We start from the raw sequence: 60,948 nt of genomic DNA on the forward strand, positions 1-60,948 counted from the left end.
TTGATGTAAAGAAAGCAACATAGGTAATTGAAATACCTACACAGGATTATTTATCAACATAGTACTTGAAATATTGTATCAGTGGTTCTCAACTAAGGTGATTTTTTGCCCTTTTGCCAGGGGCATTTGGCGATGTCTGGGAACATTTTTGGTTGCCACAACTGGGAAGCTGCTAGATGTCCTACAATTCCAGGACAGCCTCCTACACCAAAGAATTATCCAGCCCAAAATGTCATGTGTGAGGTTGAGGACCCCTGTAGTGTAAAATTGAAACATCTTACACTTGAAGAGAAAGAGAGTTACGAAAGACTCAAAATCAAAATAATTGACTAACATAAACATAGTAGAGAAGGATATTATTACTATAAGAAAAGGATAATTGTGGGAAGACATTCAGAAGTCTTTCTGAAACCTTGTAAATATTACTAAAAGTAATTAAAGTATGTGGGCCGAGTGACTGGATGCAGAATGTCCTGCTTGAGCAGTGGAGGAGCTAAGGGTGCTGGGCGTGGAGACTATGGGGGCATAGGCTGCCATGAAAACAGAATATTGACCCTCTCTGGGGGCGCAGCCCCTTTCTCACTTGCACACCTCATATCACCCTGTTTGGCCCTGGAGGATGGCTGGTTAGCCAGAGACGGGTAAGATTCCTCAGGGGAGGAACAACCTAAGACAGGCACAGTGGCAGAGGGGCCAACAGGGGTGGGGCACAGACCCCTAATCCTTCTGAGAGAGGTCTCCTGCCCCCAGGGCTGCTTTGCTCTCCACGCCCAGCTCAAATCTGCACCCTGCTCAGATCCACACCTGCTCAAATCGAACCCAGGAGGCAAACAAAGATCATTGCCCCAGTCACGTGAGGCCTTTGTGTGTTTATTTCAAAGATAGCCTTGTTTATGGGACTAAACTGGAAGCGTTAGACCCTTAGGCTATGCCAAGAACTCAATAAAAGCAATGTGGGATCAATCAGCAAGGCTCTTGATCCTAGAGGTCTTGAGTCCCCCGGTCCCATCTTTCTCTTAAATCTGTGTCTGTGTTTTCTTTAAGCGTGCGGCACCCGTCACTCACCTCGAGTCGCCGAGCTGGTCTCGGCAGATAATTACATGTTTCTTAGTGGGGAAAATATTATAGAACAACATATTCTATGTATCTCCACAAAACATATAAAAGTTATAGTAGAGAGATATTGACAATGGCTCTTTGCTAAAAGCTTTTCAGGTGATTTCCAAGTTTCTGCATAGATCGTGACTCTCTTGAATATTTTTTAATAGTTACCTAAAATTTTTCCTTTCCAGAGTAGCCTTCTGGTGCCTGAGATTTATTTAGCACATAAGTGTTACCTACTTTGCATGAAATTTTGGTTCCTGGTGAAATGGAAATTTTCTTTATGCTAGTATGTATCATTGGCATCTTAGTTTGTGGTAACACTAGAAGTGAGTTTTCTTTGAAAAGAGAATAGAGAAAATCTAAGGACTTTGTTAAAGATGCTAAAATAAAATGTTCCTTTAACCAGGAAAAAAATGGAACCATTCAAATAAATAAACAAATCATAGAAATAGTAATCAAAGCTATATAATTTAAAGAAATGAGACACTGTCCCATTTATTATCCACAGTGGATGAGGTTAGGGTTTAATAAATATTGCTAGATGATTGGAAAACATGATATTTTCTGATATACTGAGTGACTTTTCCACAGGTAAATGGTTAATGTTCCTAAGGTGATGTGAAGCATTGCTCTGTATTACATGCAGCATGAGGCTGTCCCTGGAAATGTGTGCATATTAGCAATGTTTGGGGAAGATCTATTAGTCAGGAAGCTTTTAGCTATTAAAAAATCTTGTCTCAAACTGGTGAAAACTATAAGGAAATTAATTAGCTCATTTAGCTAGGCATCTACAGGAGAGAGGCTTTCAGTCCCTGATTACGGACTCAGGTTATTTAAATCCCTATTCTGTTGACCTTAGGGTCTTCTTCCCTAGAGCCTTTCTCTATGGGGATATGAGATAATAGCCAATGGCAATGGAGTTTACTTTCTTACTCATGTCCTGCTGCAGACAGAGAACTCTTATTTAAAGCAAGGATAATAACTCCATTTGAGCTGATTGAAATCATTCAGGACCTTATTCAGCACATGGATCCGGAAACTGCTGCCAACAGAGTATCATGATTTGACATCTGTATATCTTCTTTGGTGGGGTGTATGTTAAAATCTTTGGCACCGTTTTTTTTTTTTTTCCTTAAATTTATTTTATTTATTTGTTTATTTTTTTGGCTGTGTTTGGTCTTCGTTGCTGCACACAGGCTTTCTTCATTGTGGTGCGTGGGCTTCTCATTGCGGTAGCACGGGCTTCTCATTGCGTGGTGGCCTCTCGTTGCAGAGCATGGGCTCTAGGTGCGTGGGCTTCAGTAGTTGCAGCACATGGGCTCAATAGTTGTGGCTCACGGGCTCTACAGCACAGGCTCAATAGTTGTGGCACATGGGCTTAGTTGCTCCGCAGCATGTGGTATCATCCTGGGGCAGGGATCGAACCCATGTCACCTGCATTGGCAGGCAGATTCTTACCCACTGCGCCACCTAGGAAGTCATTTGGCACCATTTTAAATCTCAGTTTCCTATCAACTTTTTGTTGACTATTAAGAGTTCCTTTTATGTTTTTGATAACAGTCATTATTCAGATATGAATTTTACAAATATTTTCTCCCAGTGTGTAGCTTGTCTTTTCATTCTCTTAACTGTCTTTTGCAAAATAGAAATTTTGTATTTTAATCAAGTCTAGCTTATCAATTAATTATTTCATGGATTTTGCCTTTGGTGTTTTACCTAAAAAGTCATTGCCATTCCCAAGATCATCTGGGTTTTCTTCTATGTTATCATCTAAGAGTTTTTTAGTTTTGCTTGTTACCTTTAGGTCTATGATCCATATTGAGAGAAGGTTTGTAAAAGGTGTAAGGTATGTGTCTAAATTCATTTTTTTGCATGTGGACATCCACTGTTCCAGAACTGCTTGTTGAAAAGACTATCTATGCTCCATTGTATTGCTTTTCCTCTTTTGCTGAAGATCAATTAACCATATGTATGTGTGTCTATTTGTGGGCTCTCTATTCTTTTCCATTTGTCTGTTTGTCTATTTGTTTGCCAACACCACACTGCCTTGGTTACTATAGCTTTACTTACTATAGTAAGTCATGACATCAAGCAGTATTGGTTCCCTGACTTTGTTCTTCTCCTTCAATATTGTGTTGGCTATTCTGAGTCTTTTGCTTATTCATATAAGCTTTACAATCAGTTTGTCAACATCAATAAAATAATATGCTGAAAGAATATACAATGGAAAAAAAGCCTCTTTAATAAGTGGTGCTGGGAAAATTGGACAGCTACATGTCAAAGAATGAAATTAGAACACTTCCTAACAACATACACAAAAATAAACTCCAAATGGATTAAAGAGCTAAATGTAAGGCCAGACACTGTAAAACTCCTAGAGGAAAATATAGGTAGAACACTCTATAACATAAATCAAAGCAGGATCCTTTTTGACCCTCCTCATAGAATAATGGAAATAAAATCAAGTAAACAAATGGGACCTAATGAATCTTAAAAGCTTTTGCATAATGAAAGAAACCATAAACAAGACAAGAAGACAACCCTGAGAATGGCAGAAAACATTTGCCAGTGAAGCAATGGACAAAGGATTAATCTCCAAAATATACAAGCAGCTCATGCAGCTTAATACCAAAAAAGTAAATAACCCAATCCACAAATGCGCAGAAGACCTAAATAGACATTTCTCTAAAGAAGACATGCAGATGGCCAACAAACACATGAAAAGATGCTCAACATCAGTAATTATTAGAGAAATGCAAGTCAAAGCCACAGTGAGGTATCACCTCACATCAGTCAGAATGACCATCATCAAAAAAACTAAAAACAATAAATGCTGGAGAGGATGTGGAGAAAAGGGAACCCTCCTGCACTGTTGGTGAGAATGTAAGTTGGTACAGCCACTATGGAAAACAGCTTGGAGGTTCCTTAAAAAAACTAAAAATGGAACTACCATACAATGCAGAAATCCCACTACTGGGCATATACCAGAAGCAAACCATAATCCAAAAAGAAATATGTACCATAATGTTCATTGCAGCACTGTTTACAATAGCCAGGACATGGAAACAACCTAAATGCCCATCAACAGATGAATGGATAAAGAAGATGTGGCACATATATACAATGGAATATTACTCAGCCATGAAAAAGAATGTAATTGAGTAATTTTAATGAGGTGGATACACCTAGAGTCGGTCATACAGAGCAAAATAAGTCAGAAAGAGAAAAACAAATACCATATGCTAACTCATATATATGGAATCTAAAAGGAAAAAATAAAGTACAGATGAACCCAGTGACAGGGCAAGAATATCCTTCTATTTGTTGATATGATGTATCACATTGATTGATTTGCATATATTGAAATGTTGAAGAATCCTTGCATCCCAGGGATAAACCCCACTTGATTATGGTGTATGATTTTTTTAATGTGCTGTTGGAGTCTGTTAGCTAGTATTTTGTTGAGGATTTTTGCATCTATATTCATCAGTGATATTGGTCTGTAATTTTCCTTTTTTTGTGACATCTTTGCCTGGTTTTGGTATCAGGGTGATGGTAGCCTCGTAGAATGAGTTTGGGAGTATTCTGCCTTCTGCAATATTTTGGAAGAGTTTGAGAAGGATAGGTGTTAGCTCTTCTCTAAATGTTTGATAGAATTCGCCCGTGAACCCATCTGGTCTTGGGCTTTTGTGTGTTGGGAGATTTTTAATCACTGCCTCAATTTCCGTACTTGTGATTGGTCTGTTCATGATTTCTCTTTCTTCCTGGTTCAGTCTTGGAAGATTGTATTTTTCTAAGAATGTATCCATTTCTTCCAGGTTATCCAATTGATTGGCATATAGTTGCTTGTAGTAGTCTCCCATGATGTTTTGTATTTCTGAGGTGTCCGTTGTTACTTCTCCTTTTTCATTTCTTATTCTGTTGATTTGCATCCTCTCCCTTTTTTTCTTGATGAGTCTGGCTAATGGTTTATCAATTTTGTTAATCTTCTCAAAGAACCAGCTTTTCGTTTTATTTATTTTTGCTATGGTTTCCTTCCTTTCTTTTTCATTTATTTCTGCTCTGATCTTTATGATTTCTTTCCTTCTGCTCCCTTTGGGGTTTCTTTGTTCTTCTTTCTCTAGTTGTTTGAGGGGTAAGGTTAGGTTGTTTATTCGATAATTTTCTTGTTTCTTAAGGTAAGACTGTATTGCTATAAACTTCCCTCTTAGAACTGCTTTTGCTGCATCCCATAGGTTTTGGGTTGTTGTGTTTTCATTGTCGTTTGTTTCTAGATATTTTTTGATTTTGTCTTTGATTTCTTTAGTGATTTCTTGGTTGTTTAAGAGTGAATTGTTTAGCCTCCATGTGTTTGTATTTTTTGCAGTTTTTTTCCTGTAATTGATATCTGGTCTCATGCCATTGTGGTCTGAGAAGATGCTTGATATGATTTCAATTTTCTTGAATTTGCTGAGGTTTGATTTGTGACCCAAGATGTGATCTATCCTGGAAAATGTTCTGTGTGCACTTGAGAAGAAAGTGTAGTCTGTCGTTTTTGGATGGAATCTCCTATAAATATCTATTAAGTCGAGTTGGTCTAATGTGTCATTTAAAGCTTGTGTGTCTTTATTTATTTTCTGTGTGGATGATCTGTCCATTGATGTAAGTGGGGTGTTCAAGTCTCCCACTATAATTGTGTTCCTGTCGATGTCCCCTTTTATAGCTGTTAGTATTTGCCTTATGTATTGAGGTGCTCCTATATTGGGGGCATAGATATTTACCATTGTGATATGTTCTTCTTGGATGGATCCCTTGATCATTATGTAGTGCCCTTCCTTGTCTCTTTTAATAGTCTTTACTTTCAAGTCTAATTTGTCTGATATGAGTATTGCTACTCCAGCTTTCTTTTGACTTCCATGTGCATGGAATATCTTTTTCCATCCCTTCACTTTCAGTCTATATGTATCCCTTGGTCTGAAGTGAGTTTCTTGTAGGCAGCATATAGAAGGGTCTTGTTTTTGTATCCATTCAGCCAGTCTGTGTCTTTTGGTTGGAGCATTTAATCCATTTACATTTAAAATGATTATTGACATGTGTGTTCCAATTACCATTTTCTTAATTGTTTTGAGTTTGTATTTGTAGGTGTTTTCCTTTTCTTGTGTTTCCTACTTAGAGAAGTTCCTTTAGCACTTGTTGTAAGGCTGGTTTGGTGGTGCTGAATTCTCTTAACTTTTGCTTGTCTGGAAAGCTTTTGATTTCTCCCTCAAATTTGAATGAGATTCTTGCTGGGTAGAGTATTCTTGGCTGTAGGTTTCTCTCTTTCAGGACTTTCAGTATATCCTGCCATTCCCTTCTGGCCTGCAGAGTTTCTGAAGAAAGGTCAGCTGTTATCCTTATGGATTTTCCCTTATATGTTGTTTGTTGCTCTTCTCTTGCTGCTTTTAATATTTTTTCTTTGTGTTGAATTGTCGTTAGTTTGATTAATATGTGTCTTGGTGTATTTCTCCTTGTGTTTATTCTGTATGGGACTCTGTGTGCTTCTTGGACTTGGTGAATTATTTCCTTTCCCATGTTGGGGAAGTTTTCCACTATAACTTCTTCAAATATTTTCCCAGACCCTTTCTTGTTTTCTTCTTCTTCTGGGATGCCTATAATTCGAATGTTGGTACGCTTAATGTTATCACTGAGGTCTCTGAGACTGTCTTCTATTCTTTTTATTCTTTTTTCTTTTTCCTGCTCTGTGGCATTTATTTACCCCATTCTATCTTCCAACTCACTTATTCGTTCTTCTGCCTCAGTCATTCTGCTGGTTATAGCATCTAGAGTATTTTTAATTTCAGTTATTGTGTTATCCATTGCTGTTTGTTTTTCTGAGTTCTTATGAACTGTTTCTTGTACTTTCTCTATTTTGTTATCGAGATTTTGTATCATTTTTACTATCATTACTCTAAATTCTTTTTCAGGCATTTTTCCTATTTCCTCCTCATTTATTTGGTCTTGTGGGTTTTTTTCCTGCTTCTTTGCCTGCATGGTGTTTCTTTGTTTCCTCATGGTTGTCCAAATTTTTGGGGTTGCTTGTCCTGGCGATAGAGGTGTTTATAGAAGACTGTCCAAGCCTCAGAATAATGTCCAAGTATTGGATTAAACAAATATTAAGTCTAGGAAACACATACATGTATAAGACACATGATTACTGAATCCATTAGGACATAAGGCTCTAGAAAGACCTGGCAGAACCCCAGTGTGCTATCAGATATTCAAAGAGAAACCCAACAGAAATTGACAACTGAAACAGAACAAATCAGAGACAAAAGCAAAAGCAAACAAACAAACAAATAACACCTTACACATACATACACTAATCCAGGGAGATTTTGTAAGCTAGGATCAAATATAGAAAAGAGCCAGAGTACCACCAGAGAGAATGGAAATTCTCAGAATGTAATTAGACAACTGTACTAAGAACTAAGATAAAGACAAAAACCTAATATTAAATACCAAGGCGGTGCGTCATCTGGAGACTAGAGCAAGGAGTCTGAGCAGATCATTAGTGTTGCTTATAAGTATGTTAAGATAAAATAAACTTAAAATGGCTGGAAGAAAGGGGAACAGAAGAGCATAGTGTGGTTGGAAATATGCAAATAAAAAGAAAGGAATAGAAATGTATAAAAGCTAAGGATGAAAGGAAAGTATGAGAGATATATTGTCCGTACTACCAAAAACTTAGCTAGATATAGAAGTATATAAAAAGGCAAAAAAAAAAAAAGAATAAAAAATATCATTAAAAAATTATGTTATAAAACTTGTAGATCCCTTAGGGCTAAGATCGTATTTAATAAAGAAAAAAAAAAGAGAGAAAAAGAAGAAGAATAAAAAAATCCAGAAGTGATCCCAGAATGGAGCAGTTCAATAGGAATTGTTACTAATATTTCTGTTTCCTTAGAGTCTCAGCTGTAAGTGTCCTTCTACTCGCCTTGGGTTTTTTTGCATTATTCTGTGACCAGCAGAGGTTCCTTTATTTTTTGTCTGTAAACGTCACTGTGTGGGGAGGGAGAGGGTACAATAGTGGCTCCTTCTCCTGGGAGTGAGTGAGCAGTGGCGCACTGTTGTTTCAGTCGGGCTTGGAGGTGCCTGTTGCAGAGGGACACAGGTGGCTCAGGCGTAAACAGAAAGTCTTAGAGTTGGGCCTCTCTCGGGTTTTGTTGTTGTTGTTGTTGTTGTTTTTCTCGGCAGCCTCCCTGCTGCCAGTGTTCCAAGGGGTTTTAATCTAGCCCCGCCCGAGTTCCTGAGGGTGCTTGTTATCCCTGAGCGCCTTAGGTGGCCCACAGGGCGTCTCTCTACTGCCTGTTGCAGAGGCGCCGAAAGAGAGAGAGAGGCTCTGCGCATGGCTCCTCTCCGCCCTGCCAGTGAGCCTGCAGCCTCCAGCCGCCATCATGGCCGGGCAGCTCTCAGGGGCAGGCACTCCTCTCCGCAGACCTCTTCCCTCCTGTCCTCTCGGTCCGTCACCTTACTGGCAACAATGTTTCTCACCCTGAACCGGCTCTCCGGTTCCCACGCTCCTGCTCCTGGACCCTCTGTTCAGCTGTGGATCGACGTCCCTGTCCGGGAACGCTGAGGTGCAATGCGGACCCTCCGTGTGTTTCTCACTCCCTCCCGTCTGCCACAGCTCCGCTGCTTCACCCTCTTTGAGCCTTCGCTGCTTCACCCTCTTTGAGCCTTTGTAGATGCCTCCCTACTGGTCATGTCGGGCTCCTTGCGGTCCTTTCCGGTGTCCGAGGCCGTCTGCTGGTGTTCAGCTGGTTCTCTGTGGGAATTATTGTGTCCTTCGGTGTATTCCCAATGCATCTGTGGAGAGGGATGCATTCCACGTCCCTCTACTTCGCCGCCATCTTTTTCCTCCAATTATTCTTTAAATAACATAAATATCTGTATTAGTTTTCCAGGACTACTATAGAAAACTATCACAAACTTCGTGGCTTCAGAAAACAGAAATTTACTCTCCACAGTTCTGGTGTCTAGAAGTCTCAAACAAAGTGGTCAGTAGGAATCCACTCTCTCTGAAGCCTCTGTAGAAGAATCCTTTCTTGCCTCTTGCAGCTTCTGGGGTAGCCAGGCATTTCTTAAATGGTAGCAATAGTAACTCCAACCTCTGCCTCCAGCCTCACGTGGGCTTCTTCTTTCTGTATGTCCAATCTTCCTCTCCCTTCTCTGATAAGGACACCAATCATTGTATTTAGGTTCTACTCCACTTACATTTGCAAGGACCCCTTTCCTAAATAAGGACACATTCACAGTTACCACGTGTTAGCAGTCAAATATAACTTTCGGGGGGAGTGGGTAGGGAACACAACTTGACTTACTGCATTATCCTAATAAGGGTTGGAGCTTTACATGGAAGGAGCAAATGAGGCCAGTATTTTCCTCCTTGAAGTTTACTACCTTGTTCCAATAAATCTAATGTACTCGAGGTCTGAGGATGTTGTCAGCTTGGAAGGTCAGTGAGACCAGGATAGGACATAAAAGAAAGAAAAAGGCCCTGGAGGGACAAGAGCATCTTCCTGTTCTTTCTCTTACATGTTCTGGACATAAGATCCTAGTCAGATTGGAATTCTGTGGCCCAGGAGTGAGGAGGTGTGGTGCTCAGGCCTAGTATGGTCTTTCTCTAAATAGAAAAGCCAAGAGGGCCTGAGCTACTAATAAAGAATTTATAAATGCTGAGTCTGGTGTTTATATCTATTAAGTATCCTGAATTAAAGCTGCAGACAGTTAGGAACTCAAGATCCTGGTCATATTTAATCTCAGAAATCAGAATTTACAAGAAAACTTATAAATTTTGTGTGGTAATTTATTACTTTAAATTCTAACATTAATCAATGTAAAATTTCCTGCTTGAGGAGGAAGAAAGCACTAAACAGTGTCAGAAAAATCTTATGCTTATTTGCATGTTAGCAAATATGAATTCACCTTCAGTCAAACTCATAAATGAGGAATTCAGCCTGTGACAATGGCAAAAAGATTCAATTAATTATTGAGCTCATACTTACATGAAGATTGCTGTCTGAAGGGTTTCATATTTGGAAGTGCTTTTTAGGAAACTACCCATTTTCTCTCACCATGGATTTTTTTTTCTAGACTGAGACAGACTCCAAAATACAACCCTGAAGAAGAGCATTCTCAACTGTTGTATCATTTTCAAAATGTCATTTGGAAGACCATCTATCGGCAGTGATGGAAGGAACTGGGATTTACTTCTGCATACATGTCAAGTGTAAGCAAAAAAGTTTTTATAATCATTGAAATTTTAAAATTCATAGCAGGAATTTGGGGGAATGGATTCATCATACTAGTACTGTGTGCTGACTTGGTCAAAAGCAAGAATATCTCCTTGTTTGACTTCATCTTCTCATGCTTGGCCATCTCCAGGATTGGCATGATATTTTTACTTCTCCAAGATAACGTTAGAATAGTGTTCTATCCAGGAATATTTGAAAGTCACCACACAATAGAAGTAATTTTGATTTCTTCTGGAATCTGAGCAACTCCTTAAGTCCCTACTGTGCTGCCTGCCTCAGCATCTTCTACTTCCTCAGGCTATCTAATTTTTCCCACCCCATCTTTCTCTGGCTGAAGTGGAGAAGAGATAGAGCTGATTTCAGCATTATGTTGGGATTCTGTGTCTCTTTGTTTTTTAATCCTCTAGAAATCAAATTTGATATTTTGGGGGTCAGTGACCATTTAGAAATGGAAAGAAATTTGACTTGGAAAAAATATATGCCTAAAACCCAGTACTGTAGCAGTCAAATTCTCCTCCACCTGGGATCTCTCATCCCCTTGGCTGTGTCACTCATTTCATTGTTCCCATTAATCTTTTCTTTAAGAAGACAGAGCAGGCAGATGACATGTCATGCCAAAGGATCCAGAGACCTCAACACCGAGGTTCTTGTGAGAGCCAGAAGTACTTTGACTTCTTTCATCATTCTCTTAGTTGTGAGCTATTTAGCTACTCTCATGTTAACTTGGTCCTATTTCTGACTAGAAAATTAAATGACTTTTATTGACACTGAGACTATAGCATCTCTCTATGCTTCAATTCACCCTTTTATTCTGATTCTGGGGAATCAACAACTGAGACAAACTTCTGTGAATCTGCTAAGGCAAATTGAATCCTGCATCAAGAAAATGTAATGCTTCACAGCATGGAGGACCTGAAGGTGAACCATTTATGATCTGTGGAAGAAACAACTCATTGAGGGTCTCCCTGGTCCTACTGTTGCTTTCCTATTGTGTCCCAAAAATTTTTTTAAAAATCTCCATAGACCAGACTACTGACATAAGAGAAAATGTTTCCTTGGATTCCATGAACTATCCTAGGCAATTTGACATAGTTATTGAATTTAATGCTCACAAAGTTTTACAAAATATTTATTATTTGACTATTTTCTATGATGAAAATACTGAGGCTCATCATATGTAATTGACTGCATTGTAAGGTGTAAGCATTAGGATTCAAACACAAATCTTCTGGCTTGAAAATAGGATAGTGTGTGAAAAAGAATGAATAAAATCCCTTTTATTAGCTCTTGATTCTGTTAGTATTTAATAACAGCACCAAAATTAGTTTTAGATTAAATAGTCTGCTATACCATTTTATGAGACTTCTTATTAATTGTGTTTTTTAATTAAGAAGAAAAATGTGTAAATATTAAATTTTAAGTAAATCTACTTAATCAGTGGGAGCTGTTTTGCTTTATTAAAAACAAAATTCTAAGAAATAAAAGAAGTATATGATTTTTAAATGTATCAGAAACAAAAAAGATATGTTTTCTTGACCTTTTACTTTAATAAAAATAGCAAAGTTTTTGAAAGTGACAATGGGGAATTGGTGCCATGAGTGAATCAGTCTGAAACAAAATCTGCTATTAGGAAAGAAAAAATATGAGAGAACTAAAAAAAAAATCAGAAAATACTAAAAATATGTTTTGCTATACATTAAGAGAAAACTGTTAGCTTCTGGAGTGTTTAAACCCTAAACCGGTGGATTGAAACCCTGGTAACATCTGTGGCTGTACACTGACCTTTGCCCTGCCTCAGCAAGTGATGCCTTTATGTTTTGACCCATGTAGACCTACACTTTGTCCCCCCACAACTCCTTATACATGGGAGCCATAAACATAATCACTGCCAGGAAAATCCTCTGCCATAATCCTCCTATGAGATATTTTGGAAAATCAAATTGTCTTCAGGAATATAAGAACTCATCTTCAGAAATAAGCAAAAGCCTGAATTCATACTGAAAATTACAGTGGAAAGACATGCAAGTGTCTGCTGGCAATTCCATTGCATCCTGGGACCCCTCACCTTGGAAGGATGATGTCTGGAGGTGGAGGGAGCTTCCCACCAGCCTTTTCTATAGCTACAAATTAAGGAATCCTACATCATTGGTGGGGCTTTTGTGTTTTTGGCGTTCAGGTGGTGTCAGTGAATGGCAAACCAGCAGAGATGGTTTTGAAGAAATAGTTATCGAGGTAGCCAAAAGTGAGGGCTCCATGGTGAACACTACAGAAGCTCTCTTGATGGGATGAGGTGCTATCCCAAGGCAGCGTTATTCTAAATTAATGCTGTATGTTGATGTGGAAGAAATTGATCCCATAGGAGCAAAACACCCCAAAACTATTTCTGAATTTGGAGAAGAACTGGGTTACATTTACTCTGACTCCTGTCATGTATATCTGAGAAGTTCCTGAAAAAAAAAAGAGATAACATTGACAAAAAGTTCCTGTTTTGGAATTGCCAAGAGACCCAACTCTGCCCTACTCTCTGGATGGCTGGGTCAGCAAGTTAGTTACAGTCAGTATAGCTTGATAACACCAGGTTAATCTAACTTCATGTCAAAATAAAAAATAAGATAATCCAAGAATCCACTGAACAAAAAGTTGCAGACCTGATTTGAAGGCTTACTGTTTACAAATGAGTAAGCAAAGTAGAAGAAAATCCCCCCAAAGCTAAAAACAACAAAACAATATATAGTATGTGAAAGCATTCTCTAGCACACAGATGAATGAGAAACAGTTTTAAAAAATAGCAGCCGTAGGAAACAAAGGTTGATGTTGTATAATATTTACTAAATATTCTCCATAAAATTCAAGAAAACAATTCTATGAAAGAAGAGAGAAAATATAAGAAGATATAACAAAAAATATACAAAAAGGAAAATTGCAAAGGAAAACCCCCCAAAAAACCAAAGCAGCTGAATGAAATAGGAGAGCTCATGAAACTAAACATATCACAACAGGAGTTTTGAAACAATATATTATGATATATATTTGTTAATATTATAGATCATGGTTCATAAAATAAAGTCATCTAGGACCTTAACCTGAGATTAATAAAGGAGAATTTTTAGACATGGGGTTGCAATTAAACATGATAGAATTTGTCTAGATACTTTAAAATCCAAAGGTATTAAAAATATTGATCAGTCACCAGCTTATAATCAAACCTAACCCTTACCCTTCACCCTCTAAAAAAAATTAGAAATGTTAAGAATACATTCTCTGCCAGTACCATTATAGAAATCAATCGAATAAGACATACATATGTGCCTTTGTGTATATTTTTAATATAAGAACATTTAATACTTTGATAAATACTTGATTAAAATCTTTATTTACTGATTTTATAAACTGAATGAATACTATCATCTTTTCTTGCATTCTTCTTAAAATGCTACCAGGACAATGTTTGGAAATATACTGAATCTCTAAATACTTGAGAATATATTTACATTTTTATAATTTTTTGTTTTCCAATTCAGAAACATTGTTTCTGTACTTTTATTCCAAATTTTCATTCATCTGCTAGTTAAATTTTTTTAATTTAAATAGACTACATCTAGACTGATTATTGATCTGCATGTATTTTTATGATTTATACTCTTCTTTGTATACTTAGAAAGAAATTAATGTTGTATTATGTCTTTATATAAACTTGTAGGGATTTTACTAGTATATTTTTCTCATTTATCTAATGTAATTACATGTTGCTCAGGAACATAAAGAATATGGTCTGGATCTGGATCTTTCAAAAATTTTCAGAACTTTTTTTGTAATCTAGTGCATGTTCAATTTTTGTTTCCATTCCACTTGTGCCAGAACTATTGTCTCATTTTTGAAAGCAGGAATATATGCTGTTTTGTAGGGGGATAAATTTGCTTAAAGTATGCCTAGTTTTTTTATCTATTACCAACATTTTTAGGTCGTGGTTTTTTACCTATTCCAAACATGCTTTCATGTAAAGAAAGCAACATAGGTATTTGGAAAAAAAAGACAACGCTACACACAATTGTTCATCAATGTAGTAGTTGAAATAGTATATCAGTGGTTCTCAACTGAGGTGATTTTTGCCCCCTCTGTAGGGACATCTGACAATGTCTTGTTGTCACAACTGGGGAGGCGATGCCAGCATCTTGTGGGTAGAGACCAAGGATGCTGCTAGGTGTCCTACAATTCCAGGACAGCCTCCTACACTAAAGAACTATCCAGCCCAAAATGTCAATATGTGAGGTTGAGAAATCCTGTAGTGTACAGTTGGAAACATCTTAAACTTCAAGAGAAGGAGAATTACTAAGGAATCAAAATCAGAATAATTGACTCTCAGACAATCATGACAGAGAAGACTATTACTAATATGAGAGAATGATAACTGTTTGTTCCTTAGTGGGAAAATATTACAGAACTACTTATGAATTTCTCACAAAATGTGTAAATTAAAAGTTATCAAGCCAAATAATGACAATGGCTCTTTTTAAAAGGCTTTCTAGGTGATTTCCAAGTTTTTGTACAGATCATGACTCTCTTGAGTATTTTTTAATAGTTACTTAAAATTTCTCCCCTCCAAAGTAGTTTTCTGGTGCCTGAGATTGATTTACCTCAAAAGTATTGTCTACTTTGCATGAAATTTTGGTTCCTGGTGATATGGAAATTCTCTTTATGCTAGTATGTGTCATTTGCATCTTAGTTTGTGGTAACACTGGAAGTGAGTTTTCTTTGAAAAGAGAATAGAGAAAATCTAAGGGCTTTGTTAAAGGTGCTAAAATAAAATTCTCCTTTAACCAGGAACAAATGTTACTATTTAAATAAATAAACATAAATTATGGAAATAGTTATTAAAGCCACACAACTTAAAGAAATGAGATATTTTCTTACTTATTTTCTATATTGGATGAGGTTAGGGCTTAATAAATATTGCCAGATGATAGGAAAAGTTAATATGTTCTCATTTACATAAACCTTACATGCTGAGTGAGGTTTCCACCGATAAAAAGATTTACTCATTAATTGTCAATGTTCCTAAGGTGATGTGAAGCATTGTGGTATAGTACATGCAGCATGAGGCTGTCCCTGGAAATGTGTGCATATTAGCAATATTTTGGGAGGATATTCTCTTCAGGAAGCTTTTGACTGTTAAAAAATCTTGTCTCAAACTAGCATAAACTATAAGAAAATTAATTATTTCACATTCCTAGGCATCCAAAAGAGAGAGGCTTCCAGTCCATGACCAAGCACTTAGGTTATTTACCTCTCTAGTCTATTGATCTTAGGGTCTTCATCGTAGAGCTTCTCTCTTTGGGATTATAAGATCTGGTCTATTATCTTATTTATGCCCTGCTGGAGGCAGAGAACTCTTGTTTAAACTGAGAATAATAACTCCTTCATTTCAGTTTATTGAAATCATTCAGGACCTTATTCGGCACTCGGATCAGCGACCCGCTGCCAGCAGAGTATCATAATTTGACACCTGTGTCTCTTCTTTGGTGGGGTGTATGTTAAAATCTTTGGCTCAGTTTTTAACTCAGTTTTTTATTTGCTTTTTGTTGAGTAATAGCAGTTATTTTTTAAAAAATATTATTGGAATATAGTTTATTTACAATGTTGTGTTAGTTTCAGGTGTACAGCAAAGTGAATCGGTTATACACACACACATATATATATTCATTCTGTTTTAGATTCTTTTCCCATATAGGCCATTACAGAGTACTAAGTAGAGTTCCCTGTGCTATACGGTAGGTCTTTATTAATTATCTGTTTTATGCATAGTGGTGTGTATATGTCAATCCCAATCTTCCAATTTATCCCACCGCAACCCTTGCCCCTGGTAACCATAAATTTGTTTTCTACATCTGTAACTCTGGAGTTCTTTTTATATTCTGGATGACAGTAGGTTGTCAGATATGTCTTTTGCCAATATTTTCTCCCAGTCTGTGGCTTGTCTTTTCATTCTCTTGACTGTGCCTTTTGCAAGCAGAAATTTTGTATTTTAATGAAGTCCAGTTTATCAAGTAATTATTTCATGGATTTTGCCATTCCTAAGGTTATCTGGGTTTTCTTCTATGCTATCTACTAGGAGTTTTATAGTTTTGTTTGTTACATTTTGGTCTATGATCTGTTTTGAATTAATGTTTGTGAATGGTATATGGTGTGTGTCTAAATAAATTTTTTTGCATGTGGATGTCCAGTTGTTCCTGCACTACTTGTTGAAAAGACTGTCTGTGCTCCATTGCGTTGCTTTTGCTCTTTTGTTGAAGGTTGATTAATTATATTTATGTGGGTCTATTCATGGACTCTCTATTCTGTTCCATTTGTCTGCTTGCCTATTGTTTTGCAAATACCACACTGTCTTGATTACTATAGCTTTATAGTAAGTCTTGACATCAAGTACTGTTAATTCTCCAACTTTTTCTCCTTCAATATTGTGTTGGCTATTCCGAGTCTTCTGCCTCTTCATATAAACTTTAGAATCGGTTTGTCAGTATCATCAAAATAATATGCTGAAGTTTTGATTGGTATTGCACTGAATCTATAGATCAATGTGGAAAGAACTGACATTTTGACAATATTGAGTCTCCCTACCCGTAAACATGGACTATTGTTACATTTATTTAGTTCTTTTTTTTCATTTATCAGAGTTTTGTGGTTTTCCTCATTTTGTTATATTTATACCTTATTTTGCACTTATTTTGTTATATTTTTACCTAGGTATTTCATTTTTTGGATGCTAAAGTAAATGGTATCGTGTTTTTAATTTCAAATTCCATGTGTTCATTGCTGGCATATAACAAAGCAATTGACTTTTGTATCTTAACTTTGTATATTGCTACCTTACCATAATTGCTTATTAGTTTCAGGAGTTTTTTGGTCACTTCTTTTGGATTTTCTACACAGAAGATCATATCAACTGCAAACAAAGATAGGTTCATTTCTTCCATCCCAACCCGCATACCTTTTATTTATCTTTCTTGTTTTATTGCACTAGCTAGAATTTCCAATATAATGCTGAAAGGGAGTGGTGAGAGAGAATATTTTTGCCTTGTACCTGATATTGGTAGCAAAGTTTTGCATATTTCACCATTAAGTACAGTGCTAGCTCTAGGTTTGTTGTAGATAGTCTTTAGAAAGTTGAAGATATTTTCCTCCATTCCGAGTTTACTGAGATTTTTTATCATGAGTGAGTGTTGGGTTTTGTCAAATGCTTTTTCTGCATCTATTGATGTATTGTGTGATTTTTTTGTTTGTTTGTTGATACGATGGGTTACATTAAATGATTTTCAAATGTTGAAACAGCTTTGTATACTCAGGCTAAATCCCATTTGTTTGTGATATATAATTTTTTTGTATACTTTGTTGGATTTAATTTACTAATATTATGTTGAGAATTTTCACATGTATAGTCATGAGAGATAGTGGTCTGTGGTTTTCTCTTCTAGTAATATCTTTGTCTGGTTTTGGTATTATGGTAATGCCGACCTTACAATGAGTTAGAAAGTATTCCCTCTGCTTCTATCCTTTGAAAGAGACAGAAGGGAATTAGTGTAATTTTCCTTAAATGTTTGTTGCAGTTTACCAGTGAATCCCCTGGGCCTGGTACATTCTGTTTTGGAAAGTTATTGGTTAGTCCTTCATTGTAATACTAGATTTAGGCCTATTCACATTACTTATTTCCTCTTGTGTGAGTTTTGGCAATTTGTGTTTTTCAAAGAATTGGTACATTTCATCTAATTTATCAAATTTGGGGATATAGAATTGCTCGTAATATTCCTTTAAGTGTCCATGGGTTCAGTTATGATACCCCCTGTTTCACTTCTGACCTCTCTTTTTTCTTAGTTAGCCTGACGAAAGGCTAATCATTATATTGATCTTTTCAAAGAAGTAGCTTGTATTTACAGTACAGTGGCTAAATTCATCCATCTCTTCTATACATTATTTCTGCTTTATATATCTAAACTGTCATTATAAACACAATAAAAATGATGATGTTAATGTTGACACTGAAAAAGACGAAGTCTATTTTTCTTTCTATTGTGTTTTGTTTTCTGTAGGAATACGTTTGGCACTCCTACTGCACAATTCAGGGAAACAAATGCAAAATAGTCTTAGGAGGACAAGTAGAATCCGTAAAACAGAAACTTTCATTTGCATGTTAACAAATTGTAAGAAGGCATTCAGTTTGGACACACATTCTGTAGACCACCTAAATTTTATAGACATAACTGGAGGGGTCTCCATGCAGCTATTTTGGATTCCATGAAAAGGCATTAATTGCGGGCACTTTTATGTTTTTATGAAACAAAAGAGAAGAAAATCTATCTTCCATCAAGCAGCAATATATGTCTCATTCTGCAGCAGGTAATTTAAAACCGATGGAAGAGAAGCAATATTAGCAGATATGCGAAGTATAGTAGAAGACCTCCTCATTCTTGTAGCAGTTACTGAGGCAATATTGGGGCTTTTAGGGAATGGATTCATTGGACTTGTAAACTGCACTGACTGTGTGAAAAACAAGAAATTCTCTACTATCAGCTTTATTCTCACTGGCTTAGCTACTTCCAGGCTTTGTCTGATATGAATCATAATTACAGATGGATTTGTAAAGCTATTCTCTCCAGATATGCATTTCTCTGGTAACTTAATTGGCTACATTAGTTACTCATGGATAATTGTGAATCAATCAAGTATCTGGTTTGCCACCAGCCTCAGCATCTTCTGTTTCCTGAAGATAGCCAATTTTTCCCACCACATTTTTCTCTGGTTGAAGGGTAGAATCAATAGGGTTCTTCTCGTTCTGATGGGATTCTTTTTTATTTCATGGTTACTTACTTTTTCTCAAGCTGCGAAGTTTCTTAGTGGTAATAGAATGAAGAATAGAAGCAGCATCTGGTCAGTGGACACGCATAAAGGTGAATACATTACAAACCAGATTTTGCTCCATCTGGGAGTCATTCTCCTCTTTATACTATGCCTGGTTACATGTTTCTTATTGATCATTTCCCTTTGGAGGCACAACAGGAGAATGAGATCGAATGCCACAGGATTCAGAGATGCCAGCTGAGAAGCACATATCAAAGCAATGAAAGTCTTGGTATCTTTTATCATCCGCTTTATCTTGTATTTTATAGGCGTTGCCATAGAAGTATCATGTTCTACTGTGCCAGAAAACAAACTGCTGTTTACTTTTGGTATGACAACCACAGTCCTCTATCTCTGGGCTCACTCATTTATCTTAATTCTAGGAAACAGCAAGCTAAAGCAAGCCTCTTTGAGAGTCCTGAAACAATTAAAGTGCTGAGAATAACAGAAACTTCTCAGAACTCTATGACAGGCTTGGGGAGAAATGCATGTTTCAAGGAAACAATCTAGTGAAGAAACCCCTGAAGATCTGTTTCACTTGCACTACTTTCTTGCATTGGTCTTAAGTGTGTTCTTGAACATCACCAAAATCTTTCATAATGATTTTGACCACATCTCAATAGATTTCACTCTTCCATGAGATTTTAATCCCACTGAGTGTATCGCTCAGCTTCCCTCTCTTGCAGTTGCTTCTTCCCACATCCCCCAACCCCTGAGGAAAAACTGCTTGGAGACCATTCACTATCAAGATGTTGATAGGGGGAGCAAGTCACTAAAACAAGATTTCTCCTTGTGTTTTACGTGAATTCCCTGAAGCACTGACAGCCCTTCACTGCAAAACCCAAAGAAAAAAAACTAAGACAAAGAAAGTTATGATCAATCTTGACACAGAACATGGGAGTGAGAGACAGTGACAGAGGTGCTTCTTTTGAGTGTGCTTTTTTTTTTTTTTTTTGGAGTGTGCATTTTTAATTCTTTAAAAGATTGCTTTTGTTTTTACTATTTGAATCCTAATTCCTTTTTTAATGGTGTGTGTTTGATGTAGTAGCAGTATTTGTAGCATGGAGGAAAGGGGTATGAGCACTGGTGAAATGAGTCTTTATATTTTTCAAATCCAGGGATTTGAGATGCAGCTAGTCTTGAACTTCTTTAAATTAAAATTTCAGTGTGTAGTTTTTTAGGCTCTATGGGTAGTACAACATGATCCCAAATATACATGTGTGCAAGTCTATTATAAAAAATTCTCTGAACAAATCTCCTCCACATCCTCCCTTCAATTCAGTGTCATGTTTGAAACATTAGTACCCCTAATTTTAATCTTTTACTGAGCATATATTATTTTCATCTTTGCCCTTTAACAAATTGCCTTTCAGGTGTCCTGGCTTATTGACAGGATCCAATCTCACTTCCAGCCTTAGAAAGGCCAGATCTAGGTATCTAATCCTACATGCACATGAACCTTTAAAATTTAAGCTCTAGTTTAAAGGAGATTGTAAATGCCCCCCAAAGCTCTATTTTCAGCACTTTTTTTTCTCTCAAAATTTGCACTTTCCCACTATTTTTGGCATCTGAGGATTTTTCTTTTCCTGACAGGTGGATCATGCACTTAAAATAACTCTGAAGACTTGTTTTTCCATATTTTTATGTATTCTGCACTGATGGGATTTCTTCAGATATCTGGTTTGCCATATTCTCTTTTTTGCCCCAGTTTTATTGAGATATAATTAACATATGCATTTGCCATATTCTTAAAAACAAAGGTTGGTTGTTCTTTCCTAGTTTTATTTCAATTTTTCTTTTTTTGTAAATGAATTCAAAGCTATTTATTTTCTACCTATTGATTAAAACACATTCCACAGCATTGACAAATTGTTCTTATATTGTCATTCAGCTCAAAGAGTCTTGAAATATTCTTTGTAGTTTCTTCTTAACTCAAGAGTTATATAACAGAATAATTTTTAGCTACATTAGATTTGTAAAGGTAATTTTTTGTATTGATATTTTATTTTATTGAGATTGAGTAGGCAACATATGTATATGATAGTTAGCCTAGTGTAAGATTTATTTGGCCTAATACACAATCTATTTTTTGTGAATGGTCCATGTTTTCTTAAAAGAAGTTTGGTGGTGCAAAAGTCAAATTTATATACATTAGATGAACCATGTTAATAATATTGCATCTCTATATCCATGTTTATTATGAATCAATTTGAAATAGATTATAAGTGTACATTCACAACTATTATTTCATTTGTAGTTGCATTTAACTTGAAACAATATTGACAGTTATATTTGTTTCCATGGTCATTAATTTATTATCATTACTAATATTAAAAGCCTCCATCACTCATTCAGGTTTTTGCTTTAAATTTTATTTTGTCCATGTTAATTTTTTTTCAGTATATCAGGATTCGGCTATAATTGGAGTGAAGAAAAGCGATGAGAATGTTCAGTTATTATTAGTGCTTATCATTCACATTCATTCATTTATTCATTCCTTCACTTACCAAACATTGTTGCATACATAGAATATAAGATCCAGTGTCTGGCACTAAAGACATGAAGACAAAAATGACAGACCACTGCCCACAAGGAACTCACAATCACAGTTGCAAACAAAGTGTTATTGAGTGTTATAAATACATGGACAACAGCCAGGAGAGGATCCTTTTGAGGCAATAGTTATGGAGCAGGGCCTTGGTGAAGTAGTAGTGGAAAAAAGGTAGGGATGAGTAATTTAATCCTCATATCACTGTACTGCAGATATTATCTACAATTTACAGATGGAAACAACCCACCTAAAGTAACTAAGTAGGAATTCTGATATTTCCTCTGTTGAAAGAAAATAAAAGGATTTAATCTGTAACCAAGAGCCCTAGGTCTGAAAATATCTCCTTTTAAATTTTCCTTCCTCCCTTATATCTCTCACACACTATAGCAGTTTGGAGCCTCTCCCACTCTAGACAACTGACTCCCAACTTCTCTCCTACAGCTGTTTCCTGTCTCCTCATCCACAACCGCTTGTGATTACAGTTGGCTCTCAGTATCCACAGATTCAGCATTTGCAAATTCAACCAACCATGGTTCAAATATTTTTTAATATATTTTTAAATTTTTTGTTGCAGTATAGTTGCTTTATAATGTTGTGTTAGTTTTTGCTGTACAGCAAATTGAATCCACTACACACACACACATACACACACACACACACACACACACACACACATATATATATATATATATACATACTATCTTTAGATTTCCTTCCCATTTAGGTCACCACAGACCACTGAGTAGAGTTCCCTGTGCTAAACAATAGAGTCTCATTAGTTGTTTTATACATAGTAGGTGTATTTATGTCAATCCCAATCTCCCAATTGGTTACCCCCCCTTTTCCCAGCTTGGTAACCATAAGTTTGTTTTCTACATCTGTGTCTCATTTTTGCTTTGCCAATAAATTCATCTGTACCACTTTTCTAGATTCCACATATAAGCAATATTATACGATATTGGTTTTTCTCTTTCTGACTTACTTCACTCTATATGACAATCTCTAGGTTCATCCATGTCTCTGCAAATGGTGCTATTTCATTCCTTTTTATGGCTCAGTAATAATCCATTATATGTACGTACCACATCTTCTTTATCCATTCCTCTGTCAATTGACAGAGGTTGATTCCATGCCCTGGCTATTGTAAATAGTGCTGCGATGAACATCAGGGAACATGTATCCTTTCAAATTATGGTTTTTTCTCAATATAAGCCTAGGAGTGGGATTGCTTAGTCATATAGGTAGCTCTATTTTTAGCTTTTTAAGGAATCTCCATACTGTTCTCCATAGCAGCTGTACCAGTGTCATTCCCACCAACAGTGTAGGAGGATTCCTTTTTCTTCACACCCTGTCCAGCATTCATTGTTTGTAGATTTTTTTGATGATGGCCATTCTGACCGGTGTGAGGTATGATACCTCATTGTAGTTTTGATTTGCATTTCTCTAATAATTAGTGATGTTGAACATCTTTTCATGTGCTTTTTGGCCATCTGTATATCTTCTTTAGGGAAATGTCAGGTTAGGTCTTCTGCCCATTTTTTGATCAGGTTCCTTGTTTTTTTGATATTGAGCTGCATGAGCTGTTTTTGTATTTTGGAGATTAATCCTTTGTGCATTGATTCATTTGCAAATATTTTCTCCCATTCTGAGGGCTGTCTTTTCATCTTGTTTATGGTTTCCTTTGCTGTGCAAAAGCTTTTAAGTTTCATTAGGTCCCATTTGTTTATTTTTGTTTTTATTTTCATTACTCTAGGAGGCAGATCAGAAAAGATCTTACTGTGATTTATGTCAGAGTATTCTGCCTATATTTTCCTCTAAGAGTTTTATAGTGTCTGGTCTTTATTTAGGTCTTTATTTCATTTTGAGTTTGTTTTTGTGTATGGTGTTAGGAAGTGTTCTAATTTCATTCTTTTACATGTAGCTGTTCAGTTTTCCCACTTGTTGAAAAGACTGTCTTTTCTTCATTGCATAATCTTGCCTCCTTTGTCATAGATTATGTGACCATAGGTGCATGGGTTTAATCTCTGGGCTTTCTATCCTGTTCCATTGATCTATATTTCTGTTTTTGTGCCAGTACCATGCTGTCTTGATTATTGTAGCTTTGTAGTATAGTCTGAAGTCAGAGAGCCTGATTCCTCCACCTCTGTTTTACTTTCTCAAGATTGCTTTGACTATTTGGGGTCTTTTGTGTTTCCATTCAAGTTGTAAAGTTTTTTGTTCTAATTCTGTGAAAAATTCCATTGGTGATTTGATAGGGATTGCATGGAATGTGTAGATTGCTTTGGGTAGTATAGTCATTTTCACAATATTTATTCTTCCAGTCCTACAACATATCTCTTCATCTGTTTGTGTCATCTTTGATTTCTTTCATCAGTAATTTATAGTTTTCTGCATACAGGTGTTTTGCTTCCTTAGGTAGGTTTATTCCAAGGTATTTTATTCTTTGTGTTGCAATGGTAAATGAAATTGTTTCCTTAATTTCTCTTTATGATCTTTTGTTGTTAGTGTATAGGAATGCAAGAGTTTTCTGTGTATTAATTTTGTATCCTGCAACTTTACCAAATTCATTGATTAGCTCTAGTATTTAGTTTTATGCTAGCATCTTTAGAATTTTCTCTGTAAAGTATCATGTCATCTGCAAACATTGATGGTTTTACTTCTTCTTTTCCATTTTGGATTCCTTTTATTTCTTTTTCTTCTCTGATTGCTGAGGCTAGGACTTCCAAAATGATGTTGAATAATAGTGGCAAGAATGAACATCCTTGTCTTGTTCCTGATCTTAGAGGAAATGCTTTCAGTTTTCACCATAGAGAATAATATTTGCTGTGGGTTTGTCATATATGGCCTTTATCATGTTCAGGTAGATTCACTCTATGCCCACTTTCTGGAGAGTTTTTATTATAAATGGGTATTGAATTTTCTCAACAGCATTTTTTGCATCTATTGAGATGATCATATGGTTTTTATCTTCAATTTGTTAATATGGTGTATCATATTGATTGATTTGTGTATACTGAAGAATCCTTGCATTCCTGGGATAAATCCCCCTTGATCATGGTGTATGATCCTTTTAATGTGTTGTTGGATTCTGTTGGCTAGTATTTTGTTGAAGATTTTTGCATGTATGTTCATCAGTGATATTAACCTGTAATTTTCTTTTTTGTGTGATATCTTTGTCTGGTTTTGGTATCAGAGTGATGATGACCTCGTAGAATGTTCCTTCCTCTGCAATTTTTTGGAAAAGTTAGAGAAGGATAGGTGTTAGCTCTTCTCTAAATGTTTGATAGACTTCACCTGTGAAGCCATTTGGTCCTGGACTTTTGTTTGTTGGGAGATTTTTAATCACAGTTTCAATTTCATTACTTGTGATTAGTCTGTTCATATTTTCTACTTCTTCCTGGTTCAGTCTTGGAAGGTTGTGCTTTTCTAATAATTTGTCCATTTCTTCCAGGTTGTCCATTTTATTGACATATAGTCACCTGTAGTAGTGTCTTATGATCCTTTATATTTCTGTGGTGTCAGTGTAACTTCTTTTTTTACTTCTAATTTTATTGATTTGAGTCCTTTCCCCTTTTTTCTTGATATGTCTGGCTAAATGTTTCTCAATTTTGTTTAGCTTCTCGAAGAACCAGCTTTTAGTTTCATAGATCTTTGCTGTTGTTTTCTTTGTTTCTATTTTATTTATTTCTGCTCGGATCTTTATGATTTCTTTCCTTCTACTAACTTTGGGTTTTGTTTGTTCTTGTTTCTCTAGTTGCTGTAGGTGTAAGCTAGGTTATTTATCTGAGATTTTTCTTGTTTCTTGAGGAGAGGTCTTTGCTTTAAATTCTATTTTGTCCATGTTAAAAATTGCTAACGCTGTAACTTTGCTTCATATTTGATTATCATATGTTTTCCATCAGTTTATTTTCAAAATGTCTACATTTTTCTTTTATTGTGTCCTATAGAAAACAAATCTCTATTTGATAACTTTAATACTAGAATCGGAAAATTATGATCATTGAGTAAACATTTTTACACTTATTGTAATCACAATCATATTAATTTTCTATCTTCTCATTTCTCTTTTTCTATTTCTCATGCTTTCTTCCTTTCTTATTTTCTATTGATACCAAATTTTCATATACTGTTTTTAAAATATTGTCATCTTTATCCCAAATAAAAGAATAAGTTTAGCTTGCTTAGCTAGTTCTAGTCTTTCCCATGCTGCATGTTTTTATGGTGTGCAGTTTTGTTTTATTTATTTAAAATGTCTTTTTATTTTGGTAAAATATATATGACACAAAATGTTCTACTTTAACCATTTTGTGTGTAATTCCATGGTATTAATTACATATATAATATTGTACAACCATCACCACTATCTATTTCCAAAACTTCTATCACCCCAAACAAAAAAAATTTGTACCTCCAAGCTGTAACCCTCTATCCTCCATTTCCCCATATTGCTGGAACCTCTAATTCACTTTCTGGCTTTATTAATTGGCTTATTCTAGATACCTCATACAAGTTAAATCATACAAAATTTGTTTTTTTCATGTCTGGCTTATCTCAGCATAATGTTTTCAGGCTTTAATCATGTTGTAGCATGTGTCAGAACTTCATTCCTTTTTATGGTTGGGTAATATTCCATAGTATATGTATACACTACATTTTGATTATACATTTGTCTGTTAATGAACACGAGTTGTTTCTACCTTTGGCTATTGTAAGTATGTTGAAACAAACACTAGTGTACAACTATCTCTGTCCCTGTTTTCAGTATACGGCTGAGAGTGGAATTACTGGGTCAAATGGTAATTCCTATATTAGGCTCTTTTTTTTTTTTTTGAAGTACAGTTGATTTACAATGTTGTGTTAATTTGTGCCATACAGCAAAGTGACTCATATACATATATATATACATTCTTTTTATATAAATTTATTTATTTGATTTTTGGCTGCATTGGGTCTTCGTTGCTGTGTGCAGGCTTTCTCTAATTGCAGCAAGTGGGGGCTACTCTTCATTGCAGTGCATGAGCTTCTCATTGTGGTGGCTTCTCTGGTGGGGCACAGGCTCTAGGCACATGGGCTTCAATAGTTGTGGCATGCAGCCTCAGTAGTTGTGGCTTGCAGGCTCAATAGTTGTGGCTTACAGGCTCTAGAGCACAGGCTCAGTTGTGGTGGTGCACGGGCTTAGTTACTCTGCGGCACGTGGGATCTTCCAGGCCCAGGGCTGAAACCCAAGTCCCCTGCATTGGCAGGCAGATTCTTAACCACTGCATTCTTTTTTATATTCTTTTCCATTATGGTTTATCCCAGGACATTGACTATGGTTCCTTGTGCTATACAGTAGGATCTTGTTCTCCATCCATTCCATATATAATGGTTTGCATCTACTAAACAAAAACTCCCAGTCCTGGACTTCCTAGGTGGCACAAGTGGTTAAGAATCTGCCTGCCAATGCAGGGGACATGGGTTCGATTCCAGCTCCAGGAAGATCCCACATGCCGTGGAACAATTAAGCCTGTGTGCCACAACTATTGAGACTGCACTTTAGAGCCCATGAGCCACAACTATTGAGCCCATGTGCTGCAACTACTGAAGCCCATGCACCTAGAGCCTGTGCTCCACAACAAGAGAAGCCACAGCAGTGAGGAGCCCGTGCACCACAATGAAGAGTAGCCCCCACTCCCTGCAACTAAAGAAAGCCCGTGCACAGCAAAAATAAAAAAGACCCAACACAGCCCATAAAATAAATAAATAAATAAACTTATAAAAAAAAAAAAGAATCTGCCTGCCAATGCAGGGGACACAGGTTTGATCCCTGCCCCAAGAAGATACCACATGCTGTGGAGCAACTAAGCCCATGGACCACAACTATTGAGTCTGAGCTCTAGAGCCCATGAGCCACAACTATTTAGCTCATGTGCTACAACTACGGAAGCCCATGTGCCTAAAGCCCATGCTCCACAACAAGAGAGGCCACCACAATGAGGAACCCACGGACTACAATGAAGAGTAGCCCGTGCTCGCTGCAACTAGAGAAAGCCCATGTGCAGCACCGAAGACCCAACATAGCCAATAAAATAAATAAATAAATAAATAAACAAAACTCCCAGTCCATCCCTCCCCCTCCTTGCTCCCCTTTAGCAACCTATTTAGCTTTTAGTGGCTGTAGCATTTTACATTCCTACTGGGAATGTACAAGGGTTCAAATTTCTCCACATCCTCTGCAATATTTTATTTTCTGGGTTTCTCATTATAAGCATTCTAATGGGTGTGAAGTGATATTCTCATTTTATTTGCATTTCTCTGATGACTAATGGATGTTGCATATCTTTTCATGTGCATCTTGACCATTTCTAAATCTTTGGAGAAATGTGTATTCAAGTCCTTTGCCCATTTTCTAATTGAGCTGTTTGTCTTTTTGTTGTTGAGTTGTAGGTGTTCTTTATGTACTCAGATTATTAAACCATTCTCAGATGTTTGATCTGCAAATATTTTCTTCCATTCTGTAAATTATCTTTTTACTTTCTCATAATGTCCTTTATGCACAAAAGTTTTTATTTTTGATGAAGTCCAATTTATCTATTTTTTCTTTTGTTGCTTGTGCTTTTTGTGTCATATCTAAAAATCCATCTACGCTCAGGGATAACAAGCACCCTCAGGTGCTCAGGCGGGGCTAGATTAAAACCCCTTGCAACACCAGCAGCAGGGAGGCTGCCAAGAGAAAAACAACAACAACAACAACAGCAACAATAAAAAAAAACCCCAGAGAGGCCCAACTCTAAGACTTTCTGTTTACGCCTGAGCCACCTGTGTCCCTCTGCAACAGGCACCTCCAAGCCCGACTGAAACAACAGTGCGCCACTGCTCACTCACTCCCAGGAGAAGGAGCCACTATTGTACCCTCTCCCTCCCCACACACTGACGCTTACAGATGAACAATAAAGGAACCTCTGCTGGTCACAGAATAATGCAAAAAAACCCAAGGCAAGGAGAAGGACACTTACAGCTGAGACGCTAAGGAAACAGAAATAGTAGTATCAATACCTATTGAACTGGTCCATTCTGGGATCAGTTCTGGATTTTTTTTTTCTTTTCTTTTTCTCTCTCTCTCTCTTTTTTTTTCTTTATTAAATATGATCTTAGCCCTAAGAGATCTACAAGTTTTATAACATAATTTTTTAATGATATTTTTTATTCTTTTTTTTTTTTTTGCCTTTTTATATACTTCTATATCTAGCTAAGTTTTTGGTAGTACGGACAATATATCTCTCATACTTTCCTTTCATCCTTATCTTTTATACATTTCTATTCCTTTCTTTTTATTTGCATATTTCCAACCACATTACGCTCTTCGGTTCCCCTTTCTTCCAGCCATTTTAAGTTTATTTTATCTTAACATACTTATAAGCAAAACTATCGGTCTGCTCAGACTCCTTGCTCTAGTCTCCAGATGACGCACTGCCTTGGTATTTAATATTAGGCTTTTGTCTTTATCTTAGTTCTTAGTACAGTTGTCTAATTACATTCTGAGAATCTCCATTCTCTCTGGTGGTACTCTGGCTCTTTTCTATATTTGATCCTAGCTTACAAAATCTCCCTGGATTAATGTTTGTATGTGTAGGGTGTTATTTGTTTGTTTGTTTGCTTTTGCTTTTGTCTCTGATTTGTTCTGTTTCAGTTGTCAATTTCTGTTGGGTTTCTCTTTGAATATCTGATAGCACACTGGGGTTCTGCCAGGTCTTTCTAGAGCCTTATGTCCTAATGGATTCAGTAATCATGTGTCTTATACATGTATGTGTTTCCTAGACTTAATATTTGTTTAATCCAATACTTGGACATTAGTCTGAGGCTTGGACAGTCTTCTATAAACACCTCTATCGCCAGGACAAGCAACCCCAAAAGTTTGCACAACCATGAGGAAACAAAGAAAAACCATGCTGGCAAAGGAGCAGGAAAAAAACCCACAAGACCAAATAAATGAGGAGGAAATAGGAAAAATGCCTGGAAAAGAATTTAGAGTAATGATAGTAAAAATGATACAAAATCTCGATAACAAAATAGAGAAAGTACAAGAAACAGTTCATAAGAACTCAGAAAAACAAACAGCAATGGATAACAAAATAACTGAAATTAAAAATACTCTAGATGCTATAACCAGCAGAATGACTGAGGCAGAAGAACGAATAAGTGAGTTGGAAGATAGAATGGGGGAAATAACTGCCACAGAGCAGGAAAAAGAAAAAAGAATAAAAAGAATAGAAGACAGTCTCAGAGACCTCAGTGATAACATTAAGCATACCAACATTCGAATTATAGGCACCCCAGAAGAAGAAGAAAACAAGAAAGGGTCTGGGAAAATATTTGAAGAAGTTATAGTGGAAAACTTCCCCAACATGGGAAAGGAAATAATTCACCAAGTCCAAGAAGCACACAGAGTCCCATACAGAATAAACCCAAGGAGAAATACACCAAGGCACATATTAATCAAACTAACGACAATTAAACACAAAGGAAAAATTTGAAAAGCAGCAAGAGAAAAGCAACAAACAACATATAAGGGAAGACCCATAAGGATAACAGCTGACCTTTCTACAGAAACTCTGCAGGCCAGAAGGGAATGGCAGGATATACTGAAAGTCCTGAAAGAGAGAAACCTACAGCCAAGAATACTCTACCCAGCAAGAATCTCATTCAGATTTGAGGGAGAAATCAAAAGCTTTCCAGACAAGCAAAAGTTAAGAGAATTCAGCACCACCAAACCAGCCTTACAACAAGTGCTAAAGGAACTTCTCTAAGTAGGAAACACAAGAAAAGGAAAACACCTACAAATACAAACCCAAAACAATTAAGAAAATGGTAATTGGAACACACATGTCAATAATCACTTTAAATGTAAATGGATTAAATGCTCCAACCAAAAGACACAGACTGGCTGAATGGATACAAAAACAAGACCCTTCTATATGCTGCCTACAAGAAACCCACTTCAGACCAAGGGATACATATAGACTGAAAGTGAAGGGATGGAAAAAGATATTCCATGCAAATGGAAGTCAAAAGAAAGCTGGAGTAGCAATACTCATATCAGACAAATTAGACTTGAAAGTAAAGACTATTAAAAGAGACAAGGAAGGACACTACATAATGATCAAGGGATCCATTCAAGAAGAACATCTCACAATGGTAAATATCTATGCCCCCAACATAGGAGCACCTCAATACATAAGGCAAATGCTAAGAGCTATAAAAGGGGACATCGACAGGAACACAATAATAGTGGGAGACTTGAACACCCCACTTACATCAATGGACAGATCATCCAAACAGAAAATAAAGACACACAAGCTTTAAATGACGCATTAGACCATCTCGACTTAATAGATATTTATAGGACATTCCATCCAAAAACGACAGACTACACTTTCTTCTCAAGTGCACACGGAACATTTTCCAGGATAGATCACATCTTGGGTCACAAATCAAACCTCGGCAAATTCAAGAAAATTGAAATCATATCAAGCATCTTCTCAGACCACAATGGCATGAGACTAGATATCAATTACCGGAAAAAAACTGCAAAAAATACAAACACATGGAGGCTAAACAATTCACTCTTAAACAACCAAGAAATCACTACAGAAATCAAAGAGGAAATCAAAAAATATCTAGAAACAAACGACAATGAAAACACAACAACCCAAAACCTATGGGACGCAGCAAAAGCAGTTCTAAGAGGGAAGTTTATAGCAATACAGTCCTACTTTAAGAAACAAGAAAATGATCGAATAAACAACCTAACCTTACCCCTCAAACAACTAGAGAAAGAAGAACAAAAAAACCCCAAAGTGAGCAGAAGGAAAGAAATCATAAAGATCAGAGCAGAAATAAATGAAAAAGAAAGCAAGGAAACCATAGCAAAAATAAATAAAACGAAAAGCTGGTTCTTTGAGAAGATTAACAAAATTGATAAACCATTAGCCAGACTCATCAAGAAAAAAAGGGAGAAGATGCAAATCAACAGAATTAGAAATGAAAAAGGAGAAGTAACAACAGACACCTCAGAAATACAAAACATCATGAGAGACTACTACAAGCAACTATATGCCAATCAATTGGATAACCTGGAAGAAATGGATACATTCTTAGAAAAATACAATCTTCCAAGACTGAACCAGGAAGAAAGAGAAACCATGAACAGACCAATCACAAGTACGGAAATTGAGGCAGTGATTAAAAATCTCCCAACACACAAAAGCCCAGGACCAGATGGGTTCACGGGCGAATTCTATCAAACATTTTGAGAGAAGCTAACACCTATCCTTCTCAATCTCTTCCAAAATATTGCAGAAGGCGGAACACTCCCAAACTCATTCTACGAGGCTACCATCACCCTGATACCCAAACCAGGCAAAGATGTCACAAAAAAAGAAAACTACAGACCAATATCACTGATGAATATAGATGCAAAAATCCTCAACAAAATAATAGCTAACAGACTGCAACAGCACATTAAAAAAATCATACACCATGATCAAGTGGGGTTTATCCCTGGGATGCAAGGATTCTTCAATATACGCAAATCAATCAACATGATACATCATATCAACAAATTGAAGGATAAAAACCACATGATCATCTCAATAGATGCAGAAAAAGCTTTTGACAAAGTTCAACATCCATTTATGATAAAAGCTCTCCAGAAAATGGGCATAGAAGGAAATCAACTCAACATAATAAAAGCCATATATGAAAAACCAAAAGCCAACATCGTTCTCAATGGGGAAAAACTGGAAGAATTCCCTCTAAGAACAGGAACAAGACAAGGGTGTCCACTCTCACCACTATTATTCAACATAGTTTTGGAAGTGTTAGCCACAGTAATCAGAGAAGAAAAAGAAATCAAAGGAATCCAAATTGGAAAAGAAGAAGTAAAATTGTCACTCTTTGCAGATGACATGATATTATATATAGAAAACCCTAAAGACTCTACCAGAAAACTGCTAGCACTCATTGATGAGTTTAGTAAAGTAGCAGGATACAAAATGAATGCACAGAAATCTCTTGCATTCCTATACACTAACAATGGAAGAGCAGAAAGAGAAATTAAGGAAACTCTCCCATTCACCATTGCAACCAAAAGAATAAAATACCTAGGAATAAACCTGCCTAAGGAGGCAAAAGATCTGTATGCAGAAAACTTTAAGACATTGATGAAAGAAATCAAAGACGACACAAACAGATGGAGGGACATCCCATGTTCCTGGACTGGAATAATCAACATTGTGAAAATGACTGTACTACCCAAAGCAATTTACAGATTCAATGCAATCCCGATCAAATTACCAATGGCATTTTTCACAGAACTAGAGCAAGAAATCTTACGATTTGTATGGAAGCGCAAAAGACCCCGAATAGCCAAAGCAATCTTGAGAAGGAAAAATGGAGTAGGTGGAATCAGGCTTCCTGACTTCAAACTATACTACAAGGCCATAGTGATCAAGACAGCATGGTACTGGCACAAAAATAGAAAGGAAGACCAATGGAATAGAATAGAGAACTCAGAAGTAAGCCCAAACACGTATGGGCACCTTATCTTTGACAAAGGAGGCATGAATATACAATGGAAAAAAGACAGCCTCTTCAATAAGTGGTGCTGGGAAAATTGGACAGCAACATGTCAAAGAATGAAATTAGAACACTTCCTAACACCATACACAAAAATAAATTCCAAATGGATTAAAGACCTACATGTAAGGCCAGACACTATAAAACTCCTAGAGGAACACATAGGCAGAACACTCTATGACATCCATCAAAGCAAGATCCTTTTTGACCCACCTCCTAGAATCATGGAAATAAAATCAAGAATAAACAAATGGGACCTCATGAAACTTAAAAGCTTTTGCATAGCAAAAGAAACCATAAACAAGACTAAAAGGCAACCCTCAGAATGGGAAGAAATAGTTGCCTATGAAACAACGGACAAAGGATTAACCTCCAAAATATACAAGCAGCTCTTGCAGCTTAATACCAAAAAAGCAAATAACCCAATCCACAAATGGGTGGAAGACCTAAATAGACATTTCTCCAAAGAAGACATACAGATGGCCAACAAACACATGAAAAGATGCTCAACATCACGAATCATCAGAGAAATGCAAAAGTCAAAGCCACAATGAGGTATCACCTCACACCAATCAGAATGGCCATCATCACAAAATCTGGAAACAACAAATGTTGGAGAGGGTGTGGAGAAAAGGGAACTCTCCTGCACTGTTGGTGGGACTGTAAGTTGGTACAGCCACTATGGAAAACAATTTGGAGGTTCCTTAAAAAACTACAAATAGAACTACCATAGGATCCAATAATCCCACTATTGGGCATATACCCAAAGAAAACCATAATCCCAAAAGAAACTTGTACCATAATGTTTCTTGTAGCACTATTTACAATAGCCAGGACATGGAAACAACCTAAATGCCCATCAACAAATGAATGGATACAGAAGATGTGGCATATATATACAATGGAATATTACTCAGCTATAAAAAGGAATGAGATGGAGCTATATGCAATGAGGTGGATAGAACTACAATCTGTCATACAGAGTGAAGTAAGTCAGAAGGAGAAGGACAAATATTGTATGCTAACTCACATATACGGAATCTAAAAATGGTACTGATGAACTCAGTGACAAGAACAAGGATGCAGATACAGAGAATGGACTGGAGAACTCGAGGTATGGGAGAGGGCGGGGGGTGAAGGGGAAGCTGAGACGAAGCGAGAGAGTAGCACAGACATATATATATTACCAAGTGTAAAATAGTCAGTGGGAAGTTGTTGTATAACAAAGGGAGTCCAATTCGAGGATGGAAGATGCCTTAGAGGACTGGGGCGGGGAGGGTGGGGGGGACTCGAGGTGGGGAGTCAAGGAAGGGAGGGAATACGGGGATAAGTGTATTAAAACAGATGATTGAACCTGGTGTACCCCCAAAAAAATAATTAAATAAATAAATAAATAAATAAATAAATAAAAATCCATCGACAAATCCAAAGTCATGAAGATTTACCCCTAGATTTTCTTTTAAGTGTTTTGAAGTTTTTTTCCTTATACTTAGGTCATTGATCCATATTAAGTTTTGTATATGGTGTTAAGTAGGGTTCCAACTTCATTCCCTTGCATGTGGATATCCAATTGTCCCAGAATCATTTGTTAAAAAGACTCTTTTCCTAATGAATTGTTTTAGCATTCTTGTTGAAAAGCAATTCACCATATGTATGTGGGTTTATTTAATGACTCTCAATTCTATATGCAGTCTTGATTGATGTAGTGCCATATTTTATGATTTCATGTAAGTATCATGAATCTTGCAATTTGTGCAAACATAGGGAATTGTAATTAAGACACATCAAGAAAGGCTCTATAAGAAAACAGTTTGATAAGAGAGTCATGATTTCCTGAATTAAATGCCTAGGAATTCAATAATAATAGTTTCTAACATTTATTGAGTGTATAAGCACTTGTGTGTACTGTTTTAAATACAAGACTTCATTTAATCCCAACAATTCTACAAGGTAGATAGTATGTTTATCGATGTTTTACACATGATAAAAAAGTTAAACACAACTCAAATCACACAACAATAAAAGAGTGGGGAAAATATTCAACTCCAGCTGCCTGGTATCAGATATGAAGCTCTTAACCATTATGTAGACTGGCCCTTTAAAATACAATAGATTGAAGCTGTAACCTGAAATAACAAAGTAAAATTAAATTTATTTAAAACTTTACCCCAATTTTGTTATTTAACAAGCAGATTCTTTTTGTCTCCATGGGCTCCAAATATTCTAAATCCTTCAGCATTTTCGTATACACAAAGTTCATTTACAACACACTATCATAATAAACAAAGTACAGTAAAACCTTGGTTTACGAACATAATTCATTCCGGAAACATGATTGTAATCCAAAGCACTTGTATATCAAAGTGAATTTCCCCATAAGACATAATGGAAACTCAGATGATTCATTCCACAACCCAAAAATATTCACATAAAAATGATTACAATACAGTAATATAATACAAAATAATAAAGAAAATACAAAATATAAAGAAAAATAAACAACCTGCACTTTTCTTTTAAAACCTTTGTGGCTGGTGTGAGGGAGATGAGAGAGGAGGGTTATTGTGTAGGAAGACTTTCACTATCACTAATGGAATCACTGCTATCTATTGGCTCAATGGAATCTTTTTCTTTTTGTGCAGCTTTAACAAGGAACCTATCCAATGACACTTGCTTTTGCCTCCTTTCGAGGATTTCATGGAAATGTGACATTGCATTGCCGTTAAACAGATTCATCACTCACACTGCTACAGTCTTATTCAAGTGGTGCTTTTCTACAAAATTTTGCACTGTTTCACACATTTTACACATCTCCCTAATCTCATTTGAAGTGAGGGATTCCCCTGCCTTTTTCTCCTCCTCCTCTGCAGACGAGATCTCCTCCATAACCTCTTGCTGTTGCTTGCGATGCAGATCCATCAGTTTGTCAGTGGTTAGCTCCATTGGTTCAGTTGTGATCATGTGACATTCGGCATCATGTACTCCTCATATTGCAAGACATCGCTTGTTTATCAAGTTAAAATTTATTAGAAATGTTTGCTCATCTTGCAGAACACTCACAGAACAAGTTACTCACAATCCAAGGTTTTACCGTATTTTAGATTTGAACAATTGTATCTTTAGTTTTCTTTTAATTAAGTCTGATTCTCTTTTTAAAGAGGCAATTGTATTTCAAATTTCACAATCCCTTTTCAAAAAGGGCCTTTATGTTATTCTGCTTTCATGAGGTTCAACTTATTTTTCATCATATTGATGCCATTAACTGTAGTCTTCGTCACACAGTGCTAAGTCTGAAATTCATTTGAATCTTTATAATTATTGTTTTATTTTTTCTGTCTGAAAGCGTTTAGACTTTTGTCTTTGATTAAATTTTTTGTTAAAGCGTGAATTTTTCAGGTCTCTCCCATACAGTGTTTTCGATCTTGTTCATATATTGGCAAATATAGAAGTTATAATATATATATACCTCTCTGATTGGTGGGTATCTATGTGGGATTCTTTTTTAATTAACACATTTTATTTTTATCATACAATTACAATAACAAAATGCAAAATTTTAGGGAAGATAATACTGAATTTGTATAAATCTTCTAACATATTCTTTTCAAGTTTTTACAGAAAATTGAAATATTTGCCAAAGTGTATTGTGTTTTAAATATCAACAGTCAAATACTTATTTTTAAACTGTTTATTTTTTTCTTCCAGTTTTAAGATATAATTGACATATAGCACTATATAAGTTTAAGGTGTACAGCATAATGATTTGACTTACATCAATAAATTGATTTATAATAATTACCAAAATAAGTTTAGTGAACATCTATTATCTCATACAGCTACAAAATAAAAGAGAAAGAAAAAACATTTTTTCCTTGTGATGAGAACTCTTAGGATTCACTCTTTTAAAAACCTTCATGTATAACAAATGGCAGTGTTAATTATATCACTCATATTGTACATTACATCCTTAGTACTTATTATATTACAGGACAAACGTAAATAATGATCTCTTCAAACTCTTGATATTTATAATTTTTGCAAAAGGATCAGAACATACGACAAAATATTTTTATATTTTTTCTCTGATGAAAATTCCATTCTTGTTATTGACTATAATTTGAATGAGTAAGCCACCTTAAATTGTATTTCAAGTATAACTATTTTGAAAATGTAATATCTTTCCCATTCATTAGAAATAGAATGTGAAATTTTTAATGATAATAGAATTTTAACTCCACTGAAGTGTTTTTTTTTATTTCTAATATATCCATTGGTATTTATTAAGAGGAAATAAGAGTAAATTAGACAACTGTGCTATTTTGTTTTATGTTCAAAATATACATAAATGTGCCAGTATATTGCTATGATGAAAGCATACAGTAAATATTTGCATTATTTCATTAATGAATAATACAGATTAAAGTGTTAGGCAATTTGAGATAAATTCATAGGCTCACAGTGCTAGAAGGGTTCATTTGGTCGGTCACTGACCTTCAAATGACAGTTTAACCAGATTGATAATTGCTTATTCTTTTACTTATAAAACAGAATATTTGTCTTTCCAGAAACAGAAATTTTTAAATCTTTCTTGGTGTTTATCTGCAGTATTTCCTTGACCTAACAAACAATACTTCCTTATAAAAGTCACATAAAACTGTCTGTTTTAATAAACATCTTTTTCTTATCTAGACATGAAGAACCCCTATTCAACATCTTTTCTCTGAAAATAAATCTTACAATTGAAAACCAAGCAGGTCATACTTCAACTTTTTAAGACTGACTGACTAATGGCAATTCCTTAACTTTCCTCAAGGACCTGAATTAGATCTTTCGCTATGTTTTTGTGTGCGTGTGTGTTCTTTCAACTCTCATCAATTTCTCCACATCCTTTAAAAATGTGATCAAAAACAGGAAGTAATTTTCAACCAAAAGTATAGCTAATACTAGACAAGAGGAGAAACTGTCCCTTGACCATTTAAGATTATTTAGGAAATCATAAAAATTATGTTTGCATTCTCCCACATTTTTGATTATTTGTACTTTGTCAATTAACCTTAAAGTTTTTTTCTTCTGTCCTTTTTTCCTAGACACTGTTGTATAATCCTATACTGCACTGGGCATTTATGAGCATTTGCTTCTTCTGAGCATCATTTTTTATGCAATCATTATCCTAAATTGAACTTTATTTTTTCAGGATACTAACCACCTCAATTAACCTAATGTCATTTGAAAATTTGTGCAGTCTAGTTTTGACTTTTTAGAATAAACAGGAAATATGTTGGTTATTATGGGTCCTAAGAATCACCCCTCAACCCTCTGTTGGTAAGTCCTTGAAACAACTCGCTCATCGTTCTAAAAGTAGTATGATTGAGAGGATATTTTCCTCAGTTGTTAATGAGATGAACATATGTGATGGAATCAAAAGTCTGTTTATTCATTTGGAAAAAAATGGTAAAGAATAGTTAAAAAAAAAAAAAAATCCTGTAAAAGAAAGAGTGATGAGGTAGGAGCTATTATGCTTTTCCACATATTAAAGTATCTTGCAAAGCTATAGTAAGTGTACTGTGAGGAAGCAGATATACATTTTTTGAATTACCAGATGCCAGGTGCTATGTGTTTGACATTTATCATCTGTATCATTGAATCTTCACAATAATCACATTTTAATAGTGAGGAACCAGAGACTTAAAAAATATATCTAATCCAATGTGGTAGATAGTATCATTTATTTACAAGTTTTCATTTTCTCCAAGTCCTTGACCTTTGAAAGCAAACACACTTTCCTTTTCTATTCACTTAGGGCTTGACCAGGGGATTTTTCTCAGACCAATGGAGTATGGATGGAAAAGAGAATGTGCTGAGTTGAGATTTAAGAAGTGTGGCTAAGTTTTCACCAGCCTTCTTGAACTCCTGCCACTTATGAGAAGAATATGTTCTAGGGAGCTGTTGTTACTTCAGCATCTTAAAAAAGAAAGTCCAGGGAATTTCCTGGTGGTCCATTGGTTAGGACTCCACACTCTCACTGCTGAGGGTTCAGTCCCTGGTCAGGGAACTAAGATCCCACAAGCCACGTGTCATGGCTCAAGCAGCAGAAGTGGAACACACTCATCCTGACATAGTGAACCTAAGAGAAAAATAGATTTTGTTTTCCTTTTTTAGTCGCTAGCTTTTTTAGCTTTCTCACTCTCACAGATTATCCGAAGACTACCCATTGATTGATCGCCCGTAGAGCTGCATTTGGTGTAAAGAAAAAACTCCGAAGTGTTTTCTTATTAAGCATTTTCATATAATTATAAAGCTTTTTCCAAGAACATACATTTTGCATTATTAGTATAAATAATAATATTTACTAATAAATGCTAATATTGACCAACTAATTAGCACTAGTAAGCTACTTAGTGCTCAGAAAATCAGTTACAGAAACCATTTCTTGACACTAAAAATTATCTTTTAATAAATACACAAAGGACAATAATTCACAAACATTTGTAGTTTCAAATATTCTTTTGTTTAGAAACTCTTTAAAAACTTTGGCTTGTCAATGCTTTTCAAAATGAAACAGCAGTAGATGATACTCTGATCCAACTGTCTCAAATAAAACTGAAACAAATGAGGTCTTTTTAAATTTTTTCATTGGATTTAGTTTATGTTCTATTCTTATAACAGAGCATACATTCAACCTCTCTGTATAAGAGTTTCTCAATGAAGAAAAATCTGTAGTATTTAATCTCAGTTTTCCAAATTAATTCTTGATGTAAAATCTTTGGTTAAATCTACTATCTTTTCAGCCACAGTACACAAATTTAGTGTTTTCATAACATCTTATCTTTTCTAAAATATTTCTGAGAGATGTTGACTCCATCTATGTTTTGTTACTTTTTTTGAAAATTAAAAAAGTATATTTGTCTAAGCTTTTCTGCTCAGGGTTCCAATTAATGTTATCAACTTAGCACATTTCTAAAGCATCTGTACATTTATTAACCTAAAATAAAAGTGTTTACTTGATAATCTTCTGCCCTGTCATAAGTCATCAATGTTTCTACTAATGATATTATTTGAAATTTGGATTTCTTTTTTTTCTCTTATCTTAAACATAGCAATGACAGTTTCCATGCATACTCATAAAATAAATGATTCTACAATTGCACATGGCATTTTTCTCTTTTCTTTTAAATTGAAGTATAGTTATTTACAACAATATTGTGTTAGTTTAAGGTATACAGCATAGTGATTTAGCATTTTTGCAGATTATATTCCATTATAGGTTATTCCAAGATAATGGGTATAATTCCCTGTGCCATAAAGTATATCCTTGTTGCTTACCTATTTTAGAGGTATTTTTCACTTTAGCTATTAATTATGTAATTTTTAACTAGCTTTTTTATAATCAATCTAATTCTAAGTGAAGTACATAAGAGAATTTTATTTCTTAATTTGAGCTTGCCTATTATTAAATGTTTTAAAATATTCTCTACACATAAATTTTACTTTTGTTATAAATAACTATTAAAAAGCTGTCTTGATAAACTTTGTACAACAGCAATTGCAATCACAACTCAGTCCAGAAAAAAATAAAATGAAATTTGAGCCTTACGGTTACAGGAAATTGAAAAATATAATTTCAATTTACATTTATTTTTTATTTTAAAATAGAATAACAACAAAAGGCTTTCTAGAATAACAACAGAATAAGTTCTGTAGAAGAAGTAAAATGAAAATAAACATTTAAACAAATAGTAATCATGTAAAGTTTCTGACAATTATTAACTTTTACATATATTTTAATGGACAATTGTGTATATTAAATTTTTATTGTATTCAGATTCCATTGGATATATTTACAAGAGGGATGTGAGCTTTCTAGTTCTTAAAGATAATGATGGCTTCTTAGAGCTAATCTCTCTTATACTTCCTTTAAAAAACCTACTTTAAAAAAAAAAAAGGATTAGGCAAATGAAATAAGCACAACCTAAACCTTCAGCATAACCATAATATGTTGGAAATCTACTTATCACAATTTAAGTGTAAATGGGTGGAGAACACCTGAGATTGAGACAGACTGGGACCTGGGACCCTTTGCTGCAGTGCTGCAACGCTTGTACCTGGACAAACCTCTCCTCCAACAACAAAATACAAAGAAGCTATATGGGACTAAAAATAATTGCGTGCATGAGCAGTTGGAACAAGTTATGGATAAAAAGATAACCAAAGGTCAAAAACTCAGCTGCTACTTCTGAAGAGCCAGAAGCAAAAACAGGGTGTTGGGAGCAAAGGCAGAGTACCCCTTGCACTCAACATCACCAGAGGGGTGGGCAAAACACCTAAGCCACCCTTCCAGCCCAATTCCTGGCCACACCCCTACCCTCACCTCACATATAGGAAACAAGTTCACTCCCCCTTAGGAAGCCAGTGAGCAAGGGAACTTGTTGCTTGTTCTTGCTCCCCACTGCTGCATCAGGGGTCTCAATAAAGCCTTGCAGAGGCTTCCCTGGTGGCGCAGTGGTTAAAAATCTGCCTGCCAATGCAGTGGACATGGGTACAGCCCTGGTCCAGGAAGATCCCACATGCCCGGGAGCAACTAAGCCTATGCGCCACAACTGCTGAGCCTGCGCTCTAGGGCCCGCGAGCCACAACTACCGAGCCCATGTGCAGCAACCACTGAAGCCTGTGTGCCTAGAGCCTGTGCTCGGCAACAAGTGAAGCTGCAGCAATAAGAAGCCTGCACACTAAAATGAAGAGTAGCCCCCGCTCTCCGCAACTACAGAAAGCCCGCACACAGCAACGAAGACCCAACGCAGCCAATAAATAAAAAAATTAAATAATTAATTTTTTTAAAAAGCCTTGCCTGAATTTCTTATCTGGCCTCTGATCAATTTCTATTGATTGGGAAAGGCCAAGAACCCCAGTGAGTACCAAGATGGGCAGAGTTGGCAGTAGAGCACAGACTGATGTCAGAATTCCAGCCAATTGTCCAGCGGAACAGAAATTTTAGAAGGAAACTAAAAGTGGCAGAACCAAGAGGCCATCCACAAGTTCCACACCCTAAGAAAAAGATGGGTTACACTGTGCCTAAACTGCACTAGCAATGGAAGGGCAGCAAGGAAGGGCCATGGAAAATGCATGGAACAAGAGGGCATAGTCTTAGGAAGGCAGCACTGGTCAGGGAAAGAGAGGAACTCATCGTAGGAGGGAGAAGTATTTTCTCTATGAGGGTCAAGCCAAGATAAAATGGGAGAGAAGCAAGAAAATCAAGATAAAACTGAAAAATAAAAGGAAGTCTGTCCACAGAATAGTGGCATGTAACAATAAAAATGTCTCAAGAGGACCTGAGAGCTGAGAAATAAATAAAAAAACAAAACAAAGCAAAACAGCTTCAGCTGTAGCAGGAACAGCCACAAAATTTAAAGAAATGCAACAACAATCACAAAGCAAATATAAAATACCTGCTGCACACATAAAAATACAGCAGGAGAAAAGCGGTTATATATCGACACACACATGTACATACACACAAACACACACACAAAGGGAGGATCAATATTTTTAGCAGGTGAAAATACACTAAAAACATAGCAGCCATGAGACAGAGAAAAACTGTGGTATAACGAATTAAAGAGAATTAAACAAGTGCAGAACACCATGAAACGTAAATGAAATACTCAAAGAAGATATGTTCAGACAGAAAAGATGTGATACAAAAACACAGAAATTAAGAAAAAAAATTGAGATAAAAGTCACCTTAGAATAAAGAGAAATTTTAATTTACACAAGAGCATATAGATCAAACAAAACTATAAAAGTGGTAAAGGGTATAAATAAGAAAAGGAGAAGAAAATGACACAGAAATCATAAAGGACATCAACATTAGAAATCTATTATATATTATAATTTATAGAAATAATACAGAAAGAGACAAATATAGAAAGCAGGCCATGATAAACGAATAACTGGATCTCTGAAAAGAGAAAACAAAGTAATGAAACCAAACTAATTTTTTAAAAGAGGATTCAAGAAAGTTTTTTTAAAATAAGTTACCTGAATCCGTATGTTGAGATGACACAGTATATGTGGGAAATTTATCCAGAAAAGTCAGCTCAGAGATACCCTAGTCTTACCTTTAAGCTTTAAAGGTAAAGATACATGCCTCTGAGTTAACTGGTAAAAAGCCAAATCACTTGAAAAGGAAAGAAAAAAGATTGATATGAGACTTCTCAACGACATTCATCAGCAACAACATGAATAATAGTGCAAAATAAACAATGTGTTCAAAAAAAATGTGAGCCAATAACTTTTTCATCCAACCACACTGTCTTTCAAGGACCAACGCTAAGGGAGAAAGAAGGATGTTTTAATGTGCAAGAACTTGGGAAATACTGTATCTACTAGCTGTTCATGAGAAATAACATAAAGGATAACTTCATCCAACCAAGAGATGGTTGGGGGAATTTTGGCAAAAGGAACAGTGATGAAACTGAATATATTTAACCACAAATAGAAGCCTAAAATAAAGAAAGCTGGTGAATGATTGCAGCAAGGAGAGGCAATATCATTTAGAGACCCATAATCAGAGATTCCAAGTTGTTGTGTCTTTTGAGGAAGAAAGAAGAATGAACTGAAAGTTACAAGAAGGGATCAGAAAAACATCTACTTCAGCTTTGGGTCCAGTGAGATGAGGGATCGGAGAGAAAAAACAGCTGCCACATGAAAGGCTGCAGGGGAAGCAGTGTCCATAGAGAAGAGTCAGGATTTAACTGCGAGGTGTTAAAATGAATGGGTCCATGGATAGAATTAAAGGGTCTGTGAACTTGTTTGGGTACCAAATTTTATCTTTATTTTTAGTAAGTTTTAAATCTAGCATTCCTTCTGGTTTGAATGCATGTACAATCACAGAAACATTAGCACCTCTAGAAATCACAAATCATTATTGTGATAGTAATGTTATTATTCGGTCAATAAATGACTATATCACATTAAAAATATAAATATATATTTGGATCTACTTGGATTCCTTTGAAATTCATTTAAAAACATTACTCTGAGGAAATCATAGTCTTTACCAGACTGCCAAATTAGTCCACTAAAAACAAAATTAAGACTCCAAATTCACACAAATAAGGTAAAGTGAGCTGTTAGGGAAAGGGGTGAGAATATAAGATTTTTGCTGATGGTTTGCAGTGAATTCCAGCGAACATAGTGAGGAGTTTGGAGTGCGGTGGGGGATAAAGTCGGCAACTATTCAAAATATGAGCTGCTGCAATTATGACCGGTATGGCAGCTTTCTTTTCTTGATTTATAAATGTAGAGGGCTTAATATAAGCCAGTAACTAACCTAATCAAGAAAAAAAAGTGGTGGGGGACAAAGCACAAGTATACAAGTTTCTTTTTGATTAATTTTTAAAACTTGTGTAGAATATATAGGAAAATATATGTTAACTAATACCAAACTTTAGAAGAAAACATAAACATGCTAATTTGCTTAAAAGAATAAGTGGACATGGTCAAAAAGTTACAATAAAAACAAAAATAGCTCTAGGTTCAAGTGAAAAGCAAATACTACCAAACCTTTGAAGAACAAATTGTTTCATCTGAACTTTTCTAGAGTATGAAAAAGGAAAAAAGAACTTAAAAAATTTCTTGTGAAGCAAGTTTTATATTGCTACCAGCACCTGACTAAACTCTAGAAAACTAGTCTAATCCTACTTCTTCACGTTGGGTTATGAATATGGATATAAAAATCATAATAGAATACAGAAATAGCAATAGTTTCCCTAAAATAATAGTATACCAAGAAGAAGCAGATTTTATATCAGAAATGTAAGAATAAGCCTATATTAGGAAATCTATCCAAATAATTGACTAGATTTATAAAGCTAAAGAAAAAAACATCATTTCCATAAACTTGAAAAAGATACTTCACTCATTCTTGACAGCAATATGTAATAAAATAGGAATCCAAAGATATATCATTAACATATTATTAATGGAGATTTGGTAAGTTTCACCATCCCTGAACGTCTTTGATGTTGGCACTAATGTTAGCAATTGTGCTGAGCATGAATTATTACCTTGGTGTATTATGCTGGTAGAGCAGGAAATTCAGGGGATTTCACTTGGACCTTTGACCATTTAGCTCTAATTCCATACATATGAGGAACAAGGTGAGGATTTTTCTAGTTTTCATGGATGTTTATTCCAATTATACATTTAGGAAATGTAAAAATAACCACTGAATGAGAACTGCTTGGTCCCATTAATACCTGACCAACATAAGCCTCTGTTTTTATTGCTTAACCACAGTGCTGTTTGGAGTCCTCAAGAATTAGTGTCAATTCAGGGTTAATGTTCACTAACCCCTCAAAGTTCTGGGCATTTTTCAGAATCATTCTAGTCAATGGTAACAAAGGAAGTATTAGAAGAAGATCCGTAATGTAATCTTGTGGCAGTGCTGCAGGGCCCTTCTTCAGACAAAGGGCTCTGGATTTGTAAAATGGTTTAGGAATGGAAACCAGATAAAATCCATGTCTTTCCCTTATGGCAACTCAAGTCAGTTTTTTGGCCCACCAGTTGCATAATTTCTCCTGCTATAAAGATCAAGTAGGATTTTAGTAGGTTACCTATCTCTTTCATTCCTGAAGACATCATGATCAATTAGGCTGAAATTATTGATGTCAACTGTCTACGCTTTAAATTCACAATTATTTTTAAGCTCCAAAACCTGCATTTGTACAAAATGGACCACCCTTTCGGGGAATTTTGCAAGTCATTAGAGATGGAATGATGCCACATCTCCAAATTAAAGTTCAGCCATATTTTACAAGTAATTGATTCTTTTTGAAGTTCCTAGTCAACAGCATAGATTGATGAATCTAAAATACACACAGTTTAAAATGAGAAAGGCTGTGTAAATACAGGAAATCAGATCCACCCCTATTTGCATCTTAGAGCTTTTCAATCATTACTACACATGAAAGGAATTACTGGCCTCAGTCAGTGAAGTCTTTGGCCAGTTTTAACCGAGAGCAGAACTGGCTATATTCTTGACCTGATCACAGCTGATAAAGTGGACAGATAAAGACAGTTGTGCATGCCATAAGTGGCAGACATGTATACCATTCTTCACTGAACAGCTGTATAGCTGAAAGTTAATTATCATCAGTGATATCCAAAATCAGAACTCTCTGCTGATATGCCAAGTACAATGGAGGCTCTATATATGCTCTTGATTAGTGGTGAATTGACTATAGGAATTGGGGGAAATGGATTCATTGTAGTGGTTAGCTGCACTGGCTGGCTCAAAAAGAGAGATATCTCCTTGAATGACATCATCCTGGTCAGCTTGGCCACCTCCAGAATCTATTTGCTGTGTGTGATATCATGAATAGCTTTATTATGATACTCTTTCCAGATACACATGCCCGTGGTGAGCTAATGAGCATTTTGGATATTTTCTGGGCAATTTGCAATCATTCAAGTGTCTGGTTTACTTCCTGCCTCAGCGTCTTCTATTTACTCAAGATAGCCGATATATCTCACCCGTTTTTCCTCTGGCTGAAGCTAAAGGTGAACAGGGTCATCCTTGGGATTCTTCTGGTTCCTTTCTCATCTCCTTAATTATCAGTGTTTCAGCAAATAATGATTCCTGGATGACTTCAGGGTCAATAATGAAGAAAATATAACTTGGGAATTCAAAGTAAGTAAAATCCCAAATGCTTTCAAACAGATTATCCTGAACCTGGGGGCTACAATTCCCTTTATTCTTTGCTTGATCTCATTTGCCCTTTTACTTTTCTCCCTAATTGGACACACCAAGTAGATGAAACTTCATGCCACAGGATCCAGAGACCCTAGCACAGAGGCCCACGAGGGCCATAAAGGCAATAATCCTCTTTCTGGTCCTTTTCATCATGTACTATCCTGTTTTTCTCATAGTAACTTCTAGCTTTCTGATTCCTCATGGAAAATTAGTGGTGATGTTTGGTGGCCTAATAGCTGTCATTTTCCTATCAAGCCATTCATTCATTCTGACAGCAGGGAACAGCAAGCTGAGGGAGGCTTTTCTGAAGGTGCTGGGGATTGTGAAGGGTTTCCACAAAAGGAAACATTTTGTTCTGTAAAGAATCCTGACACAAGGAAGAAATCAACAAAAGAGTCTCTCACTTCTCTCAATAGCTTGCATTCCATTTTTATTATATGCTATTAGAAATCACTCATATATACCATTATTCAAAATATTTCTTCCCATTTCTGTCTTGAAAATTTTTGAATAATATTATGATTGAGCTTCATGTGTTTCTTTATCTTCACAGGAAAAATGAATGTAAATCTCATACTCACACTTCATATCCTTGCCTAAACGCAAAGAGGTTCTACTTCATTCTGCCCTGTACTGGCAAAGGCCTTGAACTCAATGAGTAGAAAAATTTCAAGTGCACAGACTATGAGGAAGAGAGTTTAAAACACACCAGCCCTTCCTATAAAATTAATCATGTGAGAAAAAAAAAAAAAAAAACCTGTCTCTTTTTCCTGAACTGAAGTTCCGTCCTTATCTTTTCCGCCCTATCCCTTCTGTTTCTGGAATAGCTGGCTTGTCCTAAATGGGAAGGGGGAAACACACTTCAGTGAGATTCTGTCTAGGGTGAAAAATGAGGTGAGAACAAGAAGTGTGATCTCAAAAATGAAATTTGACCAAGAAAGGAGGGTGTTGTACACTTCGGAACATGTATGCCAGAAAGAAGGTTGAGCGTCTCAATGCACAGGTTGTTCCTTAAATAAGCCAAGCTGATGATGCCAGTTTTAAGAGTTAGTTCTCAAGGATTCTTTGGAATGTTTTTACCCTTACAGATTCAAGAATCTTTGACCTGGTTTTTCCTTAGCATCATTCACTTTTCTATTTTGTCTCTGGTAATATTTTACAGACACTAGGTTTATTTACATTATTAATTTCCTGCTTTCCCATTACATATTATACACATGTAAGAAGTAGGGAAAATGCTACGTAGGTTGTTTACATTATATAAATACTTAAATATGAGAAAAAGAACCCTTGTTTATGTGATTTGTGTTACCTAGATTCAAATTTATTATGGGCTAAGTCATGTTTCCCCAAAAAGAACAAATCTAATTTAATAGTAGAAGGCATCCTATTTCCTAGAAATATCGTTCAGTAAAAAACGAACAAACAAAAAACCACAGAGAACATTTTCTAATGTGATTGCCCTATCCAAAGAAATGACTACAATGTAATGTAAGATCATAAGTCTTATAAAAAGAGTTTATGGTAACTGGAATAATTTTAAAAGTGTGAATTTTGTTAATTTTAGATGAAAATGCTCATTATTCAAGGGACAATATTTCAGGAAGTATATTGTAATGGACAGCATTTCCCATATTAAATAAAACTAAAGATAAAATTTTACCTGGCACTTTTCACTTCTAATAAAGAACTGCATAAAGAGCCACTTCTTAGTAAGTGTTGTCCTGTACATGCCTGACTAATAACACAATGCTACTTGTAGTTAGATTTGTATCATGACTGTACTCATTCGTATCTGACTGCACTGTTTCCAAAAGTAAAATCCATTTTCACTAGGAGACTTGACTTGTGGAAAATTTATAATTTATGCTGATGAAAATGAAGTTTCATTTACACATTTTGACCTTTATTAAACGCGTGTTTTTGTTTGCTTTTTTGTGGCTCCCTATTTGAAACTCAATTTGACAGATCCAAATAAGCAGAACTTAATAGCTAGAAGCCTATTGCAAATTCATGAAATATAATCTCTTAATTTGCGTGAGATCAGTTTCAAGCAAACATTTCAATTAGCACTCAGTAAAGGGTGATATTTATAATTTACCCAGGCTACAAAGCGAGTCATGCTGTTTGTTTGGAACAATTAGTTGATTTATTCTTCATGAACGTAACAGGCAAGCCTATTTCAGAGGAGAGCTGGGCACTTCTGGATGATGGCAAAGTCAAGATAATGACAAATGAAAACATCACTCCATGACTTGCAGAGTGTATTTGTCAGGCTCCACTGGTCACCTGTAAATTAGCCAATCTGCAGTGATATTTGAGATTAGGGTGTTCTTTCTATCGACACACTCAGTATGGAAGACCGCATCTTCATGATCATAATAATTGGAGAATCCGTAATAGGAGTGTTTGTGAATGGATACATTGGACTAGTAATATGGATTGACTGGATTAAGAAGAAGAAGATCCTCCTAATTGACTACATCCTCACCAGTTTGGCTACCTCCAGAATTTGTCTGCTCTGTGTAATAGCAATAAGTGGCATCATACGGGCACTCTACCCAGATGTTTATGAAAATAAGAAAGTAAAGGTGCTCTTTAATATCTTCTGGACGCTTACCAACTACTTAAGTATGTGGTTTGCCACCTGCCTCAGTGTCTTCTATCTCTTCAAGATAGCCAGTTTCTCCCACCCACTGTTTCGCTGGCTGAAGTGGAGAATCAGCAGGGTGGTTTGCTGGAGCCTGCTGGGGTCCTTGGCCATTTCCTTGCTGATTGTCCTTATACTAGTGACATTATCAAACTGTGATTATAATTTCCTTAAAACTGAAAAACATAAAAGAAACTTCACTGAAGTATTCCATGTGAGTAAAATACAATACTTTGACCCGTTGACACTATTTAACCTGTTGGCAATTGTTCCATGTACTGTGTCATTGATCTCTCTTTTCCTTTTAATTATGTCCCTATGGAGACATACTAAACAAATGAAATTCAATGTTACAGGCTGTAGAGACTCCAGCAGAGAGGCTCACCTGGAGGCCATGAAAATGGTGACTTTGTTTCTTTTTCTCTTTTTTGTCTACTACCTGGCCTGTCTTTTGGCAACATATAGCTACCTTATGAAAGAAAGCAGGTTAGTTGTGATGTCTGGAGAGATTATAGCAATTCTTTATCCCTTAGGTCACTCACTTTTTTTAATTATTAGAAATAACAAGCTGAGGCTGGCATTTGTCAGGATGCTGAAATGTGGGGAAACAGCCTGAATGATGTAAAATCTTAAGTTTATAAAAGGATTTTAATAGCAAATCTTCTATTCTAATAAAAAAAAAAAAAACGCTGCTCTTATAGGTCCATTCTCATTGCTTTCCAGCTTTTCTGTTTATTTTGGATACACATCTTTGAGTGGTAGTGAGACCCATTAGCACACTAATGAATATATACTTTATGTCTCTTTACACCTCAGACAGTCTCATCTTCACACACCCTTTCCCCCAGGAATTTCAGAGCTAACACTTCATTTTGTCTCCTTACTGCAAATGTTGGGCATGTAATGCCCAGTTAAATTTAAGATTTTACTTTGACCCATAGTAAAGTGCATCTGAGCCACACTAAGTGGTTTCTCTCTCTCTCTCTCTCTTTCCCACTCTCTCTCTTTTTCTGTCATACATTTTCATTGCTGGTGCTTAATTGTTCTCCCTTTGCTGAGTCCCTTCCATTTGACATATTAACTAAGAACTCAGATCTCTTCTGCCCTGACTGGTTTAGTTTCCCAATTACTTATTTTCTCCTCTCAAGTGAGAGATACTTCAGGTGGTCTCCCACATGATATTTCCTGGTGACCTTATTCTGGCATCTTCTATTCATTTTCCTTGAAATTAAATTTTCTTACAAACAGCTTGCTTCACAGGCAGCACATGGCTAGGAATAGAACCCATTCAATTACCTCCCTCTAAGGGGTGTTCCTAGGTACTCCTCATAATCTGCATAAAAGGATGGGGATAACTAATAGCAGTCAGATTGATAGTTTTCTTTCCTTAATAAGGTCTGCAGGTGGTTTTTTTTTTCACTCAGGATTTTAGAAAAGAAATTAATCGAGACGAAATTGTCATACACTATGGTATAACTACGTACTGTCACTTAAAAAAGCAATGTATGTCCATAACATACAGAGTAAGTTACAAAAAACAAAAGGAGAAAAATAAGACTCATTAATAAAATGTGGTTCTATTGTGAATATCAGACGCTTCCTCTCTAGAGTGTTATTGAAACATTTGATCTGGCACGTCTACAGTCATGTCTCTTCTGATCTGGCTGTGCATTTTTGCTCCTACCATTTTCTAAATCAAATTCAGACCTATTTCAATCTACTCATTTCCCTTTATTAAAATTAAGACATTAATTACCTGAAGATTATCCATTTTTCTGCATATGATTATGCAAAATTCACTCTCAAAGTACCAATATTTAGTCTTAAGTAAATGTCATTAACTGTATTTCTAACATGTTAGCTGTCATAATGCTTTATTAACTTTTGTACTGTTTTCCATAGTAACTGCATTATAACTTACATGCTGTACAACAATAGTAAGCATAAAAGCTTATACTTATTTGCAAATAAACACAGAAGAATTTATGTTCTTTTGATGGAATATGTTAATGTATTCTACAAAACACTTGAAAATTCTCTGTTGAAATGAACTGTATATTCTTCTGCAAGTTTAGATGAAATAAATGTTTTACAACATTAGTACTTCTGAGAAGGTTTCCTTTCATTCATCTGAAGTCCTGTCCTCCATGTTTTATTTTCTGTATCTTCAATGTTTCAAATGTCTCCAGTGACCATCATTGGGACTCAAAGTGGCAGACTTGTGACAAAATACTCTCTTGCAGAATTTTTTTTCTTTTTTTTTAATTGAGTAAGAGTATTTAACATGAGATCTACCCTTTTACAGATTTTTGTGTATAAGACAGTATTGTTAACCAGAGTCTGTGTTGTACAGCACATCTCTAGAAATTTTTTATCTTCCATAATGAAACTCTATACTCCTTGAATAGCAACCATTCATTTCTCCCTCCCCTCAGGCCCTGACAACCACTGTTTTACTCTTGGCTTCAGGAGTTAGATTATTTTAGATACCTCATCTAAGTGGAATCATACAAGACTTGTCCTTCTATAACTAACTTATTTCATTTGGCATAACGTCCTCCAGATTTATCCATGTTTTTGCATACTGCAAGATGTCCCTCTTTTTTAAGACTAAATAATGTCCCATTGTATGTATATACCATGTTTTCTTTATCCATTCTTCTATCAGTAAGCAGTTAGGCTGTGTTTACATTTTTAACTATTGTGAACAATGCAGCAATAAACCTAAGAGTGCAAATTATTTCTTCAAGATCCTGATTTCAATTCTTTTGGATATACTCCCAAAAGCGAGGTTGCTGGATCATGTGGTAGTTGTGTTTTTAGTTTTTTGAGGAACTTTTGTTTCCCGTAGTAGTTGCACCATAACTTCCATGCTATATACAGCACTGGTAAACATAAAGTCTACATTTATTTGCAGAAATATATATATATATAGTTTAACATTTATTTGGGTAAAAGTTTCATTATAGTTATTGTGAGTACTTTATTTACCAAGACAGTGTAGAGAAGAAAATGATGTGCCTAACTCAGGGGTCATTCCAAGGTCAGAGGAGGGGAATCACCTGTGAACATGGCTACATGAGAAAGCAGTTTGTCCAAAGTCAGGGCTACATACAAGAATAAATGTTTAGACTTTAAGAAAGGTTGAGAGAAGATATGCATTCCCCAGGAAGGTACTGACAACCCCAGAATTATTCCATAGAACATGATGTAGTAAAGTGCTTCTCAGTAACTCTACATTAGAGAAGCTATTTCAACACGGAAGCTAGCCTGTAGGAAGGAGGTTAATTTCATCATCAGGCTCCTGTCTAACAACCTAAAAGGGCTAAGGACCTAGATACTCAGATGCAGTTTGGTATAGCAGAGGGCAGAGTGTAGAATGAAACACAGGATTTTATTCTTTTCCCTCTTGTATATATAACTGCCCTTGAGAACACTTTAAATGAAAAGGAAAAACCTAAAGGTAATCAATACTCTTCTTTACCAGGGTTCCTCACCTTCTTATATATAGCATCACAAACTTAATGACCATTAAATGTCAAGGGTCTAGTAATGCATTAAGAGACCTTAGGCCATATAATTATTTATCTGAACTACCAAGATAAATGAGCTAAAATTTCTTAGGACTAAATAAACTATATTTAGTGATAGCTTTTTAAATTCCCTGAAAATATATAGCTCTCAATGTTAACCCAAACTTTGGATTTTTAGCAGTAATCAGTATCATCATTCAACAAAATGAAGACTCATCTTCAAATTTAAATTTTTGGACATTTTATAATTGCAAAAAAATATCCTTGAGGTATGGATAAAATACAAGACACTCAACTAAATTTGAATTTCGCTACTTACCAGAAATATTAATCTCATGTAATTTGGGACATACACTAAAAACTTATTCATTGTTATCCAAAATTCAAATTCAACTGGATGTACTGTAAGTTAATTTGCTAAATCTGGCAGCCCTATTAAATTTACTAGTGTGCATTACAGATTAATGAGTCAAAAATTTGCAAAACATAACCTGAGAAACACAGTGCCAGACCATGAAAGTGAATCAGCCTAATTTGCATCTTAGCAAGCTGTAGCTCAGCCTAAGTTAACCACATGTGGAAAAGTAAAATCTTCTAAGAAGGTAAATGGACATAGGGTATCCAGAGATAGCCAACTACATTGCTTGTTCAAAACTAATTAGGATTTAATGAAGATAGCTACAGTCTTCGTTTATCATTCCAGTCTCCAACCCAAGACAGAGTACAGTAAAAGAGGTAAAGAAAATTACAGGTATCAAACTACATCAGTTCAAAGAAACGAATTGGATATTTCTGCATTTTTAACATGCCTGGTGAAGTGGAGGGCACCTTAATGCTCATAGCAGCTGGGGAATTTTCACTGGGGATCTTAGGGAATGCATTCATTGGACTGGTAAACTGCGTGGACTGGATCAAGCACAGGAAGATCGCCTCCATCGATTTAATCCTCACAAGTCTGGCCATATCCAGAATTACTCTATTATGTGTAATACTATTAGATTGTTTCATATTGGTGCTGTATCCAGATGTCTACGCTGCCGGTAAACAGATGAGAATCATTGACTACTTCTGGACACTAACCAACCATTTAAGTGTCTGGTTTGCCACCTGCCTCAGCATTTTCTATTTCCTCAAAATAGCTAATTTCTTACATCCCACTTTCCTCTGGATGAAGTGGAGAATTGACAGTGCAATTCCTGTGATCCTGCTGGGGTGCTTGGCCCTCTCTGTGTTCATCAGCCTTCCTGTCATTGAGAATTTGAATGATGATTTTAGGCGTTGTGTGAAGACGAAGTTGAAAACAAACTTAACTTTGAGATGCAGAGTAAATAAAGCTCAGTATGCTTCCATCAAGATATGTGTCAACCTGTTGACACTATTCCCCTTTTCTGTGTCCCTGATCGCATTTCTCCTCTTGATTCTCTCCCTGTGGAGACACACCAGGCGAATGCGGCTCCATGCCACAGGGTGCAGAGACCCCAGCATCAAAGCCCACGTAGGAGCCATGAAGGCGGTCATCTCCTTCCTCCTCCTCTTCATTGCCTACTACTTGGCCTACCTTGTAGCCACCTCCAGCTACTTTATGCCAGAGACTGAATTAGCTGTGATGGTTGGTGAGTTGATAGCTCTAATCTATCCCTCAAGCCATTCACTTATCCTGATTCTAGAGAACAAGAAATTAAGACAAGCCTCTCTAAGGTTGCTATGGAAAGTAAAGCATATCCTACAAAGAAGGAATTGCTAATATCATAAACAGATCTGAAGATAAACAATCACTTTGTAGGACAAAAGAAGACAAGGTGTCTCTTAATTATCTGTAGTTCTTCACTTAATGTTGGTTTCGTGTGTCTAATTACTCTTAAAAAGTATTTAGTATCCTTATCATTAGAACTTAGGGAATCTCACGTAGAGCTGATTTTGCCTCTTTCTCCGTCTCTGTCTCTTTGTTTTGATCTGTCTCACTCTCTTCTCTCTTCCTTCCTTCAGAGTTGTTTTAAATATGTTTCAGAACATATAGCAGTTAATATCCTAACAATAACTGTGAGGGGGAGATTATTTTCATAGTTAGTTCTAAATCATTTCTCCAGGTGCAAAATTGTATGACTAATTCAGAGCAGCTGTAATAGCACCTTGTAGTTATTTGCGTCCCTATGGAAAGGAGGTGGCTCAGTCTCATAGTACTCGCTAGATGCTTCTCAGATCATCACGCTAAGCTCAACCTTGGGAAAAGTCTCAATAAGGTGACAGGTCTTCATCAAATGCTGTGTAATTCTATGAATGTATGAGGAATTAGTATGGATTAGAACCACAATTAAGGTATAAATTATGACTAAAATAAATATTGTCATATTGAGTTTCAAAAACTATTTTAGGATCACAGACAATAAAAGACATTCTACAATTATGAGAGAAGGAGAGATCCTATAAAAGTTTTTATAAAGTAAGGTTGACTAAAGAAAGAGCCTAAATAGAACTATTTAATGCTCACTGAAGGCTGTTTTTGCCACAAAAAACCATGTGAAAGTTTGCTTTTAGCAAACTAGGACTGCATCAGGCATTGACTATCAAGATACCATAAGATGAGGCCTTCAATCAAAAAAATGGATTCCATCTATGAACTGGTTTGCAAGGCAGAAATAAAGACACGGATGTAGAGAACAAATGTATGGACACCAAGGGGGGAAAGCGGGAGGGCCGTGGGGGGGATGAACTGGGAGGTTGGGATTGACATATATACACTAATATGTATTAAATAGATAACTAATAAGAACCTGCTGTATAGCACTAAACAAATACATAAATAAAAAGCAAAAAAATAAAATGTCAAAAAAAACCATGTTTTCCATCAAAAGCACATCATTTATGTTGTTGCAAAGATATTTTGGAGATATTGACCTTGTTAATAAATAGCAGCGGACTTTGTGCGAAGAGAAAATGTTTATAAAGAAACAGTCAATAAATTTAGCAAAAGTCAAAATTACTTTTACATTAGTTTCATATGTTAATTTTTTCCTCTCTGAATCTGAGAGTGCAAAAGATACACACTGATTAGATTGATAAATTTAAAAAGATTTACTGAATGCCTTGTAAGCTAAAGAAGCAATAGAAAATTAGATGCATAGGCTGAAGCTTACACACTTTTTAATATTATCTTAAAGATTATTGTTCTCACCCCCTACCTAATCGGAGACCAGTTTACGTGGATTTTATTAGACATGGAAACAAAATTCCCTGAGGACTAATGGGAATCTTGGAAGCTCCATGTTTGATGTCTTCATATTGTGGACCCTAGAAACTTGATCATTTACTTACGTTGCAATCTTGGTACCTCAACTTTCAATTTTTCTGTAAACAGTAACCAAGCAAAGGATACTTAGGTGGAAACAGAAGCCTTGTTATTGTACCTCTTACTGTACCTCTTGCTGTAGTCATTCTTCTTACTGGAATATTTAGGGTGGAAGTTATGTAGCCAAGGTAAGTGGTTTATCCTCTGAGATTGTATTATTTCTGAGAAATCATGCAGAGATGATAACAACTCAGGGTTGAAAGGAGTGTTTTCACTGTGACTTTCACTTCTAGTGTGTGAAATATTTTTCAGGCTTTCTCTAAGAGAATGTAATGAAGTTAAAGAGAATGCAGGCAGTTTCCTTCCTGCTTTTATTCCTTATTTAATAAATTGATACCCATTCACACACTGAATGTCTGAGCATCAGGCGGCGTCCTGGGAGCTAAAAATGTGGATGAAATGTGACAAAGTCCCTGCTTTCATGCAAGGCACAGTCATGGAAAGCAGTATGGATAGTGCCCAAGTAAACAAACGAACAGTTACAAGTGATGATTAATGCAACTGAAAATGTCTGGAGATGAGGGACAGCTTTAAAGAGCATAGTCAGAATAGACTTACTCGAGAAACTGAGATTTCAAGCAGAGACTTGAATCACAAGTATAACCCAGTCATGCAATATTTTGCACAAATAACATCATACCAAAAAGATGGCACAGCAAGTGCCGGTACCTGAGGAGCAAGTGTTTGAGGAAGAACAATAAGGACTGAATGACCAGAGTCTGGTGACTGCACGGTCGTGAAGGGCCTTACAGGTCATGAGAGGGAATGTCCATTTAAGTGCGATGGGACGATATTGAAGGAATTGAAACCATGTGCAACATAATTTGATTCATATGTAAGTTTAAGTTCACTTTGGTTATAAGGAAAATGGACAGTGTATGTGTTGAAGGTGGAGAGGAGTTCAATTAAGGGGACCAGCTGGTAATTATCACAGTAAGTAATCCACCTGAGAAATCATCGTGGCTCAGATATGGATGGTAGAAATAGAGTTAGGGAATTTTTCAGTGGATGAATTCTCTATATGGCTGATAGATCTTATTACTTGGTTAGGTGAAGGGAGGGAATTGAAGAAAAAGAAGATCCAAAAACCTTTTAGATGGTTTTTACTTTAGCAACTGGAAGTGGACTGCTAAGATTGAGGGGAACTGTTAATCGAGGGATGGGAAAATAGAAATCAAAAATTCTATTTTTTACATATTATGTTTGAGAGATCTATAAAATAATCAAATGAAGATGTCAAATATATAATTGAATATATGAATCTATAACTAAGGATAGAGATAATAGATATAAATTTGGAAGTCATTGACATATAAATCAGAAAAAAAAACCCATATATATATACATATATATACAAAGAAGTGACACCAGATTCTAGCCCTGAGATATTCACATCTTTAGAGGTTAAATAGTGGAGAAAGTACCAGGAAAAGAAAATGAGAATAAGCTCCTAGGAAGTTAAAGAAAAAGCAAGGAGAGTCTAGTGGAATGGAAATAAGAAGTGTCATTGTGTTACAAGGTGGGAGAGATCAGCTTTCCAACGCTGCTGAGAAAAATGGTAAAATCCCTATAGCGAAATAACCATTGGATTTGGCAACATGCACATAACTGGTGACCCTTACAAGACCAATGTTCAAGGAGTGTAGGGGCAGAAGTTAGGTTAAGTGGGAAGCTTAAGGAGGGAACAGAACATGAGAATGCAGAGGAATGGTGGGTACATAATATTTTTAGTTAGTTTTGTTATTAAAGAGAGTAGAAAATGAAGCATGGAAGCCAAGTAAAATTTTAGTGTTTTCATTGGTTTTGTTTGTAAGTTGGATGATAGAGGGAGGGAATGCAAATTGAAATGGTTCAATAGAGAGGAAGATAATAATGTAGGAGAGGAGAAGTAATTGCTGGGGCAATTATGTTAAAGTCACGGCCTTGACATAAAATGTGGAGCCTCAGAACTGAGAACGCGAACTAAACAGGTGGATGAGCCTGCAAATGTGGAACCAATGCTGTGTTCTGACAGATACTAACTACATCCATCCCAATCTTATTCTTGAGAACTAGGGAGATAACCACAGGTGTGTATTTGGACCCTCTGGAAGCACTGAAGAATTTGTTCCCCCTAAGCCTCCATTCTCACTGTAAGATGATGATAACATTTTTGTTGCTTTGGTATTCGTGTCAGGTCAAATTCTATTTTTAATAGCTCTCAAAATATCTAATTACCCCTCTTTCCCCAATTCAAAACTACTCTCTCAAATGAGCACAATCCTCTTTGAGGAGGGTTGAAGACCAGGGAAATATCTGCCACGAAAACTTGCAGTGAAGGGACTTCCCTGGTGGTCCAGTGGGTAAGACATCACACTCCCAATGCAGGGGCCCTGGGTTCAATCCCTGGCAGGAGAACTAGATCCCACATGCATGCTGCAACTAAGAGTCTGCGTGCTGCAACTAAAGATCCTGCATTCAGCAACAAAGATCCTGTGTGCTGCAACTAAAGACCTAAATCTGATTAGGATCTCTAAGTATTCAGAAAAGATCCAGATAATCTGGTACAGTCAGTATCCAAAAGGATTGGTTTCAGGACCCCCCTACCCCCACCCCTCCACCCCAACTACAGATACCAAAATCCATGGATCAAGTTTCTTATACAAAACGGCATCGTATTTGTATTTAACCTACACACATCCTCCTGCACTTTAAACCATCTTTAGAGTACTTATAATACCTAATGCAATGTAAATTCTATGTTAACAGCTGTAAATACAATGTAAACGTTATATAAATAGCTGCCAGCATGCATCAAATTCAAGTTTGCTTTTTGGAATTTTCCGGAATTTTTTTTTCAAATGTTTTCAATCCGGGATTGGTTGAATCTGCAGCTGGAAACTACAAATACAGGATAAGTACAGGCTGATTTACATCTGTATCATAAAATTTAAAACACATAACTAAAATTTACATACAAATGCCCATTTCTATCCTTAAGAAATGACTGGGTAGTAGAATCCTCTCTGTGACTGGCATTTAAATGTGGCAGGACTAGAGTCTGTCATACAGGGTGAAGTAAGTCAGAAAGCGAAAAACAAATACCATATGCTAATGCATACATACGGGAATCTAAAAAACGGTACTGATGAACCGAGTGGCAGGGCAAGAATAAAGGCACAGAAATAGAGAACGGACTTGAGAACACAGTGGGGGGAGGGGGTGGCGGGAAGCTGGGGCAAAGTGGGAGAGTTGCATTGACATATATACACCACCAAATGTAAAATAGCTAGTGGGAAGCTGCTGTATAGCACAGGGAGATCAACTCAATGCTCAGTGACAACCTAGAGGGGTGGGATGCAGAGGGTGGGAAGGAGGCTCAAGAGGGAGGGGATATGGGGATATAGGTATAAATACAGCTCATTCACTTTGTTGTACAGCAGAAACTAACACAACATTGTAAAGCAATTATACTCCAATAAGGATCTGAAAAAAATAAAAAATAAATGTGGCAGGGAAAAAAAAGAGCTATTCTAAAACCAGTAGAAGTTTGCTGCTTAGAACTCTAAGTGTGGCAGAAGAAATTCGCTTTTAGGGAGCATCTCTCTGTTCCAGTTAGGATCATATAATGAAGGCCCCCATGTTCGCCCATATGCAAATTAACAATTTCTGCATTGTCCTCATTGTCCTTAAAAAATCACTTTGGCAGGTCTCTATTCTTGGTTCTGAGGCTGTGAGGGTAAATGAGACATTGTTCTGTTCTTCAGAAGCTCGGGATCTAACAGAAGATTTAGGTTGGAAATGACAATGATCACTTTTAGAAAAGTGCCAAGAGAAGGTATTAGGAAAGCTCAGAGCCAGAGAGGAAAGGGAAGGTCTCATTTAGGAGATGTCACGTGAACTGGACCTTCGAGAGTAGAGGCTTGGGGGAAAGTGGAGTGAAATGGCTGAACCTATGCATACAGCATCACATTTTCAAGAGTCTAGAGCACTAAATAATACAGCAAGGTTGAAGTGAATACAAGAAGATAAAATGGGAGATTAGTGGATTAGTTCCAGATTGTGAAGGATGTTGTGAATGACAAACTGAATGTGAATTTGTAATGTATTTTGTGGGCAACAAAAAGATTTTTGGAGAGTGGAGTAGCAGGATCATTTCTTTGCCAACACTTCAAGCTGGGCTATAAACTGGTTAACATAAAGTTTTGTTTTAGGAGGAGGGCTACCTCTTTATTAAGAGATTGATGTTAATGTG

At 36.1% G+C, this 60,948-nt stretch overlaps 4 protein-coding genes across 4 annotated transcripts; all 4 read left to right on the top strand.

The window, feature by feature from the left end:
• Positions 1–18,804: 18,804 nt before the first annotated feature.
• On the top strand, positions 18,805–19,704 carry TAS2R10 (taste 2 receptor member 10). The gene is given in 1 exon segment (XM_057700748.1): positions 18,805–19,704. A coding segment is annotated over 1 exon segment (900 nt).
• A 26,914-nt stretch (positions 19,705–46,618) lies between these two features.
• TAS2R9 (taste 2 receptor member 9) lies at positions 46,619–47,546 on the top strand. Its single transcript, XM_057704129.1, is given in 5 exon segments — positions 46,619–46,805; positions 46,808–47,017; positions 47,020–47,064; positions 47,067–47,292; positions 47,294–47,546. Coding segments are annotated over 5 exon segments (921 nt in total).
• A 2,011-nt stretch (positions 47,547–49,557) lies between these two features.
• TAS2R8 (taste 2 receptor member 8) lies at positions 49,558–50,487 on the top strand. Its single transcript, XM_057703759.1, has one exon. It carries the CDS (start codon positions 49,558–49,560, stop codon positions 50,449–50,451), a length of 894 nt encoding a protein of 297 aa, XP_057559742.1. The 3' UTR covers positions 50,452–50,487.
• Positions 50,488–54,173: 3,686 nt separating this feature from the next.
• Positions 54,174–55,112, top strand: TAS2R7 (taste 2 receptor member 7). Its single transcript, XM_057704130.1, has one exon. It carries the CDS (start codon positions 54,174–54,176, stop codon positions 55,110–55,112), a length of 939 nt encoding a protein of 312 aa, XP_057560113.1.
• Positions 55,113–60,948: the final 5,836 nt, after the last annotated feature.

This window comes from Hippopotamus amphibius, chromosome 12 (genome assembly GCF_030028045.1).
Source record: "Hippopotamus amphibius kiboko isolate mHipAmp2 chromosome 12, mHipAmp2.hap2, whole genome shotgun sequence".
NCBI lineage: Eukaryota > Metazoa > Chordata > Mammalia > Artiodactyla > Hippopotamidae > Hippopotamus > Hippopotamus amphibius.

Coding starts and splice junctions, on each gene's coding strand:
- TAS2R8 (XM_057703759.1), top strand. CDS start 49,558: ATGATCATAATAATTGGAGAATCCGTAATAGGAGTGTTTGTGAATGGA.
- TAS2R7 (XM_057704130.1), top strand. CDS start 54,174: ATGCCTGGTGAAGTGGAGGGCACCTTAATGCTCATAGCAGCTGGGGAA.